The sequence below is a fragment of the Caloenas nicobarica genome, chromosome 29 (assembly GCF_036013445.1).
Source record: "Caloenas nicobarica isolate bCalNic1 chromosome 29, bCalNic1.hap1, whole genome shotgun sequence".
NCBI lineage: Eukaryota > Metazoa > Chordata > Aves > Columbiformes > Columbidae > Caloenas > Caloenas nicobarica.
The window spans coordinates 2,456,034-2,516,981 of NC_088273.1; the positions used below are offsets into that span (position 1 = coordinate 2,456,034).

Here is a 60,948-nt window from a genome sequence, read left to right on the forward strand (position 1 = left end):
GGGCACCCCTGGGTGCTCCCCTGGCTTCACAGCTGTTCAACATTGCCTGACAAGAGCCCCCTCCAGACAGATCCCACAAGCTGTGGCTTTTTAACTCGAGGAGATGCCTCCAGGAGCTACAGCTGCATTGCAGCACCCAGAGACTTACCGTGCCAAGAGCTGCAAAGATTTCTCCTCCAGTGAGCTCTCAGTCATCCTCCCCATCCTGACCACCTTTAATCTGTCTCTGCCTTGCTCGTCTCCCTGAGATCCCCAGGCAGAGCCCTCAGCCCTGCTGCGCTTTGCAGAGGAGCTGCTCCTGGGCAGAGCTGTCTCTCTGCAGCGCTGCCGCTTGCCATGAGCTCCCTCTGTCCCAGGAGCCCAGCCCAGCTCAGCAGCACAGGAGCAGCCCCAGGCACTTTAATGACCCCTCTGGTGGCTTTGGTGCTGAGTCCATGAGCCTCACAGCCTGAGAGGAATTGAAGAAACTTCTCAAGAAGTCAAAGTCAGATTCAAACTCCAAAGTTTCTTGTAATGTTAATGGGTCCCACTGAGGGACACTACTGAGAAACCATCCCCAGGGTTGGTTAGAGCAGAAAACTGGAGGCAGAGATGACAAGTCACTAAAATGAAAGTACAGGTGGCTCTGAAGCTGAGTAAACCTGGATGTGTTTCATTAACCAAAGGGCCAAGCCCTGACCCCCAGACCCTGGGAAATCAGATCCTGTCCCTCCCACGTTGCCCAGGGCTCTTCCTGGGACACTGTGATATGGGGCTGTGCAAGGCCAAGGGCAGGACTGTGGTCCCACACCTCCCAGGTTCCTGGCTGGGGACAAGGAGGCCATGAGGCCCCTGTGCTGTAAGGACAAGGTGTCTCCTCACAGGCATCAGAGGTGGACACAACAGCCATCGCTAAGGGGAGAAGGAGCTCATGTCTGTTGGGGGCTTTCAGCCTTTTTATATCCCTTGATCATCTCCACGACAGCCTGTCCTATGCTGTGGCATCACCTGCACCTCTTTCCCTGCAGGCTGGAGACATCCCCCCTGCTACCCCACCTTGCTCTTGTCTGAGCATCTTCCTTCCTTTGCTGAGATCTCTCCATCCTCCCCAGCTGTTCCTTGAAGCACAAAGCCTTGGGCTGATGCAGACTCCCTCTGGGTGACCTGCTCCACCACAGCACTGCCCTTCCACTCACATTCCTTGCTGCTTATGTCCAGCCTGGACCTCCCCAGCTGCACTTTGTGCCGTTATTTCTTTCCTATTCTGTTTTCCACTATGAAGAAAACCTCCACCATCTCTGAAACCCCCCTTCAAGCACTCTCAGGCTACTCCTACACTGCTGCAGCTTCCCCAGCGCTGCTGGGCCAAAGCAGCCCAGGTCCCTCAGCATCCCACACCATGGGCACAAGGTCCTGACCCCTGCCTTGGCAGAGCCCTACACTCTCCAGTTCCTCCCTGCTTCTCCAAACTGGGACCCGCACACTGGCACACACCCGTGTGTGTGGGGGTCACACCAGTGCTGAAGCGAATGGGACGAGAACTCCAGGTGTCTGGGTGCCCACGCTCCTCCTCATGCAGCCCCGTGTGCAGCTGCCTTGTTCATGGTGAGCGTGCAGCACGGGCTTGTGTGGCGGCCCTTGTAGTGCCCAGGCCCTTCTCCTCAGGGTCACTGCTCAGCCTGTCAGGTCCTGGTCTGTCCTGATGGATGGGGTTATTCTCCTGCCCTGATACAGAACTGGCCACTTCTCCTTTTAAAACTTAAGAGATTCCTTATGCTGTAACTCCAATTTTCTCCAGGTTTGGACTCTCCCTGGACTGCTGCAGTCTCAGCCCCTCAACTTCTGGCCGAGGCAGAGACCAGTCACCTCAGGAGCCCCCGGTGACCCCAAAGTAAAGGGTCCCTGGCCTCCAGGGCTCTCAGAGCTTTCTGATAGGCGACCCCAATGTTTCTCCAGGTCTGGACTCTCCCTGGGCTGAAGCTCCGTTTGCTCAACTGTTAATGTTTCCATGCAGATGGCTTATCTGGATGAAAGTGTCTCTCCCAAGATAATAGCATGAGGAGTTACAGGACACCACATATAGCCCCTCCTGGAGAAAGTGCGGGGTCTTGGGGGACTGATACTCATAATGCCAGAGGTCTGGACTTAGAGGGGAGGTTCTCTTTCATGTGGGAGAGCAGCAGGAATGCGTAGAGCTCTGCCTGGGGATAGATAATGTCAGATGAAGGTTGAAGAGTCAGCATGAGAGGGCAGAAAAACATGGGCAATGTTGTGGTGACTGGACATCAGCTACAGGCTCCCTGATCAGGAAGAGGAATTAGATGAGACCTCTTTCAGACAAAGGAAAGAAGCCTCATGTTTTCCGGGCCTGTGTCCTCATGGCAGATCTAAGATATTCCAATAGCTGCAAGGTACCAGCCATCCAGGAGGGTTTTGCAGCTCATTGACAACATCTTCCTGAAACGGATGACTGAGGAGTCAGTGAACTGAGGTGCCCTGTGGGACTTGACACTTACAAACCAGAAAGAGTTGGTCAGGGAAGTAACAGTCGGGGATGAGAAAGTGGATTTGAGGCTTCTGGAAGATGATAACAAGGCAAAGAGCAGGATTTCAGGAGAGCAGGCTTTGGCCTGCTGAGGGACCCACTTGGGTCCTGTGGGATATGACCTTGGTGTCTGCAGCATTTTTCCTCTCACATTTCCTCCCTTCTCTCTCCCACCTGCTATTGTGCAGCATTTTTTACCCTTTCTCAAATACAATATCGCAGAGGTGCTGCCAGCATCACTGAGTGGCTCAGATTTGGCAAGGAGTGGGTCCATCTTGGAGCCAGCTGAAATCAGCTCTGTCTGACATGGGTCAAACTGCAGTTGTCTTCTCAGAGAGGTGACAACTGTAGCACACCCACACTCACCCCCAGTTCCAAGACTTTGCCATGTAAACCAAATACGGGGTGACAATGTGTTGGGTGTTACAAACTACTTGATCATGGAGAAGAAATGGAAAAGATCTTCTGTCAGCAACACGAGGAAGTGTCCAGTCAATGAGCAGGTTCCTATGGGGAACTGAAATCGCCCTGACAGTCACTGGCCAGGCAAAGCTGTGGATACCAACAGTCCAAAGGATCTTGGGCTGACTTCTTAACATGTCTACCTGGTGGGCCAACAAGGGTGATGCTCACCTGGATCTGGCACTGGGAAACAAGGAAGAGCTGGTGAGGGCTGCGAACATCAGTGTCCACCTTGGCTGTGGTGACCAGGAAACTGTGGGGTGCCAGGCACCAGAGGGAAGGGAGGAAGGGCAGCAGCAGAGCACAGGCTGGTGGGCTCCAGAGAAGACTTGAGACAGCAGCCGATAGAGGTGGTGACATGGAAGTCTGTCTGATGGGTGAAGGAGCTCAGGAAATCTGAGAAGCCTTGCAGGACAGCCTTTTGGTTGAGAGGAGTGTGATTCCTCTTGAGCTGCCCTGCATCAGGCACCCACTTTCCTACACATGTTATTTGTCTTCATCAGAAAATGCTCCAGATCAATAAGATACCACCTCTTCAGGAAATGGGGAGGAGGGAGAGGGGGGAAGGCAATACAAGAAATACTGCTTTATTGTTCTTTATTATGGAAATGCTCTCTGTTTGGCTATTCCTGAAATCTCCCTAATCATCAACACCAGGCTTGAAGCCTTTAGGAAAATGATGCACAGAACCTTGGCTGGTTAAGGGCATTTTGGATGTTAATGAGCCCTCTGCTGCCATGATCCTGAACTGCAGCTGCTGAATGAATGAACAAACCTCTGATGAAGTGAAAGGCAGAAGTAGAACTCAAGTTTCTGAGGGTGTTTGGGACCCCATGAAGGGCCAGCACTGACACAGCTGTGAAGGAAACAAGCAGTCGAGGTCCCTGTCCCTGGAGGCTGGTGAAGGAAAGACTTGGAGACACTGGTTACAGGTGGTGAGGGCAATGTGGAGGTGGCTCTGATGCCATGTCAGCCCTCGATGCTTGTTTATCTCCAGAATGGCTGAGCCCTGACCCCTGGGGCTTGGTAAGTATTTCTCAAATGTTTTTCAGGGATTTGCCTGTGGTCAGTGTGAGTGTTTTGTGTTTTGGGGGTGGGTTTTATGTCAAGTGCTGTTGCTTTAACTGCAAGGCTCTGGTTTTCTGTGGAGTTGGAAATGCCTGGGAGTTGCTTCACAGCTTCTTTCATACACCTGGCAATGGTCACCAATCACCTCAATGTCCCAGTGTCAAACTTGCTTGAATCCTCTCTTTGGATCCATATCCCATCACTGCAGGAGGTTCATGCATCCACCAGGTTCATGGATGTTTCCTGAGGTCCATCCAAGTGTGGGCAGTGTAAGAGAGGAGCAGAGCAGGGTCAGCTCATGGGCCATGACTGAGCACAGCCACCCCAGCAGTAGCCATTCCCCATCTCCCAGGCACAGCCATGCCCTCAAGATGGCAATGTCACTACCATATATGATTAGCCCAAGAGAGGCCTTTCTTCCTTCCATATTCCTGGGAAAATCTTCCTGCTGTTCCTCCTCCACCTGCAGATATCAACTGCTTTCCATTTCTGGGCTCAGACATGGCTGTAAGGGTTCACTAAACCATCAGCCATCTCATTGCTTCTCCCTGACATCTCCTGACCCATTCCCACACCTACACATGGCCAATCTCTGCTGCTCAGGGCCTCCCGCTCTCCAGAAGAGACCTTGAGCTTCTTGGTTCTTCCTGGTGCTTATTAGAAACTTCCTCGCTCTCTCCAGAGTTCACGGTGAGCTTTCTTGTCCTAACAGCCTCTTTATGACCATGTCTTACTAAATGCTTGTCTTTTTATGCCCATCTGTGCAGAAATGGTAGTCACAGGAAAGCACCCAATATGTCAAAACTGATGCTGAATGAAATGCCATGAAGACCCAATGAATTATCCCTGTGTGTGTCTCTCCTGGAAGGAGTCTGTCCCAAGAAGGGGATCCAGCTTCTGCCCCTCTCTGCAGAGGCACACGAGCAGTGTCCATGCAATTGAGGAGCAACAGCATGACTTTTGCCAGACCAGCCTTCATCTGAACCACTTAGATGTGTACTTGTGGATGAGGTATGAAGCCTTATAGTGCAAATATCTATTGAATTGCCATTGCCAGAGGGGTTAACACAGATGCAGAGTACTTTTTAACAGATATTTAAATATAAGCATGTTAAACTTTTTTTTCTTGAAAAACTGACATGCCTAGACAAATTACACAAACACTTGAAGGATTATTCATGCCTTTTAACATGATTATCCACAGAAGGCCCACCAGCTTTGCATCTCAAGAAATTGGATGCCAGAGTTGAAGGGAAAGATGGTTTGGGCTCTGTCCTGGGATTTGGGAAACTGAAACATGCTCCCATCTGCCCAACACCCTGCCCTCCTCAGTGAGGGCTGTGAGACTTTCCGCCAGCGAGGTCCGAACTCACAGTCATGACAAGTATCTTATGTCTAACTGCAGCCAATAGTGTCCTCAGTTCAGGATTTGAGCTTCCATTGCTGGAGGTATTTACAAGATGTGGAGATGTGGTGCTAAGGGATATGGTTTAGTGTTGGACTTGGCAGTGTTTGGTTTATGGTTGGACTCCATGTTCTTAAGAGCCTTTTCCAGCCTAAATGATTTTATGATGCTATTGATACAGGGAATTAACAAATTAACACTTAACTAATTAATACTTCGAGAACTAACACTTAAGAAGCTAACGCTTAGAGAGCAAACCCTTAACCCACAACACTTAGAACCCTTAACTCACATTACAATTGCCTAGCTTTGCTTAGCCTTGTGTAAGAGAAACAAAGGTTTATTGATGACTTTACAGGCCTTGCAGGGAGACAAAATCTTGGGCGCATCCTTGGGTGAATTAGATAACCGAAACTTGGGCACAGGACAGGAGATACGCCAGTTCTAACCAACTAAGTAGTCTGAGTACCAGCCAGCTCATCACACCAGGCCAGAGGTGAACGTGTACAGAGAAGACAACCCCGGTTGACGATCACTGCGCAGGCGCAACCAGGAGGGGCCAAACGTGGAGACTATGGAAATGATTTCCCAGAACTCATTGTAATAAGAACCACCTTCTCGGGGACAGGTTATGAATATGTATAGGCATTCCTAGAACGTTCATGAATATGTAACACTTTACAGCATTTAACTAAGCTCACAGCTACTGGAAATTTGCACAGTCTTTGGTGGAAATTATTCCCCCGTGTATCCAGCACTGAAATAAACATACCTGCTTTACAGTCTTACAGGTTGTAAGGTCATTACTGTGCCTCACTATGATTCTATGATTCTATGATTTGGGTTGAATCCATTTCAATTCCCATCACTTCCAGGTTCCCTTAGAGGCTGCTGTTGTGTGGCACAACTGTCCTGGCTCTCCAGGCAGGTTGGGCACTTGTTTTGTGCCTGCATTGGAAGTTTTTCCCTTCCTGGGGTAAAAGACTGTTGAGGAGAGACGGTTGTAGAGATTTGGGTCACAGAGGTTTGAAGCAATCCTTTCAAAATCTGAGCAGGCTGAGCTTTGGAGCCCAGGAAAAATCAAGATGCTTTGAAGGATGTTTTTGAACAGTCATACTACCACTAATAACAGTAAGAGGGAACTCCTTATTCTCACTGGTGATGATGATAAACTAAAGCTCTTTAATTTCATTCCTAACAGTCACTCTTGCTTTTCGAAATGTCTACTACACCTCAGTAGTTGTGTCTTGAAAGAAGTTATTAGAACAATGCTTTTTCTCTCAGATGCTTCTTTCGTAACTTTTCTCCTTTTTTTTTTTTTTTTTCTGGTGTGAGCTGGTGGTGACATAGGAGAATAGTTTGGTTTTGAGACAAAGAAGGCCAAGGAACAGATCCCATGTCAGTACAAAGGCACAAAGGAAGCCAGAATCTTTATGTGGTGTGCACTGACACAACACTGTTACCTGCATTTCCAGTCTCTGAAGTCCCAACTGTGCAGCAGAGTCTGGAGTTCTGAGCTCCCTTCATCTGCCCTGTTTGGCAGCATGTAGAATGGAACTAGCCCAGACAAGAAGTTGGTTTTGATTCTTTTCACAACCTGAAGCACCACATGGGTCAGGAGATGAACCAGGATGCTCAACGAGGACTCACACATGCTCTGGGGCACAGTCATTAGCTCCCCTGCTCTCCCACTGGCCATTTTTGAGAAGTGCACACACTGCGTGAGAGCTGCCAGTGGTCAGGGAGTCCCCCCAGTCTCCATGAGCTTTCAGAGATGGTGGAGAGTGGCCTCCCTGTGACATTGTCCTGCTGTCTCAGCTCCTGGGATGCTGCCCCTCCTGTCCCATAGACTGGTCAGGATTGTGTTAGTTCTAGCAAGCCCTGACTTGATTCCCATTCACGGTTGGTTGTTCTCCAGATTCCTGCCTCCAGTCACAGAAGCCTGGGAGACCTTGCTGATGAAGAGGGAGGAGAAGAGGACACAGAGATTCTCAACTCTTTCTCTTATTAAATTCATCAGTGGCCACACGGTGTCTTTGTTTCTCCTTTAACTGTTCCTGAAGTAGGAACAGATGATTATGGTGCCCTCGGATTGCTTTACAGGTCCAGACCGAGTTTTGTTCTGGACTGTTGCTGTGCTTGGAGGCTGCTGTCCTTCAAGACCAGATGAACTAACTTCTGCCACCCTGCCTTGGCAGTTTATTCCATCCGTGTCACAGCTCTGTCTGCAACACTGACAGCTCCAGCTCCCCCAGTCAGGTCCCTGGCTGAGGACATTGCCTCACATCTGGGCTGAACCACCCCAGCTGTGGCACCAGGAAACCTCTGACCTGCCACAAGGAAACCTGGTACCAAGTGTGCAAGACTCCATGTGTGCAAAGGCTTTGCTTCAGAGCAGAGACATGACATGGCCAGAAGATTGCTGAATGTCTTTCTAACCCAAGGACTACAAACACAGAATAAAATACCGAAACTCATGCAACTGGAGATATTCTTCTCTCTAGCTTGGAGAGTTTAGATCTTTGCTGTAACCTTCCTGGTGTCCTGTCTAATGATGGGACAAGAGAAGATGATTCTCATGCCCAAATTCTAATATGAAAAATACTACTGCAGGTAGGAATTGTCTCTGTAGAGGTGAGAGAAGAAACAGCACTGATTACTTCACACTGTTTCATGGGACGTTCCCCTGGAGCCCCAGCAATACCACAGGGGAGCCCATAGTGGACAGAGAAAGGAACATCATGGGCTGCTCCTGTGCTGCTGAGCTGGGCTGGGCTCCTGGGACAGAGGGAGCTCATGGCAAGCGGCAGCGCTGCAGAGAGACAGCTCTGCCCAGGAGCAGCTCCTCTGCAAAGCGCAGCAGGGCTGAGGGCTCTGCCTGGGGATGCTGACGGGAGAGCAGCCAGGCAGAGAAAGATTAAAGGCAATGTGGAGGGGTAGGTTGCTGAGGATTTGATGAGAGACAAATCTTCACAGTCCTGACATGGTAAGTCTTTGTCTGGAGGACAACGCAGCTGCATTTCCTGGAGGGATCTCCTAAAGGTGGTACATCTCACAGTTTACAGGATCTGTCAGGTCTTTCTCACAGTGTATCAGTTGTAGAGAAGAACATGCTCCAGAGCAGTGCTTCCCTGCTGCACTGTCAGAGGGATGGGGCATGACGGCACCTTCTGCTGAGGGTGAGTGCAGGGGGGAGCACCCAGGGGTGCCCAGGGCTGTCCTGCAGAGCAGGGTCCCTGCACCCCAGGGCTGTGCCAGGGCAGCGACTCCGCCACCTGCCAGGGTCAGAACTCAGCCTGCCCGGAGAGATCCCCATGGTGCTGTGGGGAGAAGCTGTGGGGGGAAGGAGCAACCAGTATCAGGGCAGGAAAGGTGCTTCTGCTGTGGAGAGTCCTCTGTGGGTCAGGGCTACTCACAGCTCCAGATCACCCCCAGCGTTTTTCCAAGGGCATGCCCTAAGGACAAGATCAATGCGAGGACTACCAGAAAGATAAGGAGCGTTCCTGACCCTGTCTTTTCAGTTTCCTATCCCAAGGGGTGGGGGGGTGCAGGAAAGGATAAAATGTAAGTGAGCCCTCATGCTTATAAAAGTCACTGAGACTCCTGAACTGCAACTTTGAGTGATCAGTATGTCTGCCAGAAAGCTCATAACATCCCTTCACCACCCCTCTGCCTCTGGACAGCACCTGCATCACCTTTGCTGGACCCATCAGCTTTAATCTGACCTGTCCTGTTTCCCAACCTGCAAACAGGATGATGCCCCCAGGCAGTGCCCTGCAAACAGGCAGGTTTCTGTAAGGCCAGGGTGAGGGCACAGAGGGTGGAATGGGGTCCGTGAGCACTGAAAGGGAAAAGACATCAATAGGGAAACACTTCTCAGCAGGAGAATCTCCAAGCAGCAGGGAAAAGATCAGAAATGAGAGGAAACTAAACCCAGAATTGTTATGGGAGGGAGAACAGAGAAAACTCTGGATGATCCCCTGCAGTGCAGATCCCTCCTGTGAGCAGCCCCCTCGCCTCCTCTCCCACCCAGCAAAGCCTCTGCCCTCAGGGCCGGGGGCTCCAAGGCATGAAGCAGCTCCTGTGCAGCCAGAGCTCCAGTTCCCTCTGCAGAGCACAGGGGCTGAGAGCAGCTGCCTGGCAATGCTGGTGTGTGGGAGGTGGCTGCACAGCTGGGGAAGGGTGACGCTGTCTGAGTGCCCGGCTGCCTCTGCCCTGGCCTCTCTCACACCCACCCTCACCGCAGTTTCCTTCTTGCTCCACTGCTCTGGGTCACTGTTGGTGTGATCTGGTTCTTGCTGTCAGGCTCTCTGGGGATGGGAGTTTCAGCTGCAGAGTCACAGCCTGATCTTGTGGGTCCTTTCCTGCAGCTGTGTCCATGGGAACACCTGTCCCAGCTTTCCTCTGACATGTGGGGTGTGGGCAAAGCAGTCTGTGGGGCTGGGGCATGAGCTGAGTCTCCCTTAATCAAACGCCATCATTACGACACTTCTTTATGTCCTTGAGGTTTTCATTCCAAGCTGTGAGCTCCCCACCAGGATGCAAACCTGTGCTATAACACCTTAGTGTTATCTTAAGCCCCATGGAGAAGCACAGAGATGCTACAACAGCGAAAATCCCATTGGGTTTGTGAAATGAGCCATGTGTGTCCTGGGCTAAACGTGGGGTGCTGAGACCTTAGGAAAGGATGAGACGTGTCATGGTCATAGGTGGGTCCCTCTGCTCTCAGCAGGGCCTGGTGGCTGTTCAGGGTAACATGGGAGTGTGATCAGCCTTCATCTCAGAAAGGTGCCAGCCCAGGGCAGCTGGAGCAAGACAGAGGGACAGACCAGGTCCCCTTAATCTGCACTGACCCACAGACATGGAGCAGAAATGCTGAGGGTTTCTGAGACAGAAGAACATTCTCCAGGGCAATTGCAGGAAGCTGTAAAAACCCCAAAATCTCAAACTGCCTTGTGTAATCCTGGTTCCTTATCACTGGGAGAGCAGATGCTGACAGGCCCTTCTGCAGCAGGAATGGTTCCATCTGACACAGCTGAACCCCAGGTCTGGCCCCTGCCCCCATTCCCATGACCCCTGCTGCAGAGCAGGGCTGACTCCTGGGCAGCCAGCGGGCACAGGTCCTGCTCCTCACGGCACCTCCAGCCAGCACCACCCAGGGCTCAGCCACGGAGCTGAAGGAAGGTCTGGAAAAGGACAAGGGGGTGTGTATCAGGGTAAAGGTGTATGAGAAATGGCTTTGATTTTGCTCAGAGAAATCTTCCCTAATTTGTCACTGTCTTTTGCTCCTGTGACAGTGCCCCACGCTCATCAGCAACAAATGTCCAACAGCAGCTCCATCACCCAGTTCCTCCTCCTGCCATTCGCAGACACACGGGAGCTGCAGCTCTTGCACTTCTGGCTCTTCCTGGGCATCTACCTGGCTGCCCTCCTGGGCAACGGCCTCATCATCACCACCATAGCCTGTGACCAGCACCTCCACACCCCCATGTACTTCTTCCTGCTCAACCTCTCCCTCCTCGACCTGGGCTGCATCTCCACCACTGTACCCAAATCCATGGCCAACTCTCTCTGGAACACCAGGGCCATCTCCTTTTTGGGATGTGCTGCACAAGTCTTTATGTTTCTCTTTTTCATTTCAGCAGAGTATTCTCTGCTAACCATCATGTCCTATGACCGCTTTGTTGCCATCTGCAAACCCCTGCACTACGGGACCCTCCTGGGCAGCAGAGCTTGTGTCCACATGGCAGCAGCTGCCTGGGCCACTGGGTTTCTCTATGCTCTGCTGCACACGGCCAATACATTTTCACTGCCACTGTGCAAGGGCAATGCTGTGGGTCAGTTCTTCTGTGAAATCCCCCAGATCCTCAAGCTTTCCTGCTCAAACTCCTACCTCAGGGAAGCTTGGCTTCTTGTGATTGGCGTCTTTTCAGCTTTTATCTGTTTTATTTTCATTCTTTTCTCCTATGTGCAGATCTTCAGGGCTGTGCTGAGGATCCCCTCTGAGCAGGGACGGCACAAAGCCTTTTCCACCTGCCTCCCTCACCTGGCCGTGCTCTCCCTGTTTGTCAGCACTGCCATGTTTGCCTACCTGAAACCCCCCTCCATCTTCTCCTCATCCCTGGACCTGGTGGTGTCTGTTCTGTACTCGGTGGTGCCTCCAGCAGTGAACCCCCTCATCTACAGCATGAGGAACCAGGAGCTCCAGGATTCAGTGTGGAAATTGATAACTGCACTTTTACAATAAGAAACAGCAACAAACTCTCACCCTCTGCATAGCAGTTATAGTGTAACTCATTATATTCTCAGTGTTTCTTGTTGTTGTTGTGGTTGTGTTTCGTCATGATGTTGTCATTCCTTTCCTAATTCACTGTCTGCCTTTTTTTCTGACCAAGTGTCTATGGAAATGAGGAGCCCTTTTCTCTACTTTTAAAATAAAATGTATAAAAGGCCCTGCAGTGTTTCATTTTGTTTTATTTTTCCCCTGATATCTTCTTTTAAGGCCTTTTTGCAGCTGCAGGGACAGTTTCTGTCTGCAGTGGTGGAGGGGAGCAGAGTCCCAGCCTGGCAGCCTTCCAGAGCTGTTCTCGTTCCACTCCCACACTCTCCTTCTCATCCCTTGTGTTGGTGCAAGGCCTGAGTGCTCTGGCAGCTTGGTCACCGTCCTGCTGTGTGTCAGTCCTGTGAGCGCAGGCAGGGACAGGCAATGGGCACTGCTGTGACAGAGCTGGACTCAGAACAGCGTTCCATGAAGAATGGTGATCTGCTGAGTGCAGTCCTGGAAGTTTTAGGTCTTCTTTCATAGCTTTTCTCAAGAACATGCCTAAGAAAGTGGCCCACAGATGAAACACCATTGTGCAGCTGCACAGTGTGTGTGTGCAGGGCTGGGCACACAGCAGTGTCCTCTCACAGCCAGGCCTCCTGCCAGAGACCTGCAGGACCAGCAGAGCAGGGGCTGGGCTGTGCCCCTGTGCACTGGACACCCCTTGGGAAGGAGCCTCAGGTCAATCATCATGCACTGGCCCCTCACAACCACCATTTCCTACACTGGCCTCTAACCCACAGAGGTTGTTCATCCCTCCATGGATGGACACTTAATGGGTAGTTCAGCAGTCCATATTTGTATTGTACAGATGAGATATGAGCACGCACATCATGTACATGAGTTGACATGAACCCTAGTGAGCAAAAACACCATCAGCTATTCCAGGGTTTTCCGTGAAGGACTGGGGGACAGACAGTGTCTCAAGGTCACTTCATGTTGGGAGGAACATCCCACGGGAAAACACATGAATGCAGCACTGGGTTGTCCTTCCTTGAACTGAGATCTCTCTGCCCATTCCACATGACGTGGGACATCTCAGATGAAGACAGAGCAGGGACACACACCTTAAGGCTGAGGTACCTCCCATCCCTTGAGAGTGGCAACAGGAGGTTTTCATTGAACAAATGAGCTGTGAGCATGCACATCATGTATGTGAGGTGACAGGAACCCGAGGTGAGATGAGCCCAAGTGAAAAATAACCAGACATTCCTTGAGCTTCCATGAAGGCCTGTGGGGCAGACGGTGTCTAGAGGTCACTTCATGTTGGATGTTACGTACCAGAGGAATCTGCCTGGATGCAGGACTGGGATGTTTATGTGCTCAAATCGTTAGTAGGATATGCATTTGATAACTTCCATAATACAAGCATACATTAATCTGGTCAGGTCCTGGGCCATAGGAGGTTGATGGATGGGTATGGTGTGTTATGACATCAGCTGTGTGTCAGTGTCTCATAATCCAGTCAGAAGCGTGTGGCTGTGAAGGGGACAGTGAGGTCAGTTCTGTCTCTGGAGGTGACAGGCCAGCAGCAGGGACACGGCTGGGAAAGAACCTCTGCCTAAGTACCTACAGGTCCCACCCAGGAAAGGCCTTGGAGATGGATTGTCATGTTCATCTCATCTGAGTACATGATGGGACAGCAGCAGGAACATGGTTGTGTCTATCAGAGAAGCTGAAAGGCCAGCAGTAGTCCTGAGATTTAGAAGATCATTGTGAGATTACTTCTCTCTGTTCGAGTGCAAGATGACAAGAAGACTAACAGGTTGGGTTCTCTGTTTGATGGGCAGTTACTCAGGTGGCTGAGCTTTCCTTGGTAATGGGAAAAAAAAAGAAGAGGGAAAAAAAAGTCATGAAGTGCAGTTTGGAAGGTGAGAACTGGATATCAGGAGGAAGAAATGTGACTGGAAGGGCAGGGCTGTGGTGCAAGAGGTCACGCAGAGGGAGCTGGATCAGCCCATGGCTTTGTGTTCCAAAGAACAGCCAGTGAGGGTGCAGACACATCAGTGAAGGGACAGAAATGCTGGGGTGAGAGCAGGTGGGGAAGCGAGATGGATGTCTACAGCCTGCAGGGAAAGAGGGGCAGGGATAGGACGGTGTAGAACAGCCTGTGATGGAGATGGCAAAGGGTGCTGGCAAGGCTGGAAGGGACCAACAGAACCCAGGTCTCTGTCCCCTTGGCCATGGCAGTTGTCTGTGCCACTGAGGCCTAGGAGAAGACATGTTGTCCTCATGGCACTGGGGCCTCGTTGCCTCCTTGGAGGCCCAATGAAGAAGCTGGAAGTTGTTGTACCAGTGTTGTCCTTCCCTCGGCCTTGCACACCCACATCCCACGGTCCCAGGTAGACCCCTGAGCCGTGTGTGAGTGACAGGATTCCCCTTCCCATTGCCTGGAGGTCATGGCTTCTCCTTTCTGCTTCTGGCTGTCTGAAATCACCTCCCTGTCCTCCTTGTCCTCCTTGTGCCTTAGCACAGCTTCTGGGAGGATCTGTTCCATGATCTTCCCAGGCAAAGGTAACAGATTGACAGGTCAGTACTTTTCAGGGTCCTCCTTTCTACAGCAGAGGAGAGAAACACTGCCACACAGCGCAGCTTGGAATGTGGAAACTGGACATGAGAAGGAAGAAATGTCACTCAAAGGGTAGTGCTGTGGTACAAGAAATCATCCAGAAGGAGCATGAGTTCAGTCCACCACCTTGTGTTTCAAGGAACAGACCATGAGAGTGGAGACACATCAGTCAATGTATGGAAATACCAGGGTGAGAGCAAGGGGAGGAAGCGAGATGGGTGTCTGCAGCCTGCAGGGAAACAGAAGCAGCTGTGGGACAGTGTAGGACAACCTGTGGTGGAGATGGCAAAGGGCACTGGCAAGGCTGGAAGTCACCAAGAGAACCCAAGACTTTGTCCCCTTGGCTATGGCAATCATCTCTGCCACCAAGGCCTATGAGGAGACATGTTGTCCTCAGGCACTGGGGCACCTCATGGCCTCCTTGCACACCCCCAGGAAGGCTGGGAACTGTCACACCATTGTCCTTCACTCAGCATCACACAGCCCACATCCCCCTGCCCCAGGAAGAGCCCTGAGCAATGGGTGAGGGACAGGATCTGCCTTCCCAGGGGCTGGGGGTCAGGCCTTGGCCTCTCTGCTTCATCCAACAAAACCAGGGTTTTCTCAGCACCTCAGCTGCCTGCACATGACCCTTTGTTTATCTGCCATCATGGCCTCCAATTCTCTGCTCTAACGAGTCCCTGGGGAGGCTTTGCTGGTACTTGCCCTCAGTGGAACTCATTAATACTTCAAGGTACTCAGTACTTTTTTCTTCTGACTTTGACTTCTGGCAAGGTTTGTGCAATCTCCTCTCAGCACCTCAGTGAGTTTCAAGGACTCAGCACCAAATGCACCATGGGGCTCATTATTCTGAAAAAAGCTCTAAGAAACCATGTCTCTTCTTGTAATTTCCTTCTACTCTTGTACAGTGAATTAGAGAGTTTTCTTGGTGTAACTATGTAGAAAGATTTCAAAAAGCTTCTAATAAAAGCGTCTTTCTATTTTAAAGGGTGTATTTCATTAATTTTTCCGTTTAAAGAAAATATTCTATCAGTATTATATCGATCCAGGGTCTCTCCTGTGGAGGTCTGGACTGGTTGGAGAAGGTCTGACACTTGAGGTCTGACACTGTGTGGACAACCTTGCTCCTCACCTCCCCAACCCCATCATTTCTCTCATTGGCCACCTGGCACTTGCATCCCTTTTCCTTACCCCAGACTTCTCCACTGCAGTCTGCAGCTGGATGTTCCAGCTCCTTTGCACCAGCTCCCACCTGCTCTCCTTGGAGACCTGGCTGCACACAGGCAAAGAGGGAATTTTCTTTCCTTTTGAACAAACAAAATAAAGCTGATAAGATTCATGATTAAAAGAAAACACACTCCTCAACTGTATGCCAAGGACAAACTGCCACCAATGAGATTCACCATTCACAAGGCATAACCATGAGAAAATATTTTAGGCAGAAATGAATTACAAAATAAACACAATAAAAGAGTTGGCTAAAGACAGAATTAGACAGACTACCAAAAGACAAGGAAGCTTTTACCTCCTTGAAGCTAAAAGCAGAAACTGGATTGTTGACAAGAGTCCGAGTGATCAAAGAGTAAGAGGAAGGGAAATCCAGAGAGCAATCGCAAGTGCTTGTGTGCAGATCAGCTGCTGGAAATGGGACTTCAGACATGATCAGTTTAGTTAGGGCAGGAAAAAATACATAAAAGATGAGGGAGATCGAATGCACAGCCTAAGACAGAGAGTGCTGAGAAGGGAAATCTTGTGGAAGATCACAAGTTCTCCTCTAGCTATTAACGCACACCCCGAAAAGTCTCATTTTGATGTCATGGGAAAACATTGACATTTAAAGTATTCAAAACAAAGAAAAATAATTATAACACCAACAATGTTTGATGCTTAAAGTTGCAAGAAGACATTTCCTTCACTCTACATCTTTCATTTGGTTTCTTTTTCCCTCCATTTTTAAAAAATGTTCTCTAGATTTCGATCCTACCAAAGCCTACAGCATTAAGAGAGATAATCCTTGTATCTTGCACAGAGTGAAAGGCACCAAAAACTCCACTGCCCTGGACTGTCAATGCCCCTTTTTACCCTTGGCACAGAGTGAGTCAAGCTCAAAGCTCTTGGCCACTCTTGCCTGATGCAGGAAAGAAGGAGAAAAAGGTTAATTGAACTGTTCTTTTTTAAGATGGCCATGTTGGCAGTGATCTCAACAGACCTGTGTTATCTGTCTTTCTATGTGATCATAAGGAAAAATATATATTTATGTGTTGGTAAATATATAGTAAAATATATAATTGCGTCCAGTTACTCAGCAAAATACATTTCCTACCAGCATTCTCAAAGGAAGAGTCTTTCTTCTGAGGAATTGCTGTCTCCCAAGCCTCTGTGACTCGAGGCAGGAATCTGGAGGAGAACAACCAGCAGTGGGTGGGGATCAAGTCAGGGGTCACTGGAACTAACACAATCCTGACCAGTCTATGGGACAGGAGGGGCAGCATCCCAGGAGCTGAGACAGCAGGACCATGTCACAGGGAGGCCACTCTCCACCATCTCTGAAAGCTCATGGACACTGGGGACACTCCCTGACCACTGGCACCTCTCACACAGTGTGTGCGCTTTTCAAAAGTGGCCAATGGGTGAGCAGGGGAACTCAAGGCTGTACCCCGGAGCATGTGCACCCTGACTCCATTTCTGAGTGTCTGAAAGAGAAGGTGAGGGGGTTTACCCAGGGTATATTGTGCCTGTTCCTCCTCTTTGCTTTCTGTGAGGAAAGGACAGGGTTGCTGGATGTGGGGAAAACATTGATGGTCTGTTACCTGGAAGTCAGCAGGGCATTCAGCATCATCCCCTGCAACATTCTTGTGTCCAAGGTAGTGTATTATGGTCTGCATCGGTGTGCAAGTCGATGGGTAAAAAGCAATCTGGATGGTTGGGCTTAGAAGGAAACGAGATAAAAGGAGAAACTTTTTGATCATGAGCATAGTCAAGCACTGGAAGCTGTTTCCCAGGCATGTGCACTCACTCTGTCCCAGAAAGCGACCGAACTGTGTTTGGATAAATCTCGGAGTAATCTGGTCTGACCCTGCTTTGAGCAGGATGTTGGACAAGACACCTTCTGAGGACCTATCCAGTCTGGATGACGCTGTCCTTCCTTTCCCTTCAGGTTTTCTATTAAGAGAGCACTCTCAGTTTCTCTCTGATCACAGAAATCATTCACATGAGGCACAGGGCTGCTTTACAAGTAACCAGAAACAGTCCTGACCACAACTTTTGCATCCCTTTTCATTTGCCCCAACCCAGGTTCTCCTTTTTTTCTGTGCTAATACCCTTCCAGAAAGAACAGGCCACCTTGTCAATCCTTTCAGAGCAGGTTGTTCAACAGCTGTCAACGTCCATGTACAGATTCTGCACATCAGCCAGGCATAAAAGGCACCATTACAGAAATGGAGACGAGGAACTCGACCAGCTCCTTGAACCCAGGAATCAACACACCTTGTCTCTTGAGATTCCTGGGAACACCTAAAGTTTAAGAACACAGAAGCGTGAGTCCTCGCTGAGTATCTCGGCTCATCTCCTGACCCATGTGGTGCTTCAGACTGTGAAGAGAATCAAAAGCAACTTTTTGACTGGGGTAGTTGATTTTAAACGCTGTCACACAGGGCAGATGAAGGGAGATCGGAACTCCAATCTCTGCTGCACTAAGAGGCTTGATACCCCATCCATACGTACATATCTCTGTGCTTCAGATAAAGGGTGGTCTTGCAAAAGTCACCCTTTGCGTCCCCAGGTGCACGGACACTGCTCATGTTCCTCTCCAGAGAGTGGCAGAGGCTGGATCACTTTCTCAGGAGAAACTCCTTGCTGGAAAGGCACAGCTATGGAGGTGGCTCAACAAGGTTTTATTGCATTTCACTCAGCATCAGATTTGATATATTTGGTACTTTTCTGGGATAACACCTGCACGGATGATCACATAAAGACAAGCATTCCATAAGAGCTGGTTATGAAGACCCTGACATGAACAAGGAAACTCACCATGAGGTCTGCAGGGAGCAAGGAAGATTATAACAAGCATCAGGAAGAACCAAGAAGTTCAAGTCATCTTCTGAAGAGCGAGAGGCCCTGAGCAGCAGTGACCGCCCATGTGTGGTGTGGGAGAGGGTCAGGGGATGTGAGGTAGAAAAGGGTGATGGCTGACGATGTTAGTAGATCCTTACAACCATGTCTGAGCCTGCAAGTGGAACGCGGTTGATGTCTGTGGGTGGAGGGGGAACAGGAGGAAGGTTTTTAGGGGGTTATGGAAAGAAGGCAGGCCTCTCTTGGACTAATCATATAAGGCAGTGACATTTGCATGCTGTGGGCATGGCTGTGCCTGGGAGATGGGAATGGCTGCTGCTGGGGCTGGCTGTGCTCAGTCATGGCCCATGAGCTGACCTCGCTCTGCTCCTCTCTTGCACTGCCCACACTTGGATGGTCCTCAGGAATCATCCATGAGCCTGGAGGAAGCACCAACCTCCTGGAGTGTTGGCCTGTTGCTGGATGACAAGAGCGAAAGGTTTGTGAGACACATGGGAGTGCAGGATGAGAGTGGTCTATGCGTAGCAGTGAGTGTGTTAAAGGCAAGAAGAAGACCTGAAGAGCATGGGCTGGTCATGTTAATGTGGAATCGACTGCCTTTGGTTTTAATTTTAGGGCAGCAGAAGAAGGAACATGTGCATTTCAGTGCTGGGGCATGGATCCAAATTGAGGATTCAAGCAAGTTTGGGACTGGGACGGCTTAGGTGATTGAGAACCATTGCCAGGTCTATGAAAGAAGCTGAATGGGTTTTGAGGACCTCACAGGCATTGCCAAATCCTCAGAACACCAGAGCCTTGTGGATAAAGCAACAGCACCTGGCACCAAACCCACACCCAAAACACAAATACCTTCACAATGACCACAGGCTGAGCCTGAGAAATATCAGAGAGAAATGATCTCCTTTGGCTGGTCCTCTGGTCAGGGCTCAGCCTTTCTGTCCTGGTTGAGACAGACAAATGACATAGACTAAGTTCTTCCAGGATGAAAGTAGTAGATGCCATTTATTGCCACAAGTGCATTTTTATACAGTTTTACCAATTCCTGTGTCTCTTCACTATCGGTTACAAGTTACAGCAGTAACATCTCATTGGCTGATTTTGCTATCATCAATGTTACTCTTCTACTCCCTTCTCTCTCACGGGTACACATTAATATGTCCGGACACTCCTTTACGCCCATCTTTCTCATGGGTAGGCCTTAATATCTTCAAGGCTGATCTCTGTTCCCATGCCCTCCGTCAGGGAATCCATGGACCCACTGTAGTCCCCCACACCATTCTGATGATGAACAGACATGAAGGGCTCACATGGCATCAGAGCGACCTGCACATCACCTTTACCACCTGTAGCCAGTGTCTCAAGGCTTTTGCTTCACCAGCCTCCAGGGACAGGGACCTCGACTGCTTGTTTCCTTCAGCTCTGGGTCAGTGATGGCCCTTCGTGGGGTCCCAAACGCCCTCACAAACTTCAGTTTGTTTCTGCCTTTCACTTCATTAGAGGTTTGTTCATTCTTTCAGCATCTGCAGTTCAGGATCATGGCAGCAGAGGGCTCATTAACATCCAAAATGCTCTTACCAGCCAAGGCTCTGTGCAGCATTTTCCTGAAGGCTTCAAGTCTGGTGTGGATGATTAGGGAGATTTCAGGAATAGCCAAACAGAGAGCATTTCCATAATAAATAGGAATAAAGCCACATTTCTTCTATTTCCTTCCATGCTCGCCCTTCCCTCCCTTTCCAGAACAGGTGGTATCAGCAGCCTCCAGTGCATATGGATGTGGAGCATCTCCTGATAAAGACTGAATATGTCAGAAAAGTGGGTGCCTAAATCACCACGTGAGTGAGGAGATAGTCCAGGCCACCTCAAGAGGAGTCACATCCTCTGGACCAAAGCAGGGTGTTCCTGGGAATCTCAGATGCCACAGCACAGCTATACCTGTGTTCAGGGAGCTGGTCAAATGACCCATCTCCTTTTCTGTAATCGTGTTTGAGTTTACTCAGGTAACCCCTGACTTGAGCCCCATCCACTCCTGGGTGTTCTCCAGACTCCTGCCTTCAGGAACAATGTCCTGGGAGACCTTGCTGGTGAAGATGGAGACAAAGAAGCCATGAAGTACCTCAGTCCTGTCTGATTCTACTCTTAGGAAGTTCAGCAGCAGGCCCATGATCGCCCTGTCTCTTCTTTTACTGTAAGGAAGCTGTGTCAGCTCATCTTGCTGCCCTCAGCCTCCCCTGCAGGTATGAAATCCAGGGCAGCTTTGGCATCACTCCCTACATCTATAGACAAGGTTTCTAAATTCCCCCTTTGCAGCTTCCCCTGCTTCCACCTCCTGTGTGCTGCCTTTTAGCCCTGGAGCTCCATCAGTTCAGACAAGCAGCCTCACGAGATAAATGCTTCTTTTCATGGGTACTTGGAGAGATCATTCTTGTGCTTGAAGCAGGCTGTTCTGTAAGGCCGATCAGATTTCCTGAGGTCCTTCACCCTTCACACCTACTTCGATGTCACCACCTCACCCACCATCCTCCAGTTATCATCTTCCAGGGGCCTCAGCTCCACTTTCTCATCCCTGACTGTTACATCCCTGACCAAATCTTTCTGGTTTGTAGGTGTGAAGTCCCACAGGGCACCTCACCTCACTGACCCCTCAGTCACCCGTGTCAGGAAGATGTTGTCAATGAGCTCCAAAACCCTCCTGGACGCCTGGTACCTTGCAGATATTGGGATATCTTAGGTCTGCAACAAGGAAACATGAGGCCTGGAAACATGATGCTTCTTTCATTTATCTGAAAGAGGCCTCATCTAATTCCTCTTCCCGATCAGGGAGCCTGGAGCTGATGTCCAGTCACCACAACATTGCCCATGTTGTTCTGCCCTCTCATGCTGACACCTCAACGTTCAGCTGACATTGTCTCCATGCATTCCAAATGCTCTCCCACATGAAGGCAAAATTCCACTCTCTGTGTCCTGTAACTCCTCATGCTCTTGTCTTAGGAGAGACACCCTCATCAGGATAAGCCATCCGCATGCAAACATTAACAGCTGAGCAAATGGACCTTCAGTCAAGGGAGAGTCCAGACCTTAAGAAAATCTGGAATTCGCCCATCAGAAAGTTCTGAAACTGAACAAGGAGAAGTGAGCAGTGCTGGGGAGGCTGCAGTAATAGGAGAGAAGCCTGAGAGTGCTTGAAGGGTGGTTTCAGAGACAGTGGAGGTTTTCTTCATAGTGGGAAGCAGCATGAGAAAGAAATCAAGGCACAAAGAGCAGCCAGGGAGGTCCAGGCTGGACATGCAGAGAAAGGAATGTGAGTGGAAGGGCAGTGCTGTGGTGGAGCAGGTCACCCAGAGGGAGTCTGCATCAGCCCAAGGCTTTGTGCTTCAAGGAACACCTGGGGAGGATGGAGAGATCTCAGCAAAGGAAGGAAGATGCTCAGACAAGAGCAAGGTGGGGCAGCAGGGGGGATGTCTCCAGCCTGCAGGAAAAGAGGTGCAGGTGATGGCACATCATAGGACAGGCTGTCGTGGAGATGACCAAGGCATGTAAAAAGGCTGAAAGCCCCCAAAGACATGAGCTCCTTCTCCCCTTAGCGATGGCTGTTGTCTCCACCTCTGATGCCTGTGAGGAGACACCTTGTCCTTACAGCACAGGGGCCTCATGGCCTCCTTGTCCCCAGCCAGAACCTGGGAGGTGTGGGACCATAGTCCTGCCCTTGGCCTTGCACAGCCCCACATCACAGTGTCCCAGGAAGAGCCCTGGGCAACGTGGGAGGGACAGGATCTGATTTCCCAGGGTCTGGGGGTCAGGGCTTGGCCTTTTGGTTAATGAAACACATCCAGGTGTACTCAGAATCAGAGCCACCTGTACTTTGCTTTTAGTGACTTGTCATTTCTGCCTCCAGTTTTCTGCTCTACACAGACCTTGGGGATGGTTTCTCAGTAGTGTCCCTCAGTGGGACCCATTAACATTACAAGAAACTTTGGAGTTTGAATGTGACTTTGACTTCTTGAGAAGTTTCTTCAATTCCTCTCAGGCTGTGAGGCTCATGGACTCAGCACCAAAGCCACCAGAGGGGTCATTAAAGTGCCTGGGGCTGCTCCTGTGCTGCTGAGCTGGGCTGGGCTCCTGGGACAGAGGGAGCTCATGGCAAGCGGCAGCGCTGCAGAGAGACAGCTCTGCCCAGGAGCAGCTCCTCTGCAAAGCGCAGCAGGGCTGAGGGCTCTGCCTGGGGATCTCAGGGAGACGAGCAAGGCAGAGAGAGATTAAAGGTGGTCAGGATGGGGAGGATGACTGAGAGCTCACTGGAGGAGAAATCTTTGCAGTCCACGGTAAGTCTCTGGGTGCTGGCAATGCAGCTGTAGCTCCTGGAGGCATCTCCTAAAACTAGAACAGCCACAGCTTTTTGTATCTGTCTGGAGGGGGCTCTTGTCAGGCAATGTTGGACAGACGTGAAGCTTGGGGAGCACCCAAGGGTGCCCAGGGCTGTCCTGCAGAGCAGGGTCCCTGCACCCCAGGGCTGTGCCGGGGCAGGGACTCTGCCGCCTGCCAGGGTCAGCGCTCAGCCTGCCCGGGGAGATCCCCATGGTACTGTGGGGAGAAGCTGTGGGGGGAAGGAGCAACCTCTGGCTGGGCAGGGTCCTGCTATGGAGTGGAGGTTATGTTTGTCAGGGCTGCTCACAGCTCCAGATCACTTTAGGAGATGCCCAGGAGGGTTTTAAAAAGCACAGCAAGACAGGGGCTCTGTGAAAGAGAAGGATCCTGTTTTATCAGTCTCATACTCTGGGTTGTCTATGTGGCCAGTGGGACACAGAAATAAATGTCTCCGTTCAGGAGGATGAACTGAAATTCCAAATCTGTGAGTCTTAGAAGTGAATAAACTTGGAAGTATCAGAAATCAACACATCCTGGCTTCCAGACAGAATCAGGATGACTTTTCCAGGCTCATTGTTGTTGGTCTGATGTTCCCACCAGAGCCGGCCCACACAGAGCTGCCCCTGGGCAGTGCCCGGCTGCTGGGAGGGGTCTGCAGGGCAGAGCTGAGCACACAGCGGCTGGAATGGGGTCTGTGACACTGACAGGAGGAGACCTGGGCACAGAGACACAGCTGCAGGCAGGGACAGCTCCAGGCAGCAGAGCAGGGGCTGGTCAGGAGCTCTTTTGCTCCTGCTCTGCAGGTGGCTGCTGGGGGTTGTCTGCTGGGCAATGATCGGACTGTCCCTTTAGCACATCCCATCTCCAGGAGCCCTGACTCTGCTCTGCCTGTCCTGCTGGGCTCACCAGCTGCCCCCAGAAAGGCCCAGCTCTGCTGTAGGATGCCAGGAGTGCTGAGCCTTTCCTTGGGGTCCGCACTCTCCTGCCAGAGTCCTTTGCTTCTCTGGGTAAGGGGTCGTGTCCTGCTCTCTCCATCTCTGGCCTGGGATAGAGAAGAGTTTGCAGATCTGCCCTTTCTAAAAGGGCTCCCCTGCTCCAGTATGAGTCCAGTTTTTTGTATTAATTAGATTAATTTTTGTCTGAAGCCATTTTCAAGGTAGCACAAGCAAAAGCACAGGACAGATGAGTGAAAGAGTGATGGACACTGCTGCTCTCTGGACTAAGCATTGAGCCACAGAAAACTGAGCCATTTTGCTTGCCCTCTCTCAAGACTTTTCACATTTTCTCTCATAAAAATTAGGATTTCTCCCCCTTACCAGATATGGTGGCGGAAAATAAAGTATACGGATGAAATATTTATAAAGACATGCTATGTTTCTACTCTGCAGCCCACTCTCTACAGAATCATGAGTGCAGATATTGCACATTTCCATTAAAGCTGGACAGATGAGTAAAATCCAGATGGACACATCTGCTGTCTGACTGCACAGAGCCAGAGAAAGCTGAGCCTTTTTGCCTGTCCCGCCTCAAGACTCTTCACATTTTCAATCACAGAAATGAGGCTTTCTACCCCTAAAAAACCCCAATCACCTGATGTGGTGGTGGAAAATTAAAAAACACAGATCAAATATTTATAAAAACATGCTAATTATCTCCTCTGCAGCCCAATACTTTGAGAGTCATGAGCAGAGATATTGAGGTTTTTCATTGAAGGTGGATTATATCTGCCATTCCTTGAGAACGTCAGAGGTATCACAAACCAGCTCCCCCCATGTCCCCACTGCAGCAGAGCAAAGCTGGCTGCTTGGCAGTACACGGGCAAAGGTCCTGCTCCTCACCACACGCTCAGCCATAACACATCGGAGAAAGGAAATGCATTTAAATTGGGCTGATGCCTATGAAAAATCATGTGGCTTAGCTCAGAGGACTCTGTCCTAATTTCATGTAGCTTTTTCTTTTTTTGAACAGAGCGCATATGCCCAAAAGCAGCAAATGTCCAACAGCAGCTCCATCACCCAGTTCCTCCTCCTGTCATTCACAGACACATGGGAGCTGCAGCTCTTGCACTTCTGGCTCTTCCTGGGCATCTACCTGGCTGCCCTCCTGGGCAACGGCCTCGTCATCACCACCATAGCCTGTGACCAGCACCTCCACACCCCCATGTACTCCTTGTGTCCATTCTTCCTGCCATGGCACAAGTCAGATGAGTGCAGAGCAGGGTGACACACCACAGGGCTCAGGTGTCTCCTGCCCTTTGGGAGTGGCAACAGGAGGTCGAGAGGGACTCTGTGACACCTGCCTCTTTGTGTAAAAGGGACAGACTCTGTCTCTGAGCATCCCTGGGTGCATAAGGAGTCCATGAGGCCAGCTCAGATGTTGACACCTGACAGAACCCTGACATTTCTGTGTTTGACTACAGGAACAAACCCCATTTGACCAGTGAGATTCATCTCAGCTGCCTTGGACAGGCTCATTGCACGTGTTCTTGTCTGCTACGTCACCCTTCCCATGATTGCGGATTGTGCTCTCAAAAGTGCCATAGAAACCAGAATGGTTCTGGGGTCCTTAAAAAACACAGACCTCAAACCCATCTTCAAGAAGAGCAGGAACAGGAACTGGGAGAGTTACAGGCTGGACACCCTACCTCCCTCCCTGGGAAGGGGATGGGACATGTCCTCCTACACCCATTTCCAGGAATGTGAAGGCAAAGGAAGGGATTGCGGAACCCAAATGGACAGGGGAAAGAAAGGCATGTTGTGTACAGGGTGCTTGCAAGGCCTCAGCCATGGTGTCCTTCTGGGCAGAGTGGTGCTGATGGGGCTCAAGAAGTGGATGCTGGGTGGGATGCTGAACCATTAAGCCCAAATATCATGAGTGGTACAAAGTCCTCCATGCAACCAGTTGTGAGTGTCATCTCTCAGTGACTGGCACTTGGACCAACACTGTTGAACATCTTTATTCTCCCCCTCTAAGATGTAACAGAGTGCACTTTCATTGCCTTTGATGATGGTGCAAACCTGGGTGGAGGCCTTGAGCAACCTCACTTGGTTGACCCCGCCCTGAGCAGGAGGGTGAGACAAGGGCTCTCTTCAAACCTGAGTTTTTCTGTGATTTGAAAGAATTTTTGCCTTGGAGAGGTTTCTGGAGAGACAATAGGTAGAAGAATAGTAGAAAAAAAAGGAAGGCAAAAGGGGAGATATAGAAGGTGTTAACAGAAATAGAGCAGTTCCAGAGAAGAGTGCTTTTCATGCACATTGTTAGTAGAAAATATATTTGATGAATTTGAACAAAGTGAGGAAGCCAGATGGGTGTCTACAGCCTGCAGGGAAAGAGGGGCAGGTGTAGGACTGCGTAGAACATGCTTCAGTCTTGGTCAGGTCCTGGCGGCTAAAGAGGGAGATGGATGGGTGCTGGTATTATGAGGTCACTTGTGTCTCAGAATCTCATAACCCAGTCAGAAGCGTGTGGCTGTGAAGGGGACAGTGAGATCAGTTCTGTCTCTGGAGGTGACAGGCCAGCAGTAGGGACATGGCTGGGAAAGAACCTCTGCCAAAGTACCCACAGGCCCTACCCAGGAAGAGGCCTTGGAGATGCGTTGTCACGTCCATCCCACCTGAGAACATGACGGGACAGCAGCAGGAACATGGTCGTGTCTGTCAGAGAAGCTGAAAGGCCAACAGCAGTCACGGGATTTAGAAGATCGTGGTGAAGTTACTTCTCTCTGGTCAGGTAAAAAACCACAAGAAGCCTAACAGGTTGGGTTCCCTGCATGAAGGGCAGTTTCTTAGATGGTCGTGCTCTCCTTGGAAGTGGGAAGAAGCAGGGAAGAGTCAGAAAGTGCAACTTGGGAGGTGAGGACTGGATATCAGGAGGAAGAAATGTGACTGGAAGGGCAGGGCTGTGGTGCAAGAGGTCACGCAGAGGGAGCTGGATCAGCCCATGGCTTTGTGTTCCAAAGAGCAGCCAGTGAGGGTGCAGACACATCAGTGAAGGTCCAGAAATGCTGGGGTGAGAGCAGGTGGGGAAGCGAGATGGGTGTCTGCAGCCTGCAGGGAAAGAGGGGCAGGGATAGGACGGTGTAGAACAGCCTGTGATGGAGATGGCAAAGGGCGCTGGCAAGGCTGGAAGGGACCAACAGAACCCAGGTCTCTGTCCCCTTGGCCATGGCAGTTGTCTGTGTCCCTGAGGCCTAGGAGAAGACATGTTGTCCTCATGGCACTGGGGCCTCGTTGCCTCCTTGGAGGCCCAATGAAGAAGCTGGAAGTTGTTGTACCAGTGCTGTCCTTCCCTCGGCCTTGCACACCCACATCCCACGGTCCCAGGAAGAGCCCTGAGCCGTGTGTGAGGACAGGATCCCCCTTCCCATTGCCTGGAGGTCATGGCTTCTCCTTTCTGCTTCAGAAAGCAAGCCAAGGGGTTTCTCAGCATCAGAGCTGAAGAGAAGACTAAAAGGAGACCTCATGGTGGCTACAGCTTCCTCACAAGGGGAGAAGGGAAGGTACTGATGTCTTCTCTTTAGTGACCAATGAGAGAACCCAAGGGAATGGAAGGTAGATGTGCCAGGGAAAGTTTAGGTTGGAGATGAGGAAAAGGTTCTTCACGTAGAGGGTGCTGGACACTGGAACAGGCTCCCCAGGGAGGTGTCACGGCCCCAAGCCTGACAGTGTTGAAGAAGAGACTGGACAACATCCTCAGATACATGGTGTGAACTGTGGGGTTGTCCTGTGTAGGGACAGGAGTTTGATACAATGATACTTGTGGGTCCCTTCCAACTCAGGACCTTCTATGATTCATGAAATACTGGTTCAAAATTCCACATTGTCATTGTACAGATGAGTTGTAAACATACACATCATGTGCATGTCCATTGTGTGCATGTGGTGAGATGAACCCGAGAGAGCACAAATGCTATCACCTGTTCCTTGGGGTGCCATAAAGGTCAGTGGGACAGAGATGGTGTTCAGGAGTCTCTTCCAGCCTATGTTATTGTATGATTCCATGAATCTTTGCCTTGGAGAGCTCTTTCAAGATGGAACAGACACAGGAAGAAGAAAAAAAGAAAAAAAAGAGGCAGAAGCAGAGATATAAAATGCACCAGTGTTAATACAGCAGCTCCTCTGAGGAACATTTCTCCACTCAAACCTCTCATAGGAAATCTATTAGATAAATTTGATGAAAGCAGCTTAGTTTTATCTGCTCACACACTGGACCACAAGGAGGGTGATGGCCGGGTACGATGCCATGTGCTCAGCTGTGTCTCAGGAACTCATAGGCCAGTAGGAAGCCAATGGCTGTGGAGGGGACTGTGAGGTCACTTGTGCCTCTGCAGGGGATAGGCCAACAGCAGGAACATGGCTGGGAAAGGGACCGGGAGGTCACACATACGAGACAAGCAATCAGGCCCAATCAGCATGATTTATGAAAGGCAGTCCCGCTTGACCAGCCTGATCTCCTTCTATGTCAAGGTGACCGACTTAGCAGATGAGGGAAAGTCTGTCATGGGGGAGTGAATCCGCCACACAGGCTGTGGATGTTGTGTACTTAGACTTGACTAAAGCCTTTGACACCGTATCCCACAGCATTCTCCTGGAGAAGCTGCAGCTCATGGCCTGGATGGTGTATCTGCGATGGATAAAGAACTGGCTGGAGGGCTGGGCCCACAGAGTTGTGGTGAACGGAGCCAAATCCAGTTGTGGCCGGTCATGAGTGGTGTTCCCCAGGGCTCAGTATTGGGGCCAGTTTAATCTCTTTATCAATGGTCTGGATGAGGGCATCGAGCGCACCCTCAGTATGTTTGCAGATGACACCAGGTTGGGTGGGAGTGTTGATCTGCTGGAGGGTAGGAAGGCTCTACAGACCGATATGGAGCTGCTGGTTCATTGGGCTGAGGTCAATTGTCTGAGGTGTAACAAGGCCAAGTGCCAGGGCCTGCCCTTGGGTCATAACAACCCCATGCAACACTACAGGCTTGAGGAAGTGTGGCTGGAAAGCTGCCTGGTGGAAAAAGACCTGTGGGTGTTGATCAACAGCGACTGAACATGAGCCAGCATGTGCCCAGGAGGCCAAAAAGGCCACTGGACTCTTGGCTTGTATCAGGAATAGAGTAATGGGCAGAACGGGGGCAGCGATCATCCCCTTGTACTTAGCGCTGGTGAGGCCAGAAGTCGAATCCTCGGTTCAATTTTGGGCCCCTCACTTTAGGAAAGACCCTGAGGTGCTGGAGTGAGTGCAGAGGAGGGGACAAGGCTGTTGAGAGCCTGGAGCACAAGTCTTCTGAGGAGCAGCTGAGGGACCTGGGGGTGTTTAGCCTGGAGAACAGGAGGCTGAGGGGAGACCTTTCCCTCTCTACAACTATCTGAAAAGAGGTTGTAGCATGAAGAGTGTTGGTGTTCTTCTGAGTAGCAAGTGATAGGATGAGAGGAAATGGCCTCAGGTTGTGCCAGAGAAGGTTCAGAATTGGTATTAGGAAGCATTTTTTCATGGAAAAGGTTGTGAAGCAGTGGAACAGGCTGCCCAGGGAGTGCTTGAGTCACCATTCTTTGTTCCATAGCAGAGCTTCTAGGAGGATCTGTTTCATGTTCTTCCCAGGCACAGGTAAGAGGCTGACAGGTCAGTAGTTTTCAGGGTCCTCCTTTCTACAGTAGAGGAGAGAAACATTGCCACCCTCAAACGGTAATGCTGTGGTACAAGAAATCATCCAGAAGGAGCGTGAGATCAGTCCACCACCTTGTGTTTCGAGGAACAGAGCATGGGAGTGCAGACACATCAGTAAATGTATGGAAATACCAGGGTGAGAGCAAGGGGAGGAAATGAGATGGGTGTCTGCAGCCTGCAGGGAAACAGAAGCAGCTGTGGGACAGTGTAGGACAACCTGTGGTGGAGATGGCAAAGGGCACTGGCAAGGCTGGATGTCACCAAGAGAACCCAAGTCTTTGTCCCCTTGGCTACGGCAATCATCATGTTGTCCTCAGGCACTGGGGCACCTCATGGCCTCCTTGCACACCCCCAGGAAGGCTGGGAACTGTCACACCATTGTCCTTCACTCAGCATCACACAGCCCACATCCCCCTGCCCCAGGAAGAGCCCTGAGCAATGGGTGAGGGACAGGATCTGCCTTCCCAGGGGCTGGGGGTCAGGCCTTGGCCTCTCTGCTTCACCCAACAAAACCAGGCTTTTCTCAGCACCTCAGCTGCCTGCACATGACCCTTTGTTTATCTGCCATCATGGCCTCCAATTCTCTGCTCTAACGAGTCCCTGGGGAGGCTTTGCTGGTACTTGCCCTCAGTGGAACTCATTAATACTTCAAGGTACTCAGTACTTTTTTCTTCTGACTTTGACTTCTGGCAAGGTTTGTGCAATCTCCTCTCAGCACCTCAGTGAGTTTCAAGGACTCAGCACCAAATGCACCATGGGGCTCATTACACTGAAGAAAGCTCTAAGAAACCATGTCTCTTCTTGTAATTGTCTTCTACTCTTGTACAGTGAATTAGAGAGTTTTCTTGGTGTAACTATGTAGAAAGATTTCAAAAAGCTAATAAAAGCGTCTTTCTATTTTAAAGGGTGTATTTCATTAATTTTTCCGTTTAAAGAAAATATTCTATCAGTATTATATCGGTCCAGGGTCTCTCCTAAGGAGGTCTGGACTGGTTGGAGAAGGTCTGACACTTGAGGCCTGACACTGTGTGGACAACCTTGCTCCTCACCTCCCCAACCCCATCATTTCTCTCATTGGCCACCTGGCACTTGCATCCCTTTTCCTTACACCAGACTTCTCCACTGCAGGCTGCAGCTGGATGTTCCACCTCCTTTGCACCAGCTCCCACCTGCTCTCCTTGGAGACCTGGCTGCACACAGGCAAAGAGGGACTTTTCTTTCCTTTTGAACAAACAAAATAAAACTGATAAGATTCATGATTAAAAGAAAGCACACTCCTCAACTGTATGCCAAGGACAAACTGCCACCAATGAGATTCACCATTCACAAGGCATAACCATGAGAAAATATTTTAGGCAGAAATGAATTACAAAATAAACACAATAAAAGAGTTGGCTAAAGACAGAATTAGACAGACTACTGAAAGACAAGGAAGCTTTTACCTCCTTGAAGCTGAAAGCAGCAACTGGATTGTTGAGAGATGTCTGAGTGATCAAAGAGTAAGGGGAAGGGAAATCCAGAGAGCAATCGCAAGTGCTTGTGTGTAGATTAGTTGCTGGAAATGTGACTTCAGACATGGTCAGTTTAGTTAGGATGGGTGGAAATACATGAAAGATGAGGGAGATCAGATGCACAGCCTAACAGAGAGAGTGCTGGCAAGGCAAATCTAGTGGAAGATGAGAAGTTCTCCTCTTGCTCTTAATGCACATGCTGAAAAGCCTCATTTTGATCTCAAGGGAAAACACTGATATTTTATTTAAGGTATTTAATTTTTTCAGCTGATGATTTCCTGCTCCTGCTTTTAAAGACGTGTGCAAATGTCTCGCATTTTCAGGGCGAGCTCCATTGCCTGACCACAAGTATCCAGGGCCACCTCCAGAGGAGCCAGTGTCTCTGCAGTCCAGGTCTGGACTGGTCGTTGTCACAGAGGACTCGCTGGAGACCAGAGCCCCTCGGAAGCTGCAGCTGGAGCCTGGGCAGAGGGTCCCAGGGCACCTACACTGGCACCACCCACCCCTGTCCCTGTAACCGCATCCCAGCCCAATGTCATGATCACTTGCCTTTGCAAACAAAGGCAGAACATAAAATCCCCCGGAGATCAGTATAGTAAAACAAGGCAAAACAAAGGAAGGAGGTTAACAACACCAGCAATATTTGAAGCCTAAATCTGCAATAAGACTTGTCTTTCACTCTACATCTTTCATTCTATTTTTTATTGCTTAAAACAAAAAAAATGTTCTCAACATTTCCATCATATGGAAACCTACAGCATTCGAAACACTTTATTTTTGTCTTACACAGCCCAGGGCCCCAAAAGCTCCCTGCCAATAACTGTCCATGCCTCCTCTAACTCTTGGCACAGAGTGAGTCCCACTCTGAGGTTTTGGCGACACTTGCCTGATGGAGAAAAGCAGAGTAAAAAGCTTCAGTGTAATGCATTCATTTTGGATGGCCAAATTTGCACTAATCTTATCAGATATCTGTCATCTGTCTTTTTATATGAGAAAATCTGTATTTGTGTGTAGGTACAAGCACAGAAGAATCATAAAATAATAGAATAATGGAATCATAGAATCATGTAGGTCAGAAAAGACCTTTAAGATGATAGAGTCCAAGCATAAACCTGACACTGCCACGTCCGCCCCTAAACCATGTCCCTAAGCCCCATGTCTACACGTCTTTTAAAACCCTCCAGGGATGGTGACTCATCTACTTCCCTGGGCAGCCTGTTCAAATGCCCAACAACCCTTTTCATGGAGAAATCTTTTCTAATACCCAATCATTCCCTGGCACAACTTGAGGCCATTTCCTCTTGTTCTGTCACTTGTCACCTGGACAAAAGAGACTGATCCACCCCCCACTGCAACCTCCTTTCAGGTAGTTGCAGAGACCAATAAGGTCTCCCCTCAGCCTCCTTTTCTCCAGGCTAAACAGCTTCAGCTTCCTCAGCCGCTCCCCATCTGACTTGTGCTCCAGACCCTTCATCAACTTTGTTGTCCCTCTCTTAACTGACTCCACCACCTCAAAGTCTTTCTTGCTGTGAGGTGCCCAAAACTGACCCCAGGATTCGAGCTGCAGCCTCCCCAGTGGCCAGGACAGGGGAACAATCTCTTCTCTAGTCCTGCTGGTCACACTAGTGCTGATACCAGCCAGGATACCATTGGCCTTTTTTGGCCACCTGAGCACACTGCTGGCTCAGGTTCAGCCACTGTCGACCAACAGCTCCAGGTCCTTTTCCACCAGGCAGCTTTCCAGCTGCTCCTCTCCGAGCCTGTAGTGTTACCTGGTGGTGTTATGACTCAAGTGCAGGACCTGGCACTTGGCTTTGTTGAACCTCAGGCAACTGGCCTCAGCCCATCATTTCATCCAGTCCATATCCCTCTGTAGAGCCTTCCCAGCCTCCAGCAGATCAACACTCCCACCCAACTTGGTGTCATCTGCAAACTTACTAAGGGTGCACTTGATCCCATTGTCCAGATCATTGATAAAGAGATTAAACAGAACTGGCCCCAATACTGAGCCCTGAGGAACACCACTCATGACCAGACACCAACTGGATCTGACTCTGTTCACAACTCTTTGGGCCCAGCCCTCCAGCCAGTTCTTTACCCAGCAAGGAGTATGCCTGTCCAAGCCATGAGCAGCCAGTATTTTTACTTTTTTATTCTATTTTATTTTGTTTTATTTATGAATAAATATGGTATTTAAAATGTATATATGCCTCTGTACATGTGTATAAGAGTATACACATCATATATAGATATATACGTATGTATAAAACCAGAGAAATTAAATATACATAGCCATTATAACGTACATATAAAATGGATAATGCCTTCTTTAATAAGATCTAATGGAATGAAGAAGTAGATTTTAAATGAGAGTAGAAAGAAAAGTATAAGGATGGGTCAACATCCCCCATTTTACCTGGTGCAGAAGCAGCCCACAGATGTCTGGGGAGGAACTTCAATCAGGTGGGGAGGACACAGACAAGCTGGATCATGCCCAAGGGCTATGTCCTCCCCCAGGAGGCCACTGAGGGGCCCTCAGCACAGATCCTTTCACATACAAGGAAAAGCCCAGTCCTGTGGGCTGGACTGGACGGCCCCCACATCCCAGCCCAGACCAGCAGAACATGCCGTGCGGGATTACTGGGACAGACTCTGAGCTCTTCTGGGTGCTGCAAAACACAGGCAAACTGTCTGTGAACATGGAAACCCAGGACAAAATGCCAGCTTCAGAAGAACTTGTGCATGGGGACAATATGGAAAAGACCCGAAGAGGATCTCAAAATAGACAACGTGAAGCAGAAGATGTTGCCAATGAACCCATGAACCACAAATTGGATGTTGAGGTGCCAAACAGAGGCACCTCCCTGGTTGTGGGGGTCACCCAGCTGCCTGTAAGGCCACTGTGGGGTGCAGGCTGGTGATAAATAGGTTTCCTTGTCCTTAGGTTCATAACCTGATTGAATGTTCCAAACTGCTCTGACTGAGTGAGGGGAGAAGTGATGGGACTTGCCCAGGTCCACCTGAGCCACACCAGCCAAACCCAGTGTGCTGTGTGTGTCATGTCTGGGGTGGGGAAGGGGGTGGTGGTGGATGTAAATGTCTTGAACACTGTAGGACCTGAGCAGAGTGCACATGGTATGGAATAAGGGGTGGAGATTGTACTGCCTGGGATGGAGCTAATTTTCTTGTTCACAGCCCCTGCTGATGGTGCCCAGAACAGCTTTGACAACACTCATGTGGTAGCAGTTGCTGAGCAGCACTGGCACAGCCTCAAGGCTTTTGCTGTTTCTCCCTCTGCCCTAACAGTGTGGAGGCTGCAGGTGGCAAGAGGCTGGAGGGGACGAAGCCAGGAGAGCTGACCCCAACTGACCAGAGGGATATTCCACACCATATGACGTCATGGTCAGCAATAGAACTGAGGAGGCAGGTGTGTTCTTCAAAACATCCTTTGCTCAGAGACAGGCTGAGCATATATCTCTCCTGCTCTGAGTGATTACTTTTCCACTTAAGTTGTCTTTATCTTGACCCATGAGATATTCTTTCTTGGTTTTGCCCTTCCAGTTCCCTCCCCCATCCCGCTGCTGGGGATTGAGCAAGTGATTGGGTGGGCGCTGCCAGATGGGGTCACCCCCAACATGTGCACAGAGCAAATAGGTTGTGCGGGTGAGGTCCCTGGTGTCTCAGTAGATCACAGGCCAGGAGCTGACTCAGCGATTGTGTAAGTGGTTGCAGGTCACTGACACCCGAGCAGCTGACAGGCCCAGCGCAGGCACACAGTTTGTGTCACAGCTTGTGAGGTCACTTGTGCCTTTGTGTCTCGCAGGCGAGCAGACAGCAAGTGGGTGGATGTGACGTGGTCAGGTCACTGGTGCCTGAGGAGCTGAAGGCAAGAGGGAGAAACGTGGCTTGGGATGTACTTGTGATGTCAGTCCTGGCTGAATGGCTGATGGGCCAGGACCAGGTGCACGTCCTTACAGGTGCTGGGGAGGTCACCAGGTGTCTGAGTCAGTCACCCCTGAGTAGCTCACAGGCCTGGAGTAGGCCCATGGCATGTGTAGGTGCTTGTAATGTCACTGCTGCCTGAGCAGTGATAGGGCAGGAGCAGGCCCACAGTTTGTGTAGGTGGTTTCGTGGTCAATGGTGTCTGAATAGCCAACAGGCCAGGAGCAGGCCCATAGTTTGTGTAGGTGGTTTTGCAGTCATTAGTGTCTGAATAGCAAATAGGCCAGGAGCAGACCCATAGTTTGTGTAGGTGGTTTTGTGTTCATTAGTGTCTGAATAGCCAACAGGCCAGGAGCAGGCCCATATCAGACATAGATATTATGACATCACCAGTGGCTGAATAGTAGATGGGCCAGGAACAGACACATGGCTCGTCTGGGTGCTCCTGATGTCACAAAACCATATTTATACCCCACCCAAATTCAGCTTTTTGGAGCCATTGTCAGCAGAAGTCCATAGAGTGCACACACACGTGTGACAGTGTAACCAATGAGCACACAGCGGTGGCAGTACAGGTGTGAGGTCACTGTCAGTATAACCAATGAGCACACAGCGGTGGCGGTAGAGGTGTGAGGTCACTGTCAGTGTAACCAATGAGCACACAGCGGTGGCAGTAGAGGTGTGAGGTCACTGTCAGTGTAACCAATGAGCACACAGCGGTGGCAGTAGAGGTGTGAGGTCACTGTCAGTGTAACCAATGAGCACACAGCGGTGGCAGTAGAGGTGTGAGGTCACTGTCAGTATAACCAATGAGCACACAGCAGTGGCAGTAGAGGTGTGAGGTCACTGTCAGTGTAACCAATGCGCACACAGCGGTGGCAGTACAGGTGTGAGGTCACTGTCAGTGTAACCAATGAGCACACAGCTGTGGCACTCGAGGGTGTGAGGTCACTGTCAGTGTAACCAATGCGCACACAGCGGTGGCAGCAGGAGGTATGAGGTCACTGTCAGTGTAACCAATGAGCACACAGCAGTGGCAGTAGAGGTGTGAGGTCACTGTCAGTATAACCAATGAGCACACAGTGGTGGCAGTAGAGGTGTGAGGTCACTGTCAGTATAACCAATGAGTACACAGCGGTGGCAGTAGAGGTGTGAGGTCACTGTCAGTATAACCCATGCACACCCAGCACTGGCAGTAGGAGGGTGCAGTGCTCACGTCACCGGTGACACCCCATGGCCATGGAGCTCGGTGCAGACCGTCCATGTGCTGTCACAGGGTCCCCACGAGGTACCGGAGCTGCCCGGCCCCGTGTCTGCGAGGCCGAAGGAGCAGCCCCTGCAGCCCTGGCTGCAGCCGTCGGGGTGGGGGTGGCTCGGGGGCACCGCAGGGATGTGCCCGGGCACGGCGCCCGGAGGAAACCACAGACTTCCTGCCCGGGCGCCGCGGGGGGAGCGCGGGGGCTGTGGTTTGTGCACCTGCAGGCTGCAGCTCTGATCCACCCGTGGGGAATAACGGCCCCTCGGTGACACACTGACAGGCAGGGACGCGTCTGAGCCCCTGGGCTGCACGTCTGCTGCCAGGACAGGGACGTGTCCCAGCTCCAGCTCCTGCGAGGGACCTTCCGTGGGCTCTCCAGGGAGCGGTGGGTGAGCCAGCGCTCCTGGGATGGGGCTCTGCCCTGGGCTAAGGCCCTTTCCCAGCTGCTGCTCCCAGCACTGTGGGGTCTGTCACAGGGGCCGTTTCCTTCCCTTCCTGACACAGCCCCGGTGCAGTCACAGCCCCATGGGTCTTATAGCACAGGAGTGTTTGGACGCTCTCTACCTCGAGCTCTTGGATAGTCTGTCACAGGACATGCTCGGTGCTCCTGGTCCCCACCACAGGGCTCAAGGAGAAAAAAATTGTTTGCCCCACTACAACCAGCCCTGTCCTGTGACGTTCCACCAGCACAGTGATGTGACACCTGCAGCGGAGCCATCCCTCATATATGGTCATGAATGGCGCTGGAGAAGTTCATTGGAGGACTGGGCTGTGTCGGAGGGGAGATAGCTCCCGATAATGTCTAAAAAGGTGCTGCTGCTTCGATTGGCTCCTCCTGTAGCTGGGGGACATCTGCAGAGATATATTGCCCTCCCGTCATCATTGTTCCCACGAGTCCCTGGAGCTGCGGCAGGGAGTGTTGCACAGAGGGATGCGCCATCAGGGCAGGAGGCTCAGGATGGGCACAGAGGGACTCCTGTCCCCTCAGACGCTGTGGCTGCTCCTCTGGGTACAGCTGTGCAGGGGTAAGCGCTGACTCCCTTGTCCCCCTGCCCAGGGCCAGCGGGTACCAGTGTGGTCATGGGGATCTGTCTGGGAATGGGGTTTCTTTGCAGGTGCTGCTGAGACAAGGGGCAGAAGGTGCTCAGATCCATGGAGCCTGTGCCCTTCCCTGTGCCTATCTGGGTGGGAGAGAGTATCTCCTTTTCCAGGGCTCCAGAGTTCAGGGCAGCCTGTGCCTGGCTGGATTCACAAACACCCTGTCCTGGGGTGCCATTTTGGACCCCCTTGTTCCCAGCACTCTACCTCTGGAGCCAGTGGTGGCCTCACTCGTGATGGCAGCACCCAGAGATCCCCAGGCCACTGCCAACCTCTGGGGTGCCCCAGAGGGTTTGTGTGCTGCTTAGCGCCCCTTGTTCCAGGGGAGCCCTCACCCCACGAGAGCAGTTTGTGCCCCGCAGAGAGAGGAGGATGGGGACTTCTGCAGTGGGGAGACGTCCTTCCTGGGGGGCCTGGCCCAGTGCAGGGGCTGGGCTGACACCAGGAGAGGAGGGGATGTGTGATCCTGTGGATGGTCTCAGTGGGAACAGGGAAAGCCCTGGGGCTGGGCCAGGTTTGGATGGTGCTGGGGCAGGTGGTTTGCAGGGGAAGCTGCAGCCCTGGGTACACGGGGCTGTTCAGGGGGTGCTGGTCTGGGGGCAGCGGGTGCCCAGTGCAGGGTTGGGCAGTGTGTGGGTGGGTATGGGTGGGGGTCAGGTGGCCTTTGGGGTGGGAAGAGGTGCCTTGTGTGGTGGGATGGAGAATGACCCAGCAGTGCTGGACGTGGGCATCCCCAGCCTTGCGCAGCTGTGGGGACAGAAGGGACCCTCACATTGCTCTGGGGACAGCCTGGAGGGGAGGGGGCTCCCACCCTGGTACCTCTGATTCAGTGCAGGCAGGAGGTTCCCCCAGACCTGCAGCACTGGGGCTCGGCGCTCTCCTGACTCATCCCGTGTTGGTGTTTGAAGGTGCTGCGGAGGTGAGGCTGGCGGATGGCGGCAGGCGCTGTGCTGGGAGAGTGGAGGTGAAACACCAGGGACAGTGGGGGACTGTGTGTGATGACTACTGGAGCATGAACGATGCAGCAGTGGTTTGTAAGCAGCTGGGCTGTGGGTCTGCTGTTGGAGCTCCTCAGTACGGACACTTTGGGGCAGGATCTGGCCCCATTTGGATGGATAATGTCGGCTGTAACGGCACTGAATCTGCCCTGGCTGATTGCAAACACACAGCATGGGGTGAACATAACTGTGATCATGCTGAGGATGCTGGAGTGATGTGTTCAGGTAAGGGGTCAGCGTGTTCCCACCTTTGGGGCTGGGATGCAGGAAGGGACCTGGCTGTGCCATAAGGAGCAACAAACATGCTGGAACTGGGCCGAGTGTGGCCAATCATGCTGTTGAATGGGGACTGTCATTGCTGGTGTAACTGGTCCCTGGAGAAAGCTGTAACAGCCCTGTGGGGACAGGACCCCCTGTAGACAGCACTGACCAGCTGCCCAACCCCTCCTGCCTGCCCACAGCTCCCCACACTGACCCATGAAACAGGGTCTTTGCCAGCACTTAATGACTCTCGTCCATGCTGCTGTCACCCTCTGAGGCAGCGTGAGGCCAGGGGGACATGCGGGTCTCCTGCCGCCTGCCTGGCCATTGGCCTGGGACCTGTGCACCCCTGGGCAGAGCACGGTGTCCCTGGATGAGAACATCCCCCTTGAGCAGGGAGCGGAGGGCTCTGGACAGGCACCAGCCATGATAGCAGTTGCTCCATATGTGTGCTCTGGGATATCTCCCACCTAAAAGGAAGATTCCAACACCCCAGGAACACCCTGGGATCAGAGTGCTCTTCTGGTTGCACCCAGGTGATGATGGTCCTGCCTGGCCCAAGCTCTGCAGGGGCTGAGCAGCTGCAGCTTCATCATCATCTGGGCCAGTTCTCCTGGACCCCAACTGCTCACACGGCTGCGGTGCTGGGGGGACCGTGCCGGGCAGCACAGAGGAACTTGTGTGGGAGCCCTTTGTGTGAGCAGCACCTGTGGCTGTGAGTGTGTGGCAGACACACACCTCAAGTGCTCTGGTGGTGTAGACAAGGGGAGGAGGAGTCTTGGATGTGTTTCTGGCACCAGCCCTTCCCCAACAGCTTCCTCTGGCATGTGCAATAGGCAGTTTGGCCACGGCTTGCCCGGAGGCGATATGGGACATGGGCATTTAACTGCCAGAGGGCTCTGGGAACTCCCAGGTGTTTTGGTGGTTTTTTTTCCAGGATTTTTCCGTCTGGTGGAAGGGAAGAGCCGCTGCTCAGGACGTGTGGAGATCCATGATGGGGACCAGTGGAAAACTGTTTGTGATTCCCACTTTGGCCCCAAAGCTGCTGAGGTGGTCTGCAGGGAGCTGCAGTGCGGCGTGGCCCTGCCTGTGTCTGGAGGAGGTCACTTTGGAGAAGGGGTTGGTCCCATGTGGGATGGAGAGCTGCAGTGTGTGGGGAATGAGTCCCTCTTGTCCTCCTGCCCCACGGGGTCCTCCCAGGACCAGGCCTGCACCCAGATGAACAGCGCTGCTGTCAGCTGCACACGTAAGGACTCGGGGTGGGGTGGTGAACACCGGGGTGAGCTCCAGCCTGAGGAGGGGACAGTTGGTGCTTGTGGAGACAAGGGAACTGGGGCATCTGTTCCCACAGGCTGGCAGAGATGTGACGTTCCTGGGGATCACAGAGAAGGGCAGGGCTGGGCTGACGCCCAAGGACAAAGAGGGGCCATGGGCTGGGAGGGCTCCCTGGGATCAACATGTTGCTCCACAGCGGATACACAAAGGCCTGAGATGATGATGTGGGAGGTGCCCAGGGCGGACTGTGGTCCATTGGAGCTGGGGGCCCTGGGAGAAGCAGCAGCCTGTGCTTGGGGATCCTTGGGGACAGGTCTCTTCCTAGACTTGGGTTCCCTTGGTGACATCCAGCCTTGCCAGTGCCCTTTGCCATCTCCACCACAGGTTGTCCTACACTGTCCCACAGCTGCTTCTCTTTCCCTGCAGGCTGTAGACACCCAACTCGCTTCCTCCCCTTGCTCTCACCCTGGTATTTCCATACATTGACTGATGTGTCTCCACTCTCATGCTCTGTTCCTCGAAACACAAGGTGGTGGACTGATCTCACGCTCCCTCTGGATGATTTCTTGTACCACAGCACTACCCTTTGAGGGTGGCAGTGTTTCTGTCCTCTACTCTAGAAAGGAGGACCCTGAAAACTACTGACCTGTCAGCGTCTTACCTGTGCCTGGGAAGAACATGAAACAGATCCTCCTAGAAGCTCTGCTATGGAACAGAGAATGGTGACTCGAGCACTCCCTGGGCAGCCTGTTCCACTGCTTCACAACCTTTTCCATGAAAAAATGCTTCCTAATACCAATTCTGAAACTTCTCTGGCACAACCTGAGGCCATTTCCTCTCATCCTATCACTTGCTACTCAGAAGAACACCAACACTCTTCATGCTACAACCTCTTTTCAGATAGTTGTAGAGAGGGAAAGGTCTCCCCTCAGCCTCCTGTTCTCCAGGCTAAACACCCCCAGGTCCCTCAGCTGCTCCTCAGAAGACTTGTGCTCCAGGCTCTCAACAGCCTTGTCGCCCTCCTCTGCACTCACTCCAGCACCTCAGGGTCTTTCCGAAAGTGAGGGGCCCAAAACTGAACCGAGGATTCAACTTCTGGCCTCACCAGCGCTGAGTACAAGGGGATGATCACTGCCCCGGTTGTGCCTATTACACTATTCCTGATACAAGCCAAGAGTCCATTGGCATTTTTGGCCACCTAGGCACATGCTGGCTCGTGTTCAGTCACTGTCGATCAACACCCCCAGGTCTTTTTCCACCAGGCAGCTTTCCAGCCACACTTCCTCAAGCCTGTAGTCTTGCATGGGGTTGTTATGACCCAAGGGCAGCCCATGGCACTTGGCCTTGTTACACCTCAGACAATTGACCTCAGCCCAATGAACCAGCAGCTCCATATCGGTCTGTAGAGCCTTCCTACCCTCCAGCAGATCAACACTCCCACCCAACCTGGTGTCATCTGCAAACATACTGAGGGTGCGCTCGATGCCCTCATCCAGATCATTGATAAAGAGATTAAACTGGCCCAAATACTGAGCCCTGGGGAACACCACTCATGACCGGCCGCAACTGGATTTGGCTCCGTTCACCACAACTCTGTGGGCCCAGCCCTCCAGCCAGTTCTTTATCCATCGCAGATACACCATCCAGGCCATGGGCTGCAGCTTCTCCAGGAGATGCTGTGGCATACAGTGTCAAAGGCTTTACTCAAGTCCAAGTACACAACATCCACAGCCTGTGTGGCGGATTCACTCCCCCACAACAGACTTTCCCTCATCTGCTAAGCCGGTCACCTTGACATAGAAGGAGATCAGGCTGGTCAAGCGGGACTTGCCTTTCATAAATCATGTTGATTGGGCCCGATTGCTTGTCTCGTATGTGTGACCTCCGAGTCCCTTTCCCAGCCATGTTCCTGCTTTTGGCCTGTCTCCTGCAGAGGCACAAGTGACCTCACAGTCCCCTCCACAGCCATTGGCTTCCTACTGGACTATGAGTCCTGAGACACAGCTGAGCACATGGCATCGTACCCAGCCATCACCCTCCTTGTGGTCCAGTGTGTGAGCAGATAAAACTAAGCTGCTTTCATCAAATTTATCTAATAGATTTCCTATGAAGGGTTTGAGTGGAGAAATGTTCCTCAGAGGAGCTGCTGTATTAACACTGGTGCATTTTATATCTCTGCTTCTGCCTTTTTTTTTTCCTTCTTCCTGTGTCTATTCTATCTTCAAAGAGCTCTCCAAGGCAAAGATTCATGGAATCATACAATAACTCAGGTTGGAATTGACCCCTGAACACTATCTCTATCCCACTGACCTTTATGGCACCCCAAGGAACAGCTGATAGCATTTGTGCTCTCTTGGGTTCATCTCACCACATGCACACAATGGACATGCACATGATGTGTATGTTTACAACTCATCTGTACAATGAAAATATGGAATTTCGAACCGGTATTTCATAGAATCCTAGAATGTCCTGAGTTAGAAGGGACCCACAAGTATCATTGAATCCAACTCCTGTCCCTGCACAGGACAACCCCAAAGTTCACACCATGTATCTGAGGACGTTGTCCAGTCTCTTCTTCAGCACTGTCAGGCCTGGGGCCATGACACCTCCCTGGAGAGCCTGTTCCAGTGTCCAGCACCCTCTACGTGAAGAACCTTTTCCTCATCTCCAATCTAAACTTTCCCTGGCATCTTCCATTCCCTTGGGTTCTGTCATTGGTAACTAAAGAGGAGCATCAGTACCTTCCCTTCTCCCCTTGTGAGGAAGCTGTAGCCACCATGAGGTCTCCTTTTAGTCCTTTCTTCAGCTCTGATGGTGACAAACCCCCTGGCTTGCTTTCTGAAGCAGAAAGGAGAAGCCATGACCTCCAGGCAATGGGAAGGGGGATCCTGTCCCTCACACACGGCTCAGGGCTCTTCCTGGGACCGTGGGATGTGGGTGTGCAAGGCTGAGGGAAGGACAACACTGGTACAACAACTTCCAGCTTCCCCATGGGGCTGCAAGGAGGGAACGAGGCCCCAGTGCCATGAGGACAACATGTCTTCTCCTAGGCCTCAGTGGCACAGACAACTGCCATGGCCAAGGGGACAGAGACCTGGGTTCTGTTGGTCCCTTCCAGCCTTGCCAGCGCCCTTTGCCATCTCCATCACAGGCTGTTCTACACGGTCCTATCCCTGCCCCTCTTTCCCTGCAGGCTGTAGACACCCATCTCGCTTCCCCACCTGCTCTCACCCCAGCATTTCTGGACCTTCACTGATGTGTCTGCACCCTCACTGGCTGTTCTTTGGAACACAAAGCCATGGGCTGATCCAGCTCCCTCTGCGTGACCTCTTGCACCACAGCCCTGCCCTTCCAGTCACATTGCTTCCTCCTGATATCCAGTCCTCACCTTCCAAGTTGCACTTTCTGACTCTTCCCTGCTTCTTCCCACTTCCAAGGAGAGCACGACCATCTAAGAAACTGCCCTTCATGCAGGGAACCCAACCTGTTAGGCTTCTTGTGGTTTTTTACATGACCAGAGAGAAGTAACTTCACCACGATCTTCTAAATCCCGTGACTGCTGTTGGCCTTTCAGCTTCTCTGACAGGCACAACCATGTTCCTGCTGCTGTCCCGTCGTGTTCTCAGGTGGGATGGACGTGACAACCTGTCTCCAAGGCCTCTTCCTGGGTAGGGCCTGTGGCTACCTTGGCAGAGATTCTTTCCCAGCCATGTCCCTGCTGCTGGCCTGTCACCTCCAGAGACAGAACTGATCTCACTGTCCCCTTCACAGCCACACGCTTCTGACTGGATTATGAGTTTCTGAGACACAACTGACTTCATAATACCACACCGATCCATCCCCCTCCTTAGCCAGGACCTGACCAAGACTGAAGCATGTTCTACGCAGTCCTACACCTGCCCCTCTTTCCCTGCAGGCTGTAGACACCCATCTGGCTTCCTCACTTTGTTCAAATTCCTCAAATATATTTCCTACTAACAATGTGCATGAAAAGCACTCTTCTCTGGAACTGCTGTATTTCTGTTAACACCTTCTGTATCTCCTCTTTTGACTTTCTTTTTTTTCTACTATTCTTCTTCTACCTGTTCTCTCTCCAGAAACCTCTCCAAGGCAAAAATTTTTTCAAATCAGAGAATAACTCAGGTTTGAAGAGAGCCCTTGTCTCAGTCATCTTGTCTCACCCTCCTGCTCAGGGCAGGGTCAACCAAGTGAGGTTGCTCAAGGCCTCCACCCAGGTTTGTACCATCCTCAAACGCAATGAAAGTGCACTCTGTTACATCTTAGAGGGGGAGAATAAAGATGTTCAACAGTGTTGGCCCAAGTGCTGGTCACTGAGAGATGACACTCACAACTGGTTGCATGGAGGACTTTGTACCACTCATGATATTTGGGCTTAATGGTTCAGCATCCCACCCAGCATCCACTTCTTGAGCCCCATCGGCACCACTCTGCCCAGAAGGACACCATGGCTGAGGCCTTGCAAGCACCCTGTACACAACATGCCTTTCTTTCCCCTGTCCATTTGGGTTCCGCAATCCCTTCCTTTGCCTTCACATTCCAGGAAATGGGTGTAGGAGGACATGTCCCATTCCCTTCCCAGGGAGGGAGGTAGGGTGTCCAGCCTGTAACTGTCCCAGTTCCTATTCCTGCTCTTCTTGAAGATGGGTTTGAGGTCTGCGTTTTCTAAGGACCCCAGAACCATTCTGGTTTCTATGGCACTTTTGAGAGCACAATCCGGAATCATGGGAAGGGTGACGTAGCAGACAAGAACACGTGCAATGAGTCTGTCCAAGGCAGCTGAGATGAATCTCACTGGTCAAATGGGGTTTGTTCCTGTAGTCAAACACAGAAATGTCAGGGTTCTGTCAGGTGTCAACATCTGAGCTGGCCTCATGGACTCCTTATGCACCCAGGGATGCTCAGAGACAGAGTCTGTCCCTTTTACACACAGAGCCAGGTGTCACAGAGTCCCTCTGGCCTCCTGTTGCCACTCCCAAAGGGCAGAAGACACCTGAGCCCTGTGGTGTGTCACCCTGCTCTGCACTCATCTGACTTGTGCCGTGGCAGGAAGAATGGACACAAGGAGCTCGCTTGAAGGAAGCACATCCCAGTGCTGCATTGAGGCAGTTAACAATGGGATGTTGCTTCCAACACCAAGTGACCTCAAGATCTTGTCTGTCCCACAGGCCTTCATGGAACACTAAGGAATAGTTGATGGTGTTTGTGATCATTCGGGTTCATGTCACCTCAAGTACATGACGTGCATGCTCACATCTCATCTGTACAAAGCAAACACGAACTGCTGAACTACTCATTCAGTGTCCATCCATGGAGGGAAGAACAACCTCTGTGTGTGAGAGGCCAGTGCAGGAAATGGTGGTTGTGAGGGGCCAGCCCATGATGATTGACCTGAGGCTCCTTCCGAAGGGGTGTCCAGTGCACACGGGCACAGCCCAGACCCTGCTCTGCTGGTCCTGCAGGTCTCTGGCAGGAGGCCTGGCTGTGAGAGGACACTGCTGTGTGCCCAGCCCTGCACACACACACTGTTCAGCTGCACAGTGGTGTTTCATCTGTGGGCCACTTTTGTAGGCATATGCTTCAGAGAAACTTTGCAAGAAGATATAAACCATCATGCACTGCCCTGAGGAGATGACCGTTCTTTCTGGAAAGGCTGTTCTGAGGCCAGCTCTGTCACAGCAGTGCCCATTGCCTGTCCCTGCCTGCGCTCACAGGACTGACACACAGCAGGACGGTGACCAAGCTGCCAGAGCACTCAGGCCTTGCACCAACACAAGGGATGAGAAGGAGAGTGTGGGAGTGGAACGAGAACAGCTCTGGAAGACCAAGGGCTGCTGCTCCCTGGCAGTGCTGCCAGGCTGGGACTCTGTTCCCCTCCACCAATACAGACAGAAACTGTCCCTGCAGCTCCAAAAAGGCCTTAAAAGAAGATCTCAGGGGAAAAATAAAACAAAACGAAACACTGCAGGGCCTTTTATTCTTTTTTTAAAAAAGTAGAGAAAAGGGCTCCTCATTTCCATAGACACTTGGTCAGAAAAAAAGGCAGACAGTGAATTAGGAAACAAATGACAACATTATCACAAAACGCAACCACAACAAAAACAAGAAACCCTGAGAATATAATGAGTTACACTATAACTGCTATGCAGAGGGTGAGAGTTTGTTGCTGTTTCTTATTGTAAAAGTGCAGTTATCAATTTCCACACTGAATCCTGGAGCTCCTGGTTCCTCATGCTGTAGATGAGGGGGTTCACTGCTGGAGGCACCACCGAGTACAGAACAGACACCACCAGGTCCAGCCGTGGGGATGAGATGGAGGGGGGTTTCAGGTAGGCAAACATGGCAGTGCTGATGAACAGACAGACCACGGCCAGGTGAGGGAGGCAGGTGGAAAAGGCTTTGTGCCGTCCCTGCTCAGAGGGGATCCTCAGCACAGCCCTGAAGATCTGCACATAGGAGAAAAGAATGAAAATAAAACAGATAAAAGCTGAAAAGACGCCAATCACAAGAAGCCAAGCTTCCCTGAGGTAGGAGTTTGAGCAGGAAAGCTTGAGGATCTGGGGGATTTCACAGAAGAACTGACCCACAGCATTGCCCTTGCACAGTGGCAGTGAAAATGTGTTGGCCGTGTGCAGCAGAGCATAGAGAAACCCAGTGGCCCAGGCAGCTGCTGCCATGTGGACACAAGCTCTGCTGCCCAGGAGGGTCCCGTAGTGCAGGGGTTTGCAGATGGCAACAAAGCGGTCATAGGACATGATGGTGAGGAGATAATACTCTGCTGAAATGAAAAATGGAAACATAAAGAGCTGTGCAGCACATCCCAAAAAGGAGATGGCCCTGGTGTTCCAGAGGGAGTTGCCCATGGATTTGGGGAGAGTGGTGGAGATGCAGCCCAGGTCGAGGAGGGAGAGGTTGAGCAGGAAGAAGTACATGGGGGTGTGGAGGTGCTGGTCACAGGCTATGGTGGTGATGATGAGGCCGTTGCCCAGGAGGGCAGCCAGGTAGATGCCCAGGAAGAGCCAGAAGTGCAAGAGCTGCAGCTCCTGCGTGTCTGCGAAGGGCAGGAGGAGGAACTGGGTGATGGAGCTGCTCCTGGACATTTGCTGCCGATGGGTATGGAGCACTGTCACAGGAGCAAAACACAGTGGCAAGTTAGGGGAGACTTCTCTGAGCAAAATCAAAGCCATTGCTTATGCACCCTCCCCCTGCTCCACACCCCCTTGTCCTTTTCCAGACCTTCCTTCAGCTCCGTGTCTGAGCCCTGGGTGGTGCTGGCTGGAGGTGCCGTGAGGAGCAGGACCTGTGCCCACTGGCTGCCCAGGAGTCAGCCCTGCTCTGCAGCAGGGGTCATGGGAACGGGGGCAGGGGCCAGACCTGGGGTTCAGCTGTGTCAGATGGAACCATTCCTGCTGCAGGAGGGCCAGTCAGCATCTGCTCTCCCAGTGATAAGGAACCAGGATTACACAAGGCAGTTTGAGATTTTGGGGTTTTTACAGCTTCCTGCAATTGCCCTGGAGAATGTTCTTCTGTCTCACAAACCCTCAGCATTTCTGCTCCATGTCTGTGGGTCAGTGCAGATTAAGGGGACCTGGTCTGTCCCTCTGTCTTGCTCCAGCTGCCCTGGGCTGGCACCTTTCTGAGATGGAGGCTGATCACACTGCCATGTTACCCTGAAAAGCCACCAGGCACTGCTGAGAGCAGAGGGATCCACATCAGACCACGACATGTCTCACCCTTTCCTAAGGTCTCAGCACCCCACGTTTAGCCCAGGACACACATGGCTCATTTCACAAACCCAACAGCATTTTCGCTGTTGTAGCATCTCTGTGTCTCTCCATGGGGCTTAAGATAACACTAAGATGCTGGAGCACAGGTTTGCGTCCTGGTCGGGAGCTCACAGCTTGGATGGAAACCTCAAGGAGATAGCAAATGTCCTAATGATGGCATTTGATTAAGGGAGACTCAGCTCATTCCCCAGCCCCACAGACTGCATTGCCCACACCCCACATGTCAGAGGAAAGCTGGGACAGGTGTTCCCATGGACACACCTGCAGGAAAGGACCCACAAGATCAGGCTGTGACTCTGCAGCTGAAACTCCCATCCCCAGAGGCTGACAGCAAGAACCAGGTCACAGCAACAGTGACCCAGAGCAGTGGAGCAAGAAGGAAACTGCGGTGAGGGTGGGTGTGAGAGAGGCCAGGGCAGAGGCAGCCGGGCACTCAGACAGCGTCACCCTTCCCCAGCTGTGCAGCCACCTCCCACACACCAGCATTGCCGGGCAGCTGCTCTCAGCCCCTGTGCTCTGCAGAGGGAACTGGAGCTCTGGCTGCACAGGAGCTGGTTCATGCCTTGGAGCCCCCGGCCCTGAGGGCAGAGGCTTTGCTGGGTGGGAGAGGAGGCGAGGGGGCTGCTCACAGGAGGGATCTGCACTGCAGGGGATCATACTGAGTTTTCTCTGTTCTCCCTCCCATAACAATTCCAGGTTTAGTTTCCCCTCATTTCTGGTCATTTCCCTGCTGTCTGGAGATTCTCCTGCTGAGAAGTGTTTCCCTATTGATGTCTTTTCCCTTTCAGTGCTCACGGACCCCATTCCACCCTCTGTGCCCTCACCCTGGCCCTACAGAAACCTGCCTGTTTGCAGGGCACTGCCTGGGGGCATCTTCCTGTTTGCAGGTTGGAAAACAGGACAAGTCAGATTAAGGCTGATGGGTCCAGCAAAGGTGTTGCAGATGCTGTCCACAGGCAGAGGGGTGGTGAAGGGATGTTATGAACATTCTGGCAGATGTACTGATCACTCGAAGCTGCAGTTCAGGAGTCTCAGTGACTTTTATAAGCATGAGGGCTCATTTTCATTTTATCCTTTCCTGCACCCCCCCCTACCCCTTGGGATAGGAAACTAAAAAGACAGGTGCAGGAAAGCTCCTCATCTTTCTGGTAATCCTTGCATTGATCTTGTCCTTGAGGCATCTGCTTGCCAAAATGCTGGGGGTGATCTAGAGCTGTGAGCATCCCTGACCCACACAGCACCCTCTCCACAGCAGGACCCTGCCCTATCAGATATTGCTCATTCCCCCAACAGCTTCTCCCTACAGCACCGTGGGGATCTCCCCGGGCAGGCTGAGTGCTGACCCTGGCAAGCAACAGAGTCCCTGCCCTGGCACAGCCCTGGGGTGCAGGGACCCTGCTCTGCAGGACAGCCCTGGGCACCCCTGGGTGCTCACCATCTCTACAACCATCCCTGGGAGAAGGCAGCCATCATATCCTGTCCCGCTGATGATGCAGCAGGGAAGCCCTTCTCTTAAGCACGTTCTTCTCAATATTAGAGATACTGAGAGAGTCCTCCTGAAAAGTGTCATAAACTCTAAGAGGTACCAGCTTAGGAGATCTTTCCAGGAACTGCAGCTGCATTGCCCTGGAGCCAGAGACTTACCTTGCAAAGGGCTGTGAAGATTTTTCTCCAAGTGAGCGAGAGCTTTGTCCTCCCACCCCAGACTGTCTATAAACTTTCTCTGCCTGGCTCCATCCCCTCGGTGCTGCAGGCAGAGCCCTCAGCCCTGCTGCGCTTTGCAGAGGAGCTGCTCCTGGGCAGAGCTGTCTCTCTGCAGCGCTGCCGCTTGCCGCGAGCTCCCTCTGTCCCAGGAGCCCAGCCCAGCTCAGCAGCACAGGAGCAGCCCAAGGTGGCACTTTCTCTGTCTGCTCTGGGCTCCCTTGTGGTGTTCCTGGGGCTCCAGGGGAGCATCCCATGAAACAGTGTGAAGTAATCAGTGATGTTTCTTCTCTTACCTCTACAGAGACAGTTCCTTCCTGTAGTAGTATTTTTCATATTAGAATTTGCGCATGACAGTCATCTTTTCTTGACCCATCATTAGACAGGACACCAGCAAAGATCTAAATTCTCCAAGCTAGAGGGAAGAATATCTCCAGCTGAAAGAATTTAGGCATTTTATTCTGTGTTTGTAGTCCTTGGGCTAGAAAGACATTCAGCAATCTTTTGGCCATGTCATGCTTCTGCTCTGAAGCAAATCCTTTGCTCACATGGGCTCTTGGACACTTGGTACCAGGCTTCCTTGTGGCAGGTCAGAGGTTTCCTGGTGCCACAGCTGGGGTGGTTCAGCCCAGATGTGAGGCAATGGCCTCAGCCAGGGACCTGACTGGGGGAGCTGGAGCTGTCAGTGTTGCAGACAGAGCTGTGACACGGATGGAATAAACTGCCAAGGCAGGGTGGCAGAAGTTAGTTCATCTGGTCTTCAAGGACAGCAGCCTCCAAGCACAGCAACAGTCCAGAACAAAACTCAGTCTAGACCTGTAAGGATATTCAAGAGCCACATAATGAGCTGTTCCTACTTCAGGAACAGTTAAAGGAGAAACAAAGACACTGTGTCGCCGCTGATGAATTTAATAAGAGAAAGAGGTGAGAGTCTCTGTGTCCTCTTGTCCTCCATCTTCACCAGCATGTTCTCCCAGGCCACTCTGCCTCAAGGTAGGAATCTGGAGGAGAACAACCAGCAGTGGATGGGGATCAAGTCAGGGGTCACTGGAACTAACACAGTCCTGACCAGTCTATGGGACAGGAGGGGCAGCATCCCAGGAGCTGAGACAGCAGGACCATGTCACAGGGAGGCCACTCTCCACCATCTCTGAAAGCTCATGGACATGGGGGGACTCCCTGACCACTGGCAGCTCTCACGCAGTGTGTGCACTTTACAAAAATGGCCAATGGGTGAGCAGGGGAACTCAAGGCTGTGCCCCAGAGCATGTCCACTGGGACCCCATTTCTGGGTGTCTGAAAGAGAAGGTGATGGGGTTTACCCAGGGTACATTGTGCCTGTCCGCCCTCTTTGCTTTCTGTGAGGAAAGGACAGGATTGTTGGTTGCGGGGAGAACATTGATGGTCTGTTACCTGGAAGTCAGGAAGACATTCATCATCATCCCCTGCAATATTAGAGTGTCCAAGTTAGGATATTATGGTCTGTGTCAGTGTGTAAGTCGATGAGTAAAAAGCAATCTGGATGGTTGGACTTGGAAAGGTGCTATAGGAAGGGAGAAACTTTGCAGTCATGACGACAGTCAAGCACTGGAAGCTGTTTCCCAGGCATGTGCACTCACTCTGTCCCAGAAAGTGTCCAAGATGTGTTTGGATAAAGCCCTGAGTAATCTGGTCTGACCCTCCTTTGCGCAGGAGGTTGGTCAAGACACCTCCCAAGCTCCCTTTGAGCCTGGATGATGCTGTCCTTCCTTCCCCTTTGTATTTTCAATTTAGGGAGAGCTCTCAAGTTCTCCCTGACCACAGAAATAATTCACATGATGTGGGACGTGCCTAGGGCAGACTGTGGTCCATGGCAGCTGGGGACCCTGGGAGAAACAGCAGCGAGTGCTTGGGAATCCCTGGGTACAGGTCTCTTCCTAGGGTGCTGGCCTGAGAGGAGTGGGTGCTCTAGGTGGGTCTGAGCCAGGGTCAGGTTGAAGGGTCTGTTATGGTAGAAGGAAGTGCTGAAAGCTCTGGGGTCACAAATGTCCCAGGAGGGCTGGAGCTGGTCACCCCGGCCTTGCTCAGCCCGTGGGGATACAAAGGACCTCTGCACCATATTGGGGACAGTCTGGAGGGGAGGGGGCTCCCACCCTGACACCCACAGTGCTGGGGCTTGACGCTGATCTGACTGGTCCTGTGTCAGTGTTTGAAGGTGCTGCGGAGGTGAGGCTGGCGGATGGCGGCAGGCGCTGTGCTGGGAGAGTGGAGGTGAAACAGCATGAACAGTGGGGGACTGTGTGTGGTGACTACTGGGACATGAACGATGCAGCAGTGGTTTGTAAGCAGCTGGGCTGTGGGTCTGCTGTTGGAGCTCCCCAGTACGGACACTTTGGGGCAGGATCTGGCCCCATTTGGATGGATGACGTCGGCTGTAAAGGCACCGAATCTGCCCTGTCTGACTGCAAACATGCAGGATGGGGTGAACATGACTGTGGTCACGTTCTTGATGCTGGAGTGACGTGTTCAGGTAAGGGGTCAGCCTAATACCTAACTTAGGGCCTGGGATGCAAGAAGTGACATGTCGGTGCTCTCAGCAAAAAACAAACATGGTAGATCTGGGCCTAGTGTGGCCAGTCATGCTGCTGAGCTGGGACTGTCATTGCTGGTGTAACTGGTCCCTGGGGAAAGCTGTGACAGCCCTGTGGGGACAGGACCCCATGCAGGCAGCACTGACCAGCTGCCCAACCCCTCCTGCCTGCCCACAGCTCCCCACACTGACCCATGAAACAGGGTCTTTGCCGGCACTTACTGACTCTCGTCCGTGCTGCTGTCACCCTCTGAGGCAGCGTGAGGCCAGGGGGACATGTGGGTCTCCTGTCCCATGCCTGGCCATTGGCCTGGGACCTGTGCACCCCTGGGCAGAGCACGGTGTCCCTGGATGAGAACATTCCCCTCGAGCAGGCAGGGGAGGGCTCTGGAGAGCGCCAGCCATGATAACAACAGCTCCATATCTGTGCTCTGGGACATCTCCCACCTAAAAGGAACCTCCCAACACCCAGGAACACCCCTGGGAGCAGAGTGCATTTCTGTTTGCACCCAGGTGATGATGGTCCTGCCTGGCCCAAGCTCTGCAGGGGCTGAGCAGCTGCATCTTTGTCATCATCTGGGCCAGTTCTCCTGGACCCCAACTGCTCACACGGCTGCGGAGATGGGGGGACCGTGCCGGGCAGCACAGAGGAGCTTGTGTGGGAGCCCTTTGTGTGAGCAGCACCTGTGGCTGTGAGTGTGTGGCAGACACACACCTCGGGTGCTCTGGTGGTGTAGACAAGGGGAGGAGGAGTCTTGGATGTGTTTCTGGCACCAGCCCTTCCCCAACAGCTTCCTCTGGGATGTGCAATGGGCACTTTGGCCACGGCTTGCTTGGAGGTGATGTGGGACGTGGGCATGTAAGTGCCAGAGGGTCTGGGAACTCTCAGTTTCTGTGGTGGTTTTTTTTCCAGGATTTGTCCGTCTGGTGGGAGGGAAGAGCCGCTGCTCAGGACATGTGGAGATCCGTGATGGGGACCAGTGGAAAACTGTTTGTGATTCCCACTTTGGCCCCAAAGCTGCTGAGGTGGTCTGCAGGGAGCTGCAGTGCGGCGTGGCCCTGCCTGTGTCTGGAGGAGGTCACTTTGGAGAAGGGGTTGGTCCCATGTGGGATGGAGAGCTGCAGTGTGTGGGGAATGAGTCCCTCCTGTCCTCCTGCCCCACGGGGTCCTCCCGGGACCAGGCCTGCACCCAGATGAACAGCGCTGCTGTCAGCTGCACACGTAAGGACTCAGGGTGGGGTGTTGAACACTGGGGCTGTGCCAGGGGACTGTGAACAGAGGAAGGACCAGGCTGGGTGGGTGTAGGACAGGAGGGATCATTGCACCGTCTCCAGCACAAAAACCATGCACAAGGAGAAGAAAGGCATCTGTCCCTTTGGACTCTCCGCTGACTACCGAGGCTACAAAAGCACCAACCCACCCTCTCTCCTCCTCTGTCCCCAGAGTACACAGCGTTCAGGCTGGTGAACGGCAGCACAGCCTGTGCAGGGAGGGTGGAGGTCCAGGTGCTGGGGACCTGGGGGACCCTCTGTGCCTCCCGCTGGGATCTCTCGGATGCCCACGTTCTTTGTCGTCAACTCCACTGTGGGTTTTCTGAATCCACTCCTGGAGGAGAACATTTTGGGAGATACACTGGCCCTGTCTGGAGAGACTCGTTCCACTGTGACGGGACTGAAGCCCACCTGGGACAGTGCCCAGTGACCACCCTGGGGGCCTCCCCATGCTCCCACGGGAACAACGCTGCTGTCATTTGCTCAGGTGAGTGCTGGGAAAATGGTGCATTAGCTCCGCTTCCCTTTGTGGGAGACATGGCCACCCAAAGCTGGGTCCCATGGCAGCACCAGGCTGAATTTCTCCCTGGAGGATCCCTGGGGGGCTTTCCCTGCTCAGACTGACCGCTCTGCTCTGGGAGAGCTGAGGTCTGAACAGAGGCAGACACCTGTCCCCAGGGCAGCGCCTCAGGCCCCAGCACCACTGCCAGGCCTGTGTTCCATAGCATGAGCCCAGGACAGGTCGGTGGGGCTCTGCGCCATCCCTGTGGCTGCAGACAGCCACATCCCATCCCCACAGAGAGCCCTGCAGAGCCTCATCCCACCACCCAGCAGCAGCAGACCTGGGTGTGAGCTGCAGACAGGGCCTGGGCTTTGCCCTGGCTTCTCGTCAGCACAGGGCTCAATCTTGTCCTGCCTGGTCGGACAATCCCCCCTTGCCCTCCTCCCTGGAGGCTGCCGTGCTGCCCGGTGCCGCTGATGGCTGTGGCTCCTCTGCTGTCCCCAGGCCCAGCCGACTCTGCGTCCCTGCGGCTGGTGGGCGGAGGGAGCCGGTGCGACGGGCGAGTGGAGATCTTCCAGCGTGGGACGTGGGGCAGAGTCCTGGACAACCAGTGGGATGTGCAGGAGGCCAGCGTGGTGTGCCGGCAGCTGCGGTGTGGAGAGGCAGAAAAAGCCTACAACCCCCCAAAGCCTGAGCGAGGGACGGGCCCCGTGGGGCTGCGAGGGGTCCGGTGCGCAGGGCACGAGGCCAGCCTGACCCTCTGCAACACCTCCCTGCCCGGGAGTTTGCTGTTGGGAGGGGTTGTGGAGGACGTGGGAGTCATTTGCTGGGGTGAGCGGAGCTGCACGAGCCCCGAGATGATGGGGTGGGGGGCAACCACCCCCTGACAGCACCTGGGGTTTCTCCCCACTGCAGGGAGCCGGTGGGTCCGGCTGGTGAACGGGTCCGGGCGCTGCGCAGGGAGAGTGGAGATCTACTACCAGGGCAGCTGGGGGACCGTCTGTGACGATGGCTGGGACCTGTCTGATGCCGCCGTCGTTTGCCACCAGCTGGGCTGCGGAGGGCCGGTGGAGGCGGCCGGCTCCGCTCGGTTTGGGGAAGGCTCCGGGCACATCTGGCTGGACGGTGTGAACTGCTCTGGGTCCGAAGCTGCTCTCTGGGACTGCGCTGCCGGGCCCTGGGGGCAGCACGACTGCGGGCACAAAGAGGACGCGGGCGTCATCTGCTCAGGTCTGTGCTGGGAGATGTGCTGGGATCCTGGCTCTTGGAGAGGCTGGGATGCAGGGAAAGCCGGGCATGGCCAAGGCTGTCCCTGGCTGAGCCCCTGCCTGAGCCCGGCCTATGGAGACCCATGCACGGGTGCCCTCAGTCCCACTGGGGTCCCCGGGGAGCTCAGCTGTCCCCCAGGGTGAGTGGGGAGAGCAGGGGAGTGTGTCCACCAGGGACTTCTCTCTGCCCTGGCTGCAAGGGGGACTTGCTGGCCCTGCCCTGCCTGCCTGGGGGCCTGGGGAGTGCAGAGGCGTCCTGCCTCCCACAGCCCCAGACCAGCCTGTTCCTCTTGCTGCCTTTCCTCCCAGAGTTCATGGCCCTGAGGCTGGAGAACAGTGACGGCTGCTCCGGGCGCCTGCAGGTTTTCTACAACGGGACGTGGGGGAGTGTTTGCTCCAACGCGATGACTCCTGACACGGTGTCGCTGGCATGCAAGGAGCTGGGCTGTGGGGACGGAGGATCCCTGGAAACAGTCCTGCCCTATGGCAGCGTGTCTGGCCCTGCCTGGCTGGATTATGTGCAGTGTGGGGAGAAAAACATCTCTTTTTGGCAGTGTCCCTCTGCTCCCTGGGACCCACAGTCATGCGATGACCTGCGAGATGAGACCCACATCACCTGCAATGGTAATTCTGAGCCACTGGGACCGGTGTCACCCCAGCTTCTGCTCCCCTCTGGGCACAGCCAAATGCAGAGAAAGAGCTTGGAGGGGTTTTCATTTCCATGTCAGACTCTTCTGCTGCTGGTGGCACAAACGTGACCACAGCTCTCAGAGCCCCACACGTCCAGCAGCACTTGCCACCCAGCAGTGCCTGGGGGAGGCAGTGACATCTCCAAGTGAGGTCTCAGCAGAGACCAGATGGGGTTCAGAGGAGCCTCCCCTCCATGGACACCCCCTGCTGCTCTGTGACCAAGATGGCACACACAGGCACGAGCAGAGCTCAGCCCCGCTCTCTTCTGCACAATCCCCCGAGCCAGCCCCTTCACCACAGTGTTTCCTTCTTCAGGGAGACGCCCAGAAATGCCCCCAGAGCCTTTGGCCCCGTGCCTCAACTCCACCAGCTGCACAGGTAGGGAGCTGCTCCTCTGTGTGCTCCTCTTGCCTGGCAGGGCTCTGCTGTCTGAGTGGCATGGCAGCTCTTTGCCTTCTCCAGACAGGGAGAAGATCCGTGCCGTGGGAGGCGAGGACGGGTGCTCGGGCAGAGTGGAGCTCTGGCATCACGGCTCCTGGGGGACAGTGTGCGATGACTCCTGGGACATGCGGGATGCCCAGGTGGCGTGCAGGCAGCTGGGCTGTGGCCCCGCGGTGTCTGCCCTGCGTGAGGCTGCTTTTGGGGTGGGGCAAGGCCCCATCTGGCTGGAGCGGGTGGAGTGCCGGGGGACGGAGTCGTCTCTGCAGGACTGCTGGGCCCGGCCTGGGGACGGACGTGCTTGCCGGCATAAGGAAGATGCTGCCGTGCGCTGCTCGGGTGAGCTGGGGCTGGGACCCCTTGCTCGGGTATTGGCAGGGAGCTGGGGAAGGCCTTTCACCCGCTTGGTCCTGGCACAGCCCCTGAGCTCCCGAGAGCAGGAATGTTCCTGTGGGGTGCAGCAGGCTGGTGCCACGCAGGGAGCAGCCTCGGTGGAACTGGATGTCCTTGGGCCACTGCCCGTGGGGCCCTGCAGCTCCAGGGCCATCCCCTGGGCTGCCTGTGCCACCCTGCCTGCCACCCAGAGCAGAGGCCACGGGCCCTGTCCTGGGTCCCTTTCTAGCACTACAGGAGGGGCAATTTGGCTGGGATGTGTCAGGAACACCTACAGACACACACGGGTGTGTGGAGGGGAGGCTCCCTGGTACGTGCACTCCCACCCTCTCAGCCCGGATCTCCTTTTCCTCCTCTGCAGCTGCACCCAGGACAGCAGCATCCCCACCCCAAGCAGGTAACTTGTCCTCCCCCCAGGGCTGGGTATCCAGGGCCAGACTCTGACCCACAGTTGGGTGGAAGGGGCTCCTTGCTGGAGTGTGAAACTCCCAGGAGGAGGCACTGGGGTGTTTGTGTGGGGGTTGAGGAGGGCTGTAATTCACTCAGCAGGGTGGAAGCTTCTCCATCACTCCCCCCCAGTGCCCTCCACTCCCTGCTGCCTTGTGTGATGGGGGTCAGGACTGGTGCTGCCTCCACCTCTCCCAAGGCTGGTGCTGTTCTTCCATGTTCTTGCCCATGCAGATCCCACCCGGGGCCGTCCGGCTGTCAATGGGAGGATCTCAGTGCCCGTCATCATCTGCATCATCCTGGGGGCCCTTCTCTGCCTGCTCCTGGCCCTGCTGGCCGGGCAAGTGCTCAGAGCCAGGGCTGGGCGCAGAGGTGGGTCCTTCCACAGAGGTGCCAGTGATGCCTCCTGGAAGGGCTGTGGGTGCTGCGGGGGGTCAGTAAGGGGCACAAGCAGAGCTGAGGGGATGAGACTGTGTGCTGCCACCTGTGCCACGCACCTCATTGACTGTCTGGCCATAGGGCACCAGCAGCAAGGGGTGGAGAGAGCCCAGAGGTGGTGGGAGCAAGAGATGGGGCAAGGAGAGAAATGGCAGAGCAGGACCAGGGAACATGTTATCCTGGGGGAAATGCTATCCTTTGGGAGATGTTATCCTGTGGGAGATGTTATCGTGGAGGAGATGTTATCCTGTGGGAGATGTTGTCCTGGGGAGATGTTATCCTGGAGGAGATGTTATCCTGGTGGAGGTGGCCAAGGCTGGCAGTGCTCTGGGTAGTGCTGGAGGGTGCCCTGGGGCAAACAAGAAGACAGGAGGAACACAGAGCAGCAGGGCCCATCTCCACGGTGTCAGGCCCCAGGCTGACCCTCTGCCCAGCCCTGCCTGCCCTTGGTAAGGCTGGGGCCCTACTATGGACTCATGGGGCAGACAGGGGTCAGCTCCAGGTGGAGAGGAAACATGTGAGCTGCTCTGGGGTCAGACAAGGGGGGATGACCCAGGGGCCAGAGGGGCTTGGGCGCTGTCTCCAAGGGTGTGATGCTGCTCCAGATCATGTCCACAGTGATGTGGCCCTCACTGGGGATGTGACAGCTGTTCCTGGACAGCACAGTGGGGCTGTGCTGTTGGAGCAGTCCTGGGCTGGGCCAAGGAACAGGTCTGGGGGAGCACAGCGGGGTCCCATAGCCTCTCTGCCTGTCCCTGTTCCAGCCCTGCCTCTGTCCCCAGGCTCCAGGACAGCCCAGGAGCTCTTCCCTGAGGCCGTGTATGAGGAGATTGGTTACAGCCCAGTGCAGGAGAAGCAGGCGAGGTTTGGTCGCTCAGGTGGGTGTGGGCACATCTGCAGGACCCTTTCCCCTGGCCCACCCCAGGGCTGACCCTCTGAAGCCCCCAGCCCGTGGTCCCTGCAGTGCTGGGGCTGTGTGGTCTGTGGGGAGAGCACCCAGGTCCTGGGCCCGGGAGAGGAGCTGCCTCCCAACCAGCTTTGCTGATCGCAGCTGGGCAGCCCCTCTCTTCCTGCCCCTGCACCCCACTTGACCAGTGAGGGATGAGCTGTCCTGGGGCAGCTCTGGGAGCACCTTTGAGACAGAGCTTGTCCCAGGGGAACAGGATGAATTCCCAGCCCTCCTCCCCATGCAGCCCCAGCTCTGTGGGTCCCCCTTCCCCAGCAGTGCTGGCCACGAACCAGGTCAGTGGGCTCGCTCCATAACACCCGCTGCACATCTCTCCAGGCTCCTCTTCAGAGCAGTCCCTGACCCAGCTGCAGCCCTACCCTGGGTACCGTGAGGAGGAGGATGGTCTGGGATCAGCACCAGGTAATGAAGCAGGAAGGGGCTGATCTGCCTGCAGACAAATGATGGACAGAGGTGTCACTGAGTGTCACTGTCAGATGGGGAGGACATGAGGGTCTCCTGTGTTGCTGCCAACACCAGTGCCTCCCATCCTCTGCTCTGCAGGATGTATCTTCTCACTGTCACCAGCTCCCCTCTCTTTTCAGATGTTCTTGTTCTGCATGGGGATGACCCAGCAGAGGGCTATGATGATGCCAGGGAGGTTTCTCACCCTGAGGAGGACGATGGCCCTGGACAGGGAGCTTGGGAAACGCCCAGGGTGCCAGAGGAGGGAGCAGGACCCAGGGATGCACCCAGAGGTAAGAGGGAAATTCAGCGTTGCTGGTTCCTGGGATGCCATCCCTGCTCACACCCTAGTTGCTGCTGTACTGAGACCTAAACCTCTTGGGAAGGGGAATCCTGCCCCAGGAGTTTCCCATGGAGGGACTGGAGGGTGGAGGAAGGAGCTGAATGTGGTGAGGAGCAGGGAGGAAGGTGGTGCACAGACCCCATGGGGTGAACTGCAATGTCCTGCATTGCTGCTTGCAGGGGGAAGCCTGTGCTCGCAGAGAAGTGCCGGGGTCCCTGGAGCTGAAGGAGACACCTCATCCCTGTCCCCGGGGAGCATGGGCTATGATGATGCTGAAGAGATCTCTCTGGCACATCCTTGTGAGGACACAAAGGCTGTGACAGAGGTGGGTGCACAGCAATCCCTGAGCCCCCGGCCAGGAGAGCCCATCCCTGCTGTGCAGGTGGGTGCAGCCGGGAGGGAGGAGAGGTCTGTGCAGCTGGGAGAGCCGTAAGCACCGGGGAACCGTCTCCCTTTGCCCATGGGCAGCAGAAACAGCCCAGAGTTTCCTCCATTTTTTTCCTATTTTTACACTGTGCATCATATTTGTTCTCATTAAAAGTCTCAGTGGACTTTGACCGGGATCTGGTTTGTGTCTGCCCAGGCATCCGGAAATCTTCCTGAGTTTGATCAGGGGCAGCAGAGAACAAAGACATGGCGGTGGGGAAGGGGTTTGTCTCAGGGACAACAGGTTTGGGGTCAGGCTGTGGGGCTGCTAGAGCCCGTGGTCCCTGTGGAATAATCCTGCTGACAGAGACATTCCCATCCTGCTTTGCCACAGGCAGTTTCTAGTCAAAATGGCTCTCTAATAGGTCCCATGATGCACCCCAGTGCCCATTTCTTCACCCCAAGATCTCCCAGCTGCTCTTTTCCCCAGGCCCTGCCTGGGCCAGGCTGGTCCCACAGCGCAGAGGCCATGACAGAGCTGCCAATCAGGGTAAGTCCTGGGCTGTGACCCCGCAGAAGTGAACCCTAAGGTGGTCAAGGTGCCCTTTAAACTCCAGATGGCCCCAGAGGTGATGATGGCCCACAGATCTCCTCCCGCAATGGTCAGGAGGCACATGGGTCCCCGAAGCCCGTCTTCATCAATGACTCTCCTGTTCTTGCTCAGCAAGAACCTAGAAGGACTCTTTTGGAGCAGTGACAGTCATGCAGGCACTACCCCTGCAGCCAAACATTTTCAAGCTCATTCTCAAAGCTGAAAAGACAGTAACTTTGCTTGGGCAGTCTGTCCCTCTCCTCTCAGTTGTTCTCAGTCACAACAAAAGCCCAACTTCCCTGGAATATTTGGGTATGGAAACGGGGGACAGTTGAGACACTTGTGCTGTGAGCCCTGGCTCTGGGCTGAGAGGATGGAGAGCACAGCAGCTTGTGCAATGCTCAGGAAATGCAAGTAAAAGTAAAAATGACATTCAGTGGTTGAGCTGGGGCTGTTTGGGAGTCCCAGTGTGATGGCTGGTGACTTCCAAGCTAAACCCCAGGGGAGCCACTGCTGGTATTTCTGTCCTGACCTGTGCCCTGGCAGCAGGGAGGAACTGATGCAGAGGGATGTTCATGTGGGGCCTCAGACAGATTCCCCTGTGCTTGTATCTCTCTGCTGATGCCCAGAGAGGAGCGTGTCTGTGATTCATCAAACATTGCAGCAGGAGGGCAAAGCAGGGAGGCACAAAACTCTGCTCAGGACAGCCTGTGACTGAACAACACTGGTGCCCACGCTCCCCAGGGGACGAAGCTCAGCACGGCTTTGCCAGCTGTCCTTGGCACATCAGAGGCCCAGCTGTGACAAACCTCCAGACAGAGGATGCTGCCACTCACACCTCAGCTCAGGAGAGTGCCCAGCCCTGGGACTGGGTGGGATGGTGGTCAGGATGCTCCAGTCTGGGAACTGAGGTCCAGGCAAGGAGGTGTA

The 60,948-nt window shown here is 53.0% G+C and overlaps 3 protein-coding genes across 3 annotated transcripts; 2 read left to right on the plus strand and 1 right to left on the minus strand.

The window, feature by feature from the left end:
- Positions 1–11,160: 11,160 nt before the first annotated feature.
- LOC135999706 (olfactory receptor 14J1-like) lies at positions 11,161–11,706 on the plus strand (the record flags this gene model as incomplete). The annotated part of the gene is made up of 1 exon (XM_065653263.1): positions 11,161–11,706. A coding segment is annotated over one exon (546 nt), but the record flags the coding sequence as incomplete, so codon positions are not given.
- Positions 11,707–33,572: 21,866 nt separating this feature from the next.
- LOC135999707 (scavenger receptor cysteine-rich type 1 protein M130-like) lies at positions 33,573–59,493 on the plus strand. The gene is given in 25 exon segments (XM_065653264.1): positions 33,573–33,839; positions 34,772–34,925; positions 36,167–36,413; positions 37,206–37,263; positions 37,609–37,755; positions 37,758–37,842; positions 37,845–37,969; positions 37,971–38,061; positions 38,099–38,118; positions 38,121–38,469; positions 39,443–39,751; positions 51,475–51,798; positions 52,772–53,080; positions 53,303–53,617; positions 54,137–54,463; positions 54,548–54,862; positions 55,210–55,524; positions 55,906–55,968; positions 56,053–56,367; positions 56,783–56,818; positions 57,103–57,240; positions 58,089–58,184; positions 58,592–58,675; positions 58,858–59,010; positions 59,240–59,493. Coding segments are annotated over 25 exon segments (4,896 nt in total).
- Positions 45,975–46,520, minus strand: LOC135999633 (olfactory receptor 14J1-like; the record flags this gene model as incomplete). The annotated part of the gene is made up of 1 exon (XM_065653193.1): positions 45,975–46,520. A coding segment is annotated over one exon (546 nt), but the record flags the coding sequence as incomplete, so codon positions are not given.
- Positions 59,494–60,948: the final 1,455 nt, after the last annotated feature.